At 40.5% G+C, this 72089-nt stretch overlaps 1 protein-coding gene and 1 pseudogene across 1 annotated transcript; one reads left to right on the plus strand and one right to left on the minus strand.

Moving 5' to 3' along the window:
- Positions 1-7182: 7182 nt before the first annotated feature.
- On the plus strand, positions 7183-15192 carry LOC120108692 (probable inactive purple acid phosphatase 27). The gene is made up of 12 exons (XM_039122366.1): positions 7183-7536; positions 8393-8484; positions 8627-8699; positions 8787-8909; positions 9866-9958; positions 11068-11197; positions 11568-11649; positions 11735-11867; positions 12010-12215; positions 12324-12449; positions 13374-13683; positions 14653-15192. Exons 1-12 carry the CDS (start codon positions 7333-7335, stop codon positions 14956-14958), a joined length of 1878 nt encoding a protein of 625 aa, XP_038978294.1. The 5' UTR covers positions 7183-7332; the 3' UTR covers positions 14959-15192.
- A 35070-nt stretch (positions 15193-50262) lies between these two features.
- LOC120108693 lies at positions 50263-52482 on the minus strand (annotated as a pseudogene).
- Positions 52483-72089: the final 19607 nt, after the last annotated feature.

A 72089-nucleotide genomic window follows, 5' to 3' on the forward strand; every position in this document is an offset into this window, starting at 1 on the left:
TAGCCGGAGTGTACCAGCTTATGGCACAAGTGCTGCAACAGCAGCAGATGATGCAGCTGGCCGCTATGCCACCGGCAGGCACCTGCTATGAGAGGTTTCGCCGACTAAACCCTCCGACCTTTGAGGGTGGGCCTGACCCTATGGCAGCAGAAGCATGGATCCGGGAAATAGAGAAGATGTTCCGAGCTCTTCTTTTCCCCGATGAGGTGAAGGTCCAGATGGCGACCTCTATGCTGACAGGAAACGCCGAGTTCTGGTGGACGGCCATGGAGACAGCCTATGCCGTCGACGGACTTACATGGAGGGACTTCAAGAGGTTGTTTTACAACCAATATTTTTCGGATTCAGTCAACCAGTCTAAGCAGAATGAATTCTTGGCGCTGACCCAGACCGACCGGATGTCTGTTCTGGAGTATGCCAATAAATTCAACGAGCTGGGACGATTTTGCCCCCAGTTCATGGAGGAGGAGAGAAGTAAGGTAAACCGGTTTGAACAGGGATTGAGGTACGGGATTCGATCCCGAATATCCTCCCATCTGTTCTCAAGCTACAAGGATGTACTGGACCGAGCCTTGAAGGTTGAGGCTGACCTAATACGGTCCGGGAGGGAGAGAGAAGACATGAAGAGGACCCGATCGTCGGGAGCTCAGAGTAGTGGGTCTGGAGGCAGCAAGGGATCTGTGCCCAAGAAGAGACAGAGCAGAGGCTGCCCCACCTGTGGCGGAAACCACAAGGGTACCTGCATGAAGAAGACTGGAGCTTGTTATTCTTGCGGGCAGACAGGACACATCGCCCGCAACTGCCCTAGCCGAAGGAAGGACGAGCCTAGACAAACTGCACCAGAGGACCAGAGATCGAGAGGTAACCCTCGAGTTTTCGCACTGACTCGACAGGATGCCAGTGCTAGCGATCAGGTGGTGACAGGTACACTTCTGGTCAACTCGGTTCCTGCCCTCATTCTATTTGATTCTGGTTCTACGCATTCTTTCGTGTCAGTTAGCTTTTCCAGACAACTACATAGCACATCTGAGAAATTAGTGGAACCATGGCATGTTGCTACACCCCTTCAGAAAACCGTAATTGTTGACATTAAATATAGAGATTGCATAATTCAGATAGGGGAAAAAGAATTAGAGACAAATCTTTTACAGCTTGACATGCAAGACTTTGATATTATCTTGGGCATGGACTGGATGTCACAGTATCACGCCCACATTGATTGTTACCACAAGAGGGTGGTATTTCGGATACCTGGGGAACAAGAATTTTTCTTTCAGGGCGATATACCCCTTCAAGATGCTCCTACACTACACTTTATTTCTGCCTTGAAAGCTGGAAAGGCTTTGAGAAAAGGGTGTATGGCCTATCTGGCCTGTGTAGTGGATACCCAGAAAGAGACCAAACTGGAAGATATTCCAGTAGTCAGAGAATATCCGGATGTCTTCCCGGAGGAACTACCAGGATTACCCCCAGATCGAGAGATCGAATTCACTATCGACCTCGCACCAGGAGAGGGGCCAGTCTCCAAGGCTCCTTATCGGATGGCCCCTGCTGAGTTAAGGGAATTGAAGGTACAACTACAAGAACTCCTAGATAAAAAGTTCATTCAGCCCAGTGCGTCGCCATGGGGAGCTCCTGTCCTGTTTGTGAAAAAGAAAGACGGGAGTATGCGGCTATGCATCGATTACCGGGAATTGAACAAGATAACCATAAAGAACAAATATCCCCTACCCCGGATCGATGACCTGTTTGACCAGCTCAAGGATGAAGTGGAGAAAGGGTTGCGACCCGAGCTCCAAATACACCCCGATGGCACCCTAAGGTTTGGCCACCGACTGTGTGTACCGGCAAATATTGACCTAAGAAGGGAAATCATGGAAGAGGCCCACCAATCCCGTTTCTCTATTCACCCAGGCAGTACTAAGATGTACCGGGACCTTCGGGAACATTACTGGTGGAAGGGGATGAAGAGAGAGATAGCTGAGTTTGTGGCCCGATGTTTGACCTGTCAGCTGGTAAAAGCAGAGCACCAGAGGCCGGCAGGGTTGCTAGAACCAATAGAAATTCCTGAATGGAAGTGGGAGCACATCACGATGGATTTTGTTACAGGACTTCCTAGAACAGTAAGGAAGAATGATGCGGTATGGGTGATAGTTGACCGTCTCACAAAATCGGCCCACTTTCTACCATTCAGAACTGGTACTCCTCTAGACAAGCTGGCCCAATTATACATCGACGAGATTGTACGCCTGCACGGAGTACCAGTGAGTATCATTTCTGATCGTGACCCCCGATTCGTGTCCAGATTCTGGGGAAGCTTTCAGAAGGCCATGGGTACCGGACTGAGGCTCAGTACAGCATACCACCCCCAGACCGACGGCCAGTCAGAGCGGACAATCCAAACTCTGGAAGACATGTTGAGGGCTTGCACTGTGGACCTAGGTGGAAATTGGGACAGTCATATACCACTGGTGGAATTTGCTTATAACAATAGTTACCATTCCAGTATCCAGATGGCCCCATACGAAGCCCTCTATGGGAGAAAATGCCGATCCCCCTTACACTGGGATGAAGTCGGGGAGCGGAAAATGCTAGGCCCCGAATTGGTCCAGCACACCAGGGACAAGGTACTACTGATTAAGCAAAGGCTTCAGGCTGCTCAGGATAGACAGAAAAGATGGGCTGACAGAGGAAGAAGGGCTTTGGAATTTTTGGAGGGGAACTTTGTCTTCCTGAAAATTTCTCCATCGAAGGGCATTACCCGATTCGGAAGACACGGCAAGCTAAGTCCTCGCTACATCGGCCCATTCGAGATTCTTGCCAGGATAGGCAAGGTTGCCTACAAATTGGCCCTACCCCCGGAGCTATCAGGCGTACACAACGTCTTCCACGTCTCCTTGTTACGGAGGTATGTTCCGGATCCCAGCCATGTGGTGCCACATGAGCCTCTGCAATTAAATGAAGATTTAACCTATGAGGAGGCTCCCCTGCGCATCATAGACAGAAAAGAGCAAATCCTCTGAAGGCGCACCATTCCCTATGTTAAAGTCCAGTGGACCAACCACACTGAAAGGGAAGCTACCTGGGAATTGGAGGAGGAGATGCGACAATGCTACCCTCAGCTCTTCGAGAACCAAGGTATGCTTAATTTCGAGGACGAAATTTATTTAAGGGGGGGAGGATGTAATGTCCGGGCCCAATACAGACCGGGCCCAATACTGTAGGGCCCAGTTGAATAGTATTGGGCCAGGGAGGGGTTAGCTGGCCCAAGATGGCCATAATCTCCCGCCTGAGGGCTGAAAAGACAAGACCACCAGATGGCTAACGGAGAAACCCCCACCGGCATGCAAAATAGGAGCCCGCCACCTCCTCCCCCTCGGGCAACGGAGCTGTGAGCTGGCCTGAGGAGGAGGGGCAGCTGGTGGCTCCCGGAGAAGTGAGGAAGGAGAGAACGCCACCTCTCCTTTGGGGTCAAGTCATAAGCCCTGTATTTAAAACCCCTGAGATTTGCTAACCCCGAATTGAATGTACCCTCCCTAAACCTCTAACCCTCTGGATCTACTGCGCCAGAGAGCCAAGCCTTGGAGCTGGAGGCGGAAGGGACCCTGCAGCCCAGGAGAGGAAGGAGGGACTGTGAACCGAGGTGATCCCCCACAGCTTCAACCGACCACAAAAGGTAAGGCTCTGTAAATAGATCTCTGGGCAGAGACAGGGTGGAGGTACCCCTCTGCGGGGTATTCTCCCCTCTGTTTCACTGATGAAACAGAGGGGAGGAGACCGGCACAGTGAGGAGGAGACCGGCACGGGAGAGAGAGACAGGAGGAGGACTGCAGGCCGGACCTACAGGCCGCGGGCCGGCCTGAGAACGGCCCGAACCCGAGCCCAACGCCACCCGGGCCGAGCCCAACCGGACTCGGCCTGCGGATGACCGACCCCGGCCAAGGCCGCCCTCGGGCAGAGGGGCAGCCAAGGGGTCGCCGGGTCTGGCCGTACCGGCGACCGGCGCGGCCCCGAGGCCGCCAGCCTCCGCCGAGCCCCCGCCTCTCCACCGGCGAAGAGGTGGCGGCGCGGCTCCCACACACACACAAAAAAAAAAAAAAAAAAAAGAGGAGAAGAGGAAAAAAAAAAAAAAAAAAAAAAAAGAGAGAGGGAACAGGGACTCACCAGTTATTGTCACGTGCGGCGGCCACCGGCTTCGGCTGCGAGCGCCGCCGGCACGAGCCTCGGCCGCAGGCCGGCCGGGGATGCGGGCGTCGAGCGTCGGCCGCGAGCGCGGCCGAGGGCGTCGCGGGCTTCGGCCGCGGGTGACGGCCGCGGGAGCCGGTCGCGGGAGCCGGCCGTCCGGGGCTCAACCCCTCCCGAGCTCACCCTCCTCTCTTCGCGGCGGAAGGAAGAGAGGAGTCGGGAGAAGCTTCGGGAAAGAGAAGAAAAGAAGAAAAAAGAAAAGAGAAGCTTCGGGAAGGAGAAGAAAAGAAGAAAAAGAAAAGAGAAAGAAAGGAGAAGAAAAGAAGAAAAAGAAAAGAGAAAGAAAGGAGAAGAAAAGAAGGAAAAAGGAAAGGAAAGAAAAAGAAAAAAAAAAAAATGAAATGGGTTAGCCAAATTTGACTAACCCAAGCCCAATTAGACTAGGCTAAGTTTAAAAATCGAGCCCCAAAGGCTCTAAATTGGGTAAATTGGACTTGGGCTAAATCCTTGGATGGGATCCAAGCAAGTAAGTTCATAGTATGATGAACTAAGAGATGTTATAATAAATGAATGGGGAATAATGCAAACCCTATGATGTTGTTTTAGGTGATTAAGGATTTGTCACCTGGACTTGAGCAATTTGGAAAGCGAATTGAAGTAAGTAATCTGTCTTAATCCTATCGTAGATCTTGTATTACGTTTTATAAGATGAACCAGTGTTTTTCATATAATTTGAATTGTATGCATGATTAGTGAAGAATGTAAGTAACCTGTCCTAATCCTGTTATGGATCATGTCATGTTATTAATGTTTTCCTAAGCATTTATTTTAAGTATATATATGTTTCATGCATGATATGTTACAATGCATAAGTAACTTGCATGATCCCAGAAGCTATGGCTATGTATGCAACATGATGATACTGATATTTTAATCAGGCATGTAAGTTTATAAAGTCTTAGCTAGCCCAGAGGCACTATAATGGGCTCAAAGATGCTACTGAGAATGACTGAGCTGCCATTGGCTGAATAGTAACTGAGCTGCCCCGCCAGTGGCTGAATAGTAACTGAGCTGCCCCGCCAGTGGCTGAATAGTAACTGAGCCTGCCCCGCCAGTGGCTGAGTTGGAATTGGGCCTGCCCCGCCAGTGGCTGAATAGTAACTGAGCTTGCCCCGCCAGTGGCTGAATAGTAACTGAGCCTGCCCCGCCAGTGGCTGAATAGTAACTGAGCTGGCCCCGCCAGTGGTCGAGTCTGACTTCGCAGTAGCATCCGAGAGAATGGACCACGGCATGCCGGGGGCACGGTTTTATATGCATATATTATGAAAATTTTGTGATTTGCACTACTACCTTGTTTAAATTGCATACATATTATACCATGATGATTATTAGATAAACATGCATGTCAGCTTCTCAAACCCTGATTTACATGTTTAGCCTACTGGTTGATCCGGTAGGATTATGCAGGATTACTTACTGAGCCGTGTAGCTCACATCTGTTTATGCTTCGTTTTCTTTCAGATCCTCATCAGTGATCGCCACCAGATATGTTTTTTTTATTTTGTTACAGAGCTTCGTATTTTTGGAGAAGCTTATATACTTTTGTACATTTGAATAGCATAGAAGTTCTGTATTTTTGGTTTCAAACTTGAAGGTTGTACTGCAAAACTTTTAATATATATATATATAAGTTTGAATCCTTTTGGCTACCTGTTACCCCTGTATGAGGCTGCGTGCTACTGTAGGCGATAGTCGGCAATAGCACGGCCGTATCACGGATCCGGGTCCGGGGCGTGACAATATATATGTTGGAAAAATTTTGACTAGAAACAATTGTAATTTTATTTCATAGAAGTATTATAAAAAAATAATCTACTAAAATAAAATTAGAAGATTGAAAAGAGCTTGCCTGGATCGAGGCGTATGATGTACACTGTCCTAAGAACGTAATTCGCCCCCCTACGTATGGATTTGTGGCGATCTCGTTCCCAAGGTACAACAACTCGGCTCAGCTCGATCCTTCTCTAATGAGCACGATCACTGGGGAGGCTTGACCCGACCGACTCCTTCAGTTGCCCACGAAATAAAAGGATATAGAAAGTTGAAAAATAAAAGAACTCTGTTTGTAGAAGAAACTCTCGAGAGACAGAGTATCAATGTGTGAGAGAGATTGGATTCGATTAGGATTAATCCCAGAGAAGTCTATTTATATACTCTATCTGAAGACCGAAAAAATGCGATGGTTCCGAAGATACGTAATGTTTTGGAAATTAAAGAGTCACACCTTCTCTGAAAGATGTCTCAAAAAAAATATTTTAAAATATTTAAAATAGCTAAAGGTTAGGAGATAATTTTTTTTCAAAAATTAAAACTCCAACAACACAGAGGCATTCATAAACAATGTAGAGAAAGAAAATTGTCCAAAGATATGAGATGAAATCAGCTTTATAAGTTATATGACTGAAAAAAATTTAGGAACACGTGTACGTATTCCAGAATATCTTGAGAGTGTACGTATTGACAAAAAGTCAACGGAATCTTACATAGAATATTCCAAAATTCGTAAATTTTTTTCTACGAAGTGGTTATTGAAATATGGATTCAGTTTGCTTGCTATAAATACCATTACAGCATTGCACGGGCTGTTGTGCCTGTCATCTTGAAACCATGGGCATACCTCATAAAAGGCTGACCATAAAAAGCTTGGACAATGAGTCCATACCAAATTACCAACCGTCTTTTTGACCTCACAAGCGGTGACCATACCCATCCGCCGTTCAACGTTCCCTGAAGCCGGCCGGAGTCTTTCACACTTTGCCGTCCGCGGCCGTCCAAGGCGTAGGTTTCGCCGCGGGTCCAGATCAATAAGATACTCCCCCCATCCCGCCGTTAAAAAGCTTCTGAAAATAATAAAAAAAACTAAAACTTATTTTTTATAATAACTTATTAATTAATTTCCTTTCTTGGTCTCCTCTGTCGAATAAAATAAAAATATTCCTCCAACCTCTGGATCTCTCTGGGCTTTATATAGTCGATCCCAAAAGGATTCCTTTTCTCCTCTCTATAAAAACTAATATATTTATTCGTTCAAGGGCTTGGGTTGGGATCGGTGTTCGGGTTTGGGTTTGGGAAGGGATCGGAGGGAGGATGAAGTCTATCCTGCGTCGGCTTCTGCTGCTCTTCTTGGTCGTCTCGCCAGTCCTCGTCGGCTACGCCGCGGCCGGCGGCGGAGACGGACGTCGGCACGTCTCCGGAGTCCAGCCACTGTCGAAGATCGCGATCCATCGGGCGTCTCTGGCGCTGGATGAGGCAGCGTACGTGAGGGCGTCACCGGAGCTTCTGGGTCTCCAGGTATGGGCCTTAAAACCTCTTGCGTCAATAACTTGTTCCGGCGGCGCAAGGTAAGCATGATGGTCGTGGTGGGGTCCTTCGTGAGATTGGGATCCAACGGGACCGTCCATCTTGTGATGGTCGGTCATGATTGCCATCGTTTCTCTTTCCGGCAAGCGTTTCCCGGGGGGAATCCATGGGTAAACAGCAGCTCTACGGTTAACCAAAACAAAAAAGTTAACAAAAAAGTTCTACCTTCCGACTATTCCCCGGTTGATGCCGGCGTGGAAGCGTTCGGAAAGGAGAACGCTATGCGTCCCCAAAAAGTCACCAGTATGGACGTAAATCCGGGTTTTTAAGAGCCCGTGTGTTTAGTCCCGGTGTATTTAGTTTCATATTGGTTGTTCTAAAAAAAAATTTAAATATTTATATAATATAAAAATTTGAAAAATATTATTTTGATTTTTTTATAATATATTAGATTATTACAAATAGAATTAGAACGAATCTAACTTATAGTCCATATAAACCGAGACATTGCAACATAGACTCATGGAGGCTAAAGAGAATATGTGAGGACGCGTGTGGGCATGTATTGCAAAAACACTTGGTTGGACTGGTACGAAGTCGTTGACTACTATGTTAGTTTCTTTGGGTGTTAGTTTAATTCTACTTCGGGATTATAAATATATAAAATATATTGGTGAACTTGGTTAGAAGCATGCTTTCTTTGGGCATAAGTTGGATGTAAGCTGTTACATGAAAACTTTATGACAGATTTTTTTTTTAATTCTTGAAGTTCTTAGTTCTTTCTCTTGCCTATTTTATATGAATTTTAGTTGAATTCATTGACTTTGCTTACAAATGTGCAATGCAGGGAGAAGATATTGAATGGATAAAAGTGGAGCTCCGAAGTCCCAATCCAACTCCTGATGATTGGATTGGAGTGTTCTCTCCTGCAAAATTTAAGTAATTCACTCAATACCTATTATCCTTTCAGATTAAATAGGTCTGAAATTAATCTAGCAATCATTATGGAAAATGAGATAAGTATTTTATCTTATGATTAGTAAATGAGAATGTTTATACATTGGTTTCTTCTATTTCTCAGTGCATCTTCTTGTCCTGCCGAGAGTGGAAATAAGAAAGAGGAAGATCCATTGATATGCTCAGCTCCAATAAAGGTGCTACAAGCTACAAGCGAAACAAATCTTGACATTTATTTGTGTGTTTTGGAGTTGCTAATGTTTGCATTGGTGATGATGTTTCAGTATCAATTTGCCAATTATTCTAATCCAAGTTACATGAAAACCGGGAAGGGATCTTTGAGGTTTCGGTTGATCAATCAGCGGGCAGACTTTTCTTTTGCATTGTTCACTGGTGGCCTTACTAATGTGAGATGTTTTATATTTGTTATCCTCCCTTATACACAACCTGCATTTTTTATGCCTGGAGATGGAAACTTCCATTCTGATGTTCTTCCTTTTGAACTCAAATAGTTTTTATCTTTTATCTTTTTCTTTTTTGTGATTGTTATTTGTTTCTTGTGCTCCTATTAGGCTAGTGTTACCAGTTTGGGGTGTTGCCCTGTTTACGAAATTCTCCTTTTTTTGATGATTTCATATGGTTTAATTATTCCTTAAATTAATTTCAAATTTGTCTTGATTAATACCATTTTTGGAGCTTTTTTACTACATCATTTTGTCCCTTTAACTAATAACTTGGAGTTTCAAAATTAGATTTGTTGGATTTGCTTCCAAAGACACCTTGATGAGGGAGCAATGGAGACAATGCAACTAAAAATTTGGTAATTTAAAAATCAAATTCAACATTCTTAAGAAAGGCATGAATGTTTAAAAAACAAAGAATTATATTCTAAAACAATATTTTACAAGAGATTGTCAGTTGCTTTCGAAAGGTTTTGGGAAGGAGGAAGCTACGGTGATATCAGGGCATATTTTTTAGTTTACAGAATCAAATTCTAATTAGAGACATTTCTTCTTTTAATATTAAAAATAACTATGATTTTTAATTAAAATATAAAGTTTTTTCTCTTATGAGAAAAAGCCTCGTGTCATTTGAGTTATACATTCCGTATTTCTTGGTGCGCTAGATTGACTAATCTGAGTTTTATCCCGTGAATTTGGTTTGCCTATTTTTGATATGTTTTTAATAGTCTCAAAAATCCACATCTCTGACCAACTATTTAAAATTTGCGATGTTTTCATAAGTTTCTCCTGTATTTTTGCTGAAATACTGACTTCTGCCTTTGAAATTTAGTGCATATCCCAATCATGTGATTACTGCAGTCGCCGCTAGCATAGGACTAACTTGTGCACTAAAATTGCAGCCCAAGCTTGTTGCAGTTTCAAATGCAATTTCCTTTGCAAATCCAAAGGCTCCTGTTTATCCACGGCTTGCACATGGAAAATCTTGGAATGAGGTAATTTGATCAAATTTTGTTTAGTCTTCGATTGGCCTGCTCTGTTACATTTACTATTTAATTTCTCTTTGTCTTTTGATGGACTACTACATGTTAAAGAAATCTCTTATAGCAGTTCATTAGAGTTTTATTCTTAGGATGTGTTGCTAATGTCACCCATGGCACTTACCAATGGCTTCAAAAGAATGGGAATGACCCTGGCAATGAGGTTGAAAACCAGTGCAGGCTTAGATATTATGTTACATAATCGGACCCAAGGAGAAAGAGAAAAAAAACCACTATTTTATGTGTAAACAAGAATGCTTAGATTAACAAACTGGTTCATAATAGGATGCACCTGACTCAGCTGAACTAGAGCAGATCACCACAAAAAATAAGAAAGTCGATATGATACTCCAGTTCCCAGTTTGACAGTGTGTGGACTCAACAGAAGAAGAGCTGTTGGTGGGCCTGCAAATATCACAGTCTTATATCTTGTCTCCAATTGTGCATGATGCAGAGAAATAGGGACTGATATGGATCATTATCTTGATGGAATCTGTCTATTGCTCAGCAAATACTTTGTGGTTTATCAGGCTATCGTAACATTTGCTGTTACTAGTATTTGAAATCTTAATGCTTAAAAATATGTTGCACTAGTCAAGAATCTTGTTGCTTCCTTGAACAATTAATTGCTTGTTGAACATGATTGCATTTACAAGTTCTAAGATATCTTTCAGCCTTGCCTCTTGTATGTAAGAAAAATCCCTCATATGCTTAGTTCTGCATCATACCAAGACCAACTTGAGCAGAGTTCTCATCTGCTACCTCCATATTCATATCTATGGTTTCAAGTATGCAGAACTTACTGATGTTAACGAGACATGAGAAGAATTTTTACTTGGGAAATCTTGGAATTATTCTGACGTGCTCACAAACTATTACTGTTTGATGGGCGCTATTAGCTTTATTCAGATTCCATCTGATTAACTAATCAATAAATTTAGTAATAGACTTTGTAACAATGCAAAAGTTTTCTGATATTGTCCACTAGTATGCTACTTCGAAAAGGCCTACAGTTTTTATAAACTCAGCATTTTTAGAGATGGTTTCTATGAGTTTCTCTACAGATGACTGTGACATGGACAAGTGGATATGACATAAATGAGGCACTTCCTTTTGTTGAATGGGGACCAAAGGGGGCACCTTTAATGCGATCACCAGCTGGGACACTGACATTCAACCGCCGAAGCATGTGTGGTATGAAGTTTTGATCCTTTATCATTATTTAGCAGTTTGGTGTCATTTACCGCGAAGAGTGGAAATCTTTGATTGAATATTTGTTACTGATGGGATGCATACTGTATGAAGAATCTTGACATCCTCAGCAAAATAAGGCTTGGCAACATTTTACCATCATAGATTCATCTAAGTTTCATATATGGGAACAAATTTTCATTAATTCTATTATGATAGTATTCTCACATATATTAAATGCTTTAAACTAATAAAGACTGAAGTATTTTTCTCCCATATCCATGGAAAATAAGACATTTCTTCTGCACTAGTGTGGGGAAAAATGTTTACTGTGATAGCTGTGTGGTAAAATTGGTCTTGTTATCTTTTGCAGGTGCACCAGCACATACTGTTGGATGGAGAGATCCGGGATTTATACACACAAGTTTCTTGAAGGACTTATGGCCAAATGCAGAGTATAAAACTTGAAAACTAATTATTTTGTGACCTTGATGTTGATATCTGTCAAACATATTTCTTAGGATTGTGATGCTGTTTCAGGTACACATACAAGCTTGGTCATCAGTTATTCAATGGATCATATGTTTGGAGCAAGTCTTATTCTTTCCAAGCATCTCCTTATCCAGGACAAAATTCCGTACAGCAAGTCATAATTTTTGGTGACATGGGAAAGGTGCAATTCTTTATCTTCTCTGGTCTAAAAGAAATTTCATGAAGAATTGATTATAGAACAGATCAAGGTAGATTTGTTTGACCTATTTGGCTTCAATCATTTTGGCAAAATATTTTTACATCCCAATTGGTTTTAATGACAGGCAGAACGGGATGGCTCTAATGAATATAGCAACTATCAGCCTGGTTCGCTGAATACCACAGATACAATTGTTAAAGATTTGGACAACATTGACATTGTTTTTCATATAGGAGATATTGTATATGCTAATGGATATATATCCCAGTGGGATCAATTTACATCACAAGTTGAGCCAATTGCTTCAAGGGTGCCGTATATGATTGCAAGGTTTGTTAGTCCTTGAGATGATGTTTAAAACTATGAAGTTGATCACCACAAGTTGGGTGTTTGTCCTGATGATGATATCCATTGAGAATTTTATTTTGTTCGACGCAGTGGCAATCATGAACGTGACTGGCCTGGGACAGGATCCTTCTATGACACTGATGATTCAGGAGGGGAATGTGGTGTATTGGCTGAAACCATGTTCTTTGTGCCAGCTGAGAACAGAGCTAAGTTTTGGTAAGAAGAATGCCTTCTCTCTTCCCACTTTTATCAGAAGGATTTTTAAATCTATCATTGGACTCCTTTCAAAAATGAAATTAAGCTACCACTCCCCTTACCCTGGTCCATTCTATTTTTTAAGTTACTGTTCTTGCCTTCTATTCTCATTCCAGCTATCATTTTTGTCCCCAGCTCTGTGGCCTACAAGGACCAGTTTTAGTCATTTTAGAAATTTATAGATGGAGGGATGAATAAGAGAATAGGGATCAGCTCTAAGGGCCTCTTTAGGTGATCCATTTGGATTGGGCTGAATTTCCTGCTGGATTCGTGGATTAGGCCGCTTATTTAAGCATGGCTCTATCGACCAAACATCTTCCGGCCCAAATTCTGTGGGAAGAAAAAAAGACCTCTATGAATCTTTTTCTCTTCCTGCAGCCCAAAGGTTGGGATTTGGGCAGGCACTTAGACGATGCAAGCTAGATGTGCCAATAGGCCTGATTTTTAATCAATCCTATAGGAATATCCAAATAGCCCCTATGATTCTACATCTTCCTCACTGGGAACCAAAAAGGAAAAAGAAAAACAAAGGAAGATTTAAGAGTCTATGTCAAATTCTTCACCAATTGATGTAGAGATTATCATTAAGAGAACCATTATTTTTCTGATAATGCTATGCTGACGAAGTATAGCATGAAATCTGGTAATTATTTGTCAAGACTTTATGTGTTTTAGATTTTTATTTCATGTCCTATACCCTTTAAGCAGGGTTTTTTTTGCCTGATGGAAATGTAAGCAGGAAGTTCAGTTAAAAAGAGAATTAATTAAAAAACAGAATGATCCCTGAATGCAGAATGGATCACCCACCTAAAGCACAATGACACCAATCAATTTAGATTAAAAAGGCCTCATACAAATCAAAGTGTGACTTGCAGTTCATTTCAGGTATTCTACGGACTATGGCATGTTCCGCTTCTGCATAGCAGACACTGAGCATGATTGGAGAGAAGGCTCTGAACAATATGAATTTATCGAACACTGCCTTGCCTCGGTAGATAGGCAGAAGCAGCCATGGTTGATATTTGCAGCTCATCGTGTGCTCGGTTATTCATCTGGCTCTTTCTATGCTGCAGAGGGCTCGTTCGAAGAGCCCATGGGAAGGGAAAGCCTTCAAAAGCTCTGGCAGAAATATAAAGTGGACATTGCATTCTATGGGCATGTTCACAACTATGAGAGGACCTGCCCAATCTACCAGGTAAGAAGATATTAAATGACAGAATTCTTTGCATTTTCTGCAAGCATAAATCATTAGTGTTTCTAACTCACACCTAAACCACATGCACTGATATGCATAACCATTGTTATTTTAAGAGCATATGGGATTCGTAATGGACAACTTCGTAATTATTTATTGGATGTGCATCTGGGTGTTGGACATTATCCTGGTCAGTTGCATAATAAAATGTAAAATTTAGTTTGTAATGACAATGAATATGGTAATTGAACACGTAAACAAAAGTACATCATACCAGGTTTAAAAGTCAAATCTATTTATATTTCGAGCTAAGTGTTAATCTTACAATATTTAAATCTGTTATTTTTTCTCTACAATTCATTCCTATGGAAGCTATATCCTCCACTTCAGGTCCTTCCATATTCTAGCAACTACCATTCATGTTTTATTAGCCAAAGATCTATGCTAACGGTTAATTGTGGTCTGTCTAACATCGTGTATCAAAATGTATACCTGACATTGTTTAGCTCATCAGAATAATATTTATTTAGTTGGATCTGCATGCCACTTAAGATACTAAATTAATATGCGATGACATTATTGAAGGATAATGTGATTTGTTTTGAAACTGTATTCAAACACTCTGAAAATAAGCCAATAATTTGGAGCATTCCCCTTTCTAAATAAGTGCATCTTCAACTGTGACTTGAATTTGCAGTTTGGATTGTTTATTTGAGACTTTCAATAGGTGTAAGGAGGAAAAACAAAAACTAAGAATATCAGAATATTATATAGTCCGATGTAGTTCTGCTTAAGCACTAGCTAGTGCAAAAATTGAGATGGCAGAATTATTGTGTCATCTGCCTTTTCTCTAAATTAGAAAGTTAATATATTTGTAATTGTTCATATCCAATTTGTTTTAATATATGTAAATTGCCTTATATTTTTACAGTGTGACACTTCTCTTACCATCTCAACTTCTCTTAACAGAACCAGTGCGTGAATGAAGAAAAATCATATTACTCAGGCACGGTGAATGGAACCATCCATGTTGTTGTTGGTGGCGGCGGCAGCCATTTGTCAGATTTTGCCACCATTGTGCCAAAATGGAGTCTTTACCGAGACTACGATTATGGGTTTGTTAAAATGACTGCTTTCAATCATTCATCACTTCTTTTTGAATATAAGAGGAGCAGTGATGGTAAAGTGTATGATTTCTTCGCCATCTCAAGAGACTATAAGGATGTCCTCACCTGTGTTCATGATAGTTGCTCCCCAAAAACATTGGCCTCGTAGGGGATGACCTTAAGATATCTGATAGATATTTTCTAATAAAAGCACGCACGTAGCATCGGATGATGTCTTTTGTTCCTTCACATTTTATGTAACTTTATTTTTTTATTTTTCAAGGTATGTGAAGGGTCTCATAGCTTAAGGTATACTGTATCCTGGACAAAAAGCATTTTTGATTTGCAAAAAAAATAAAAAAATAAAAAGAAAAGAAATGTCCATTTGAGATCATATTCATCATATGCAGTGTCAACTATGGGAGATTGGATATTAAGAAATATGGCTTTAACATGTCTCATTTGTATAATATTGTGATATAGTTGAGGTGAGTCGTTAGCTAATGTATGTTGCATGTTTTCTCGACGAAATTCATATCACATTGTTATACATGTGAAAGGAAGCACATACAGCTTTTCTTTTTCTGTCTATTATAGTGCACTACTGGTTTTTCCAATTTCCTTTCTTCCTATCCCTTGCACAATGTACTCAACTAAATAATGTTGTTCTTGTCTTCTTTTTTTCTTTTCCTCCTGTTGCCCTTCTTTTTCTCTATTTTCTCTATATTTTCCTCTTCTTTTCAGACCATCTATCTTTTTTGTGCTGCTGCTTCTTTTACCCCAATGAAATTTGAGATGGCTTATCCATCATTTTCTAGAAAATAAAATTAATCAAACAAAAATATGCCATAGTACTAAATGAGAGAGGAATATTCTATATTTGATTTCATATATTAGTTTTTGAAGAGGAAGGCCGGAATGAGAATGTGTTGTGGATTTGTTCACATGCCAAGGATGGGCTCCAACAACAATGTTTTGAATCAATTTGGAGTGGAGAAGCTAAACAAATACTAACCATGTATATTAGAGGTTTTGCATTGAGCATACCTCATTAAGGACAGGATCTATAAGATGTTATCCAGAAACTGGAAAATAGCTTGTCAAAAAAGCTTCAAGAAAGAAAGGAAGAAAAAGTTTTGAAGATATTATAAGGTGTAATGCACAAAAAAAATTTGCAAGCATATTCATAATATGAAGATTCCAAGCAAGGTGTTGGAAAATGTTGAATTTGTTTCCTTTTGTTATAAGATGAAGTATTGCTAAGAGAATACAGGATCGAAATTTTGGACCAAGATGACTTTTTGAAAGAAAAATTGGATAAAGACGAATTGGAAGAAGAAAATATTAGCAATATTTAAATTGAAAAAGATGTCGCGAAAAAAGAAAGAGAAAAATGAAGTTCCGGAAGAAGTTGAAATTGAGGGTCAAAGGGTGAAAAGTTAAATATGTTAATAAGAACTAAGAAGTGTATATTTGTGGGAAATGATCCCCAAAGGAATGGATGGTCATATTTGGATCCAGAGATACCTCAAGTTATCACCTCTTGGGATGTTATGAAGGATGAGATGCGTTCTCAGTGTATCTAGCTCACTTCAGCCTTTTTGCAGTTCTTTGGAGTGATGAAAATGGAGAAGTGCTTGAAGTCAAAATAACTGAAAATATGGAAAATCCATTGTTATATTTAAAGTAGAAACTTTCTTTGATGATACAAGTTAGATTAACATGGAAACATATTTTGGATCAAGAGGAGCAAACTTGTGCATTGGGAAAGGACTAAAGGAGATGGTTAACATGGAGAAATGCAAGGATAAGCATGTTCTTAAGAAGGTATCATGCAAGCAAATAATGTTTCCGTATAAAATAAAAAAGATGTTCCACATCAATGAAGATGGTCATTCGTATTGTTGCCTTTAGAAATACTGGATCTTCTGAAGGTGGCTCTTAGGGGCTCTTTGGTTGCCTGCAATTGATAAGCTGTAGTTGCTTTGCTAGCACCCAAGACAAGTTCTGAATATTTAGAGGATGACCCTTGGCATAATAGTAAGGTTGTTTTATTTAGACTTGGAGGTCATATATCTAATCCTCTTGGACCCATAATTACAGGAACCTCTTTTATTTAGTTGTCCAATCAAAGTTTTGGATGCTCAATGATTGTAGGCTATAGTTCGACAACGAAAAAAGGACTCAAAACTTTTAATGAAAACTTGCTCGCGATTCTAACTACAGAAATCAAAGCCCTTAAAAGGGGTCCACTCACCATTCAACTGTTTCCATTCTCCTTCTAGTATCCTTCTGACTAACACATTATTATCTAAACTAATATTATGATATTATTACTAAATTATTATAATATTGCATTATTATTCAATAATAATACTATATTCTACTGCTATTATACATAATAATAATATTATAAAATATTATAGTAACACTATATCAATAATATTTATTATTATATAATAATATTATTATTGTAACATAATATCAATATAGTAATATCACATTATTATAAAAATTATAAAATATATTATATTTGATATTATTGAAATAATATAATAATATAATAATATAATTTTGATATTATTACTAGAATATAATAATGACATTATGATAATACTAATAGTATTATAGTATTATTATACTGTTATCCTATAAGTACAATATAATTATAATAATGTGTAATATTATAATAATAATAACTATAATTATCTCTAGAAAACAATATGTAATAAGTATTAGTTGTTAAAATGCATAAAATAAACAATATGCCTCGTTATTATAATTTCAAATTGGTTTTATATTCATACAACTGCAACTCTTATTCTGATTCAATGAGAATCTAATAGCAATATTGTTTGTCTATTATAATTATAAAAATAATACAGGTAAATAATATGCAATATCAGACAGGCGAATAACCAGGGCCGGCCCAACTCTTAGGCGACTGAGGCAGTCGCCTAAGGCTCCGGACCAAAGAAGGCCTATCGCACGAAAGGCTTAGAAGACAAAATAGAAAAGAAAAAGGCTCTCTGTGAGTTCGCCTTAGGCCGGCCCACTGTAGGAAAGGCCTCAAAGACAACGCCTTAAGCCTTTAAATACATTAGGCCACTCCTGCGAATAACTCATTGTTACTCAAAAGGGCAACCTTATATACCTTACATGCTGAATTACAGATAGTTCTCCTTCCATATCAAAGAACCTAACAGCTATAATTGCATTTACAATTTTCAATTACTGATAACCAAACAAGGCACCTTCTTGCAGCTCAATTCCAACTGCAGGCAATGGAATTGCATCCTATAAGTGAATTGGAGGCACCAAAATTGTCCCTTAGAGCTCTTAATGCTTATTTAGTAGTTGCATCTTTTGGGTAGAGCTGATCAAGGAGGCAGTGAAGCTTGGGCCTGGAATAAATTCTCACAATGGCTGTGGTCTTGATGGGGAGCGACTTCATGCAAAAGGTCAAGTCCTGTGTTCTCTGCTTCCAGGGAAATGCAGTATGATTGAACGTCCAGCCAAAGATCGTCTATAAGGGCCATGAGCTTTTAAAATTCACGAAGCTTCCTTGAAGGTGTGAAGCTTGAGAGTGTGTGCTTTCTTTTCACTGCTAACAGCCTGCATGAGATGTGGCAGGGGAATTCGGAGCACTCACATTTCAAGCATGCGGACACGCCGGCCTTGTTATTTCAGAGGTCTCTGTATATTTGAATGCCTTGACCGTCATGCATGATGATATTTTTGACTCGTTTGGTGGAAAAGGAGGGGTAAAAGTGTGGTTAACAGGAAAATAATAATAAAAAAAATCTTGTTTAGTTGGTGTTTTTTTTTTTAAAAAAAGAGATGAGAAAATAGTATCTTTATGGAAATAAGATCTCCATATTTTATGAAAAAGAAAAATACATGGAAGACACGGAAAAGCTATTTTTTCACTAGTTGGGAATGTAATCTTTTTTTTTTTTAAATTACCCTTAAGCCATCAAGATCATGGATAAGATCTTTTCTTCCATTAAGGATATAATAGGTATTTTACAAATATTCCAATCATGATTTTTCTACCTCTATAGGTAAAGGAAAAGCCCTTCCCTTTTTGGAAGGTTGTGGGTGAGGAAAGATTTGAACCCCCGACACTGTCGTTCGTAGCCACATGCTCTAATCCTCTGAGCTACAGACTCCACCCCATTTGCACTGGATCTGTTTCCGAAAGTATCCTAAAAAAGGAACATTTTCTCTCCTCAACCATTTCAGGTTAAGAAGATGCGAAAGCACGTTTCTTTCTATATGAATAGTGCATTCCGAGGTTTGGAGTGGGAGAGAAGAGATAATTGGGGTTTTGAATAAGATGACTTTTGCATTTTGGATTTTTAGCTTTTTTCTATTTAAAAATATTAAAAAGGTCAAATAAGAGGTGTTAATTTTTTTATCATTCTAGTGTCGAACTATTTTTCTGCAGGACCTCCCCTACAGTATTGTCACCATAGTAGAGTTTAACCACCAAGTTCAGGATGGATCGGTGTGGTTCCTCTACGCCTAGGACACCAAAATTTCAAACCATTAATGAAGAAAGGTACGAGAGAAAAGTATATTGGCTAGTGATTGCGGGGCCCCAATTTTTCACTAGAAGGGACATCAAAGGCCTCTGCCCTTCCATCCCTTAGATAGATAGAGGGGAAGGGCAGAGCTTTTGGTTTTTTCATGTTGTCAAATAGTTGAACAATGAAAATAAATGGCAAATGCCTAATCAAATTGATTAGGTCGTATAGGAACAAGGTTCAAATCTCTCAGTCTGTTAGATTGCCTCAGCTGTATACATCACTGCACTTCTACTTGACACCTATCATAATGATAAACGGCTTGTCTCACCGTGATCTTATCTTGGATTCTCAATACTTCTGTTACTCCATCCCCGTAGGGGCAAAGAACTCGTCGTTGTCTCGACTGTGCTACCGAAGGCTCTAGGAAAGTCGAAATAGGGGAGCATTTATCTTTGGGTGGGCTTACTACTTAGATATTTTCAGCAGTTATCTGCTCCGCACTTGGCTACCCAATCTTTACCGTGGGCACAATAACTGGTACACCAAAGGTGCATCCTTTTTAGTCCTCTCGTACTAGAAAAAAGTCCTCTCAATGCTCTAATGCCCGCACCGAATATGGACCGAATTGTCTCACGACATTCTGAACCCAGCTCATGTACCACTTTAATAGGCAAACAACCCAACCCTTGGAACATACTACAGCCTCAGGTGGCGAAGTGCTGACATCGAGGTGCCAAACCTTTCCGTCGATGTGAACTCTTAGGGAAGATCAGTTTATTATCCTTAGAGTAGCTTTTATCTGTCGAGCGTCGACCCTTCCACTTGGCACCATCGAATCACTAAGGCCGACTTTCGTCCCTGCTCGACGAGTGGGTCTTGCAGTCAAGCTCCCTTCTCCCTTTGCACTTGAGGGTCAAACTTCGTCCGACCCAAGAAGACCTTTGCACGCCTCCATTACCTTTTGGGAGGCCTACGCCTATAGAAATTGTCTATCTGAGACTATCTCTTGATCTGTAAGTCCTGACACAAGGTTAGAATTCTAGGTCTTCTAGAGTGGTATCTCACTGATGGCTTGAGGTCCTCCGAAAGGAGGCCTTCTTTACCTTCTACCTAAGCTGCGCAGGAAAGGCCCAAAGCCAATTCCAGAGAATAATAAAGCTTCTTAGGGTCTTTCTGTCTAGGTGCAGGTAGCCCGTATCTTCACAGACATATCTATTTTACCGAGATAATGGCCAGATCGTTACGCCTTTCGTGCGGGTTAGAAGTTACCCGATAAGAACTTTTGCTACCTTAGGTCCGTTATAGTTATGATCGCCGATCACCGGGGCTTCGGTTGCCGGCTACCCTGTCATCAGGTCACCAACTTTCTTGACCTTCCGACATTGGGCAAGCATCAGCCCCCATACATGGTCTTACGACTTTGCAGAGATCTATGTTTTTGAATAGTCATTCGGGCCTGGTCATTGCGACCCCTTTTGTGAGGATGCACCTATTCTTCCAAAGTTATGGGGATATTTTGCCGAGTTCCTTAGAGAGAGTTGTCTTGCGCCACTAAGTATTCTCTACCTACCCACCTGTGTCAATTTTGGGTACAGGTATCCTTTTGTTGAAGGTCGTTTGAGCTATTTCTGGGAATATGGCTTGGGTTACTTCAGCACCGCAGCGCCTGGTACTCGGACATTAGCTCAAGCCATTTCCTCTACACCTTCTTACCCTAAAAAAGTAGGGTCACCTTGCATCCTTGAATCAATAACCATTTTTCGGCTAACCTAGTGAAGGGGACATCAGAGCCCTTCATTCAGATGATCCTGAGCCCCCGGATTGGGTCCATTAGAGTCCGAGTCACTTTTATTTTATTGCATTAGTTGCTTTTGTCTTAGTCAAGTCAATTTGGTCAGTTGTTTTGTTATTAGACTAGTCAATCAGGTTTATATAATTGGGTTAATTTAGAGGACCAATTTTGGTAAGGGATTAATTGATGTAAGGGTCCAAGTTTAATCAGTGTCAATTGATTGATTTGGTCAATTGATTACTTGATTTGGTTAAGATGTAAGGTCTATATAAAGACCACCCCTCTCATGTATGAGGCAATGGATGATTGAAAAAAAAAACCCTACCCACCCTCTTGTTCTTTTTCTTTCTTCTCCTTTTCTCTTCTTCTTCCCGCGTCTCTATAACCTCTTCTTCCTTCTCCCTCTCTTATTCTTCCTCATTCTCCTCTTCACCTGCAGTATCCGTCATCAACTTGGTATCAGAGCAGCTCGGCTTTGCCCTTGTTGCCAAAGCCACGATCCAACCTCTTCTTCCCTCTATCACACCACAATCAGTACCCTCTGATAAGTGCTAAATAATGAATAAATTTATATATTTCACATAGCACTTATTATTATTTTTATGTACATATTTTAAATTTAAACAAAAGAAAATATGTTTCCCTTCATCATTGCATTTTAATAAATTACTAGAAGTAATTCAAGTTTGATTGATTTTATTGGTCGAGTCAAATTTATGCAGGTCGAGTCTAATATATACAGGTCGAGTCAAGCTCATGTGGGATGATCCCTGAACCCAAATCGCATGCACCCAGCAAATCAAGACCCTCTCAAATTTCTGATTCAGCCTAACTCCCCAGTTTCTTTCGCATCCAATTGAGTTCAAACTTTCGTTCATGTTCCAAAACCTCCTACGTGGTAGTATCGGGTCATTATCACATCCGCGATTAGCCATTCAAAGTCTTCCTAAAATTTCACGTGCAAGCCATCCACGTGTCAAGTCTTACACATCATCTCCCCATGTCCAAGATGTCTTCCACGCATCTTCAGCCATTCCCAATCTCCCCTGTTCCACGTCATCTGCATCATCCGAACTTTCTCATCCAAGGATCCCTCCACGTCCTTCCCGAGCTCATCCTCCCAAGGAATAGACCAATCATCCCATCCGGATTCATCCCAACGTCTTCCGGATCAGCATCCTAGCCATGAGCATCGCCTGTTTTTCCTCTTCCGAATCCGAACTAGCTTATTCCAGCATCCACAAATGAGCTCAAATCCCCTGCATCCGCGACAATCCCACGCTCATCCCGTGCGACATCTTCTTCTTCCGCCAGAATCCTAGCAAATCGAAGCGTCCCAGCTTCATCTCTTCCGAATTCCAAGTCTTCTTCTGGATTCCTTCCGTCCAAGATCGGCTTCCACATCATCCACATCATCCCGTTCGTCCGCGTCCGTCCCAGCATCCCCTGTTCCCAATCGGATGAACATCCCAAACGATTGCCTCTCACAATCTTCTTCCGAACTCCCAGATCTCCTCTCATTCTAGATTAACTCCATCCCGCGTTGTTCTCGATCTGACTTCATCTTCCCAAGCTTCATGGCATCCAAGCTTTTCCTCCCAAACTTCTGGATCAACTCCATCCACAGATCCCCTGCTCCCAGCCGAATCCAACCTTTCTCTCGCGTCCAGCTTGCGTTCCGCGATTGAAGCAGCATGATCTTATCTCCCAGGTGTTCCAACCATATCATCCTTCCCAATTCCATCCTCCCATATCCCATGTTCGGTCGACTGCATTAGATCTCTCGTTCCGGATAAACTACATCAGTCATTCCCTTCCGAATCCAAAGAACAGAACATCCATCGTCCACGGATTTCTCCCAGCACCTCATCCACGGACGTGATCCATCCTTATCCAGCAACCACATGAGATTCCCAACGTCCAAAGAATACTCCCGTCCGCGTGGAGCCATCTCTTCTCAACTGTGAAACCATCTCCCAGCATCTTCATCTCCACGTTACCTCCCAGATTTTCCGTCCGCGTCTCCACAGCGTTGAAGAAGTGTACCAGCCATTCGCATCTCTTCTCCGCGATCAGCTCCCAGGTCATATTCTCCCCAACGTGCGGATGACATACGACAATATCTTCCATTATCGGCGGATCAGATCAAGCCTCTTCATCATTATCCTCCCACTCGAAACAACCACGTGAAGAAATAGAGGAGGAGCGAGGGGGAGTTGGCAGCCTATAAAAACCCAGGTGTGAAACAGAGGATTCAACTTCGCTTGGGATCCACTTCTCTTCGGCAACTCTTTGGAATATGCTACTTGAAGAGGGAGAGAGAGACGACGGAAGGAAGGAGGGAGAGCCAATCGTCATGAAGTACCCCTGCAGTGCAGCTGTTCGCGTCTGTATGGAAGGCTAAGCTCTTCTCTAGGGCTAGATGCAGCCCTAACAAAGGGCCAAGGGTTTTGTATTTAATTTTATAGTCTTGGAGTTGTATGAACTTATTGTTTTTAATGGATATCCTTTTTTATCTCATATTTAATTTCTGTGATTTTAAATATGACGTTTATACAACTGTTCTTCATGATCACTAAGTTAATAGAAGATCACCCATGCTTAGGAAAGATGCAGTGTCCTGCCACATTAGTTTAGGATAGACATTTCATACCAACCGAAGATGGATGTTCCTAAATTACTTTTGTGAGATTTTTATTTAAATGCTTATTAGGCTTGTAGTCAATTTGCATGTTAATCCAAGAATAAATTAAAATATAATTAACCCTTGTTCCGATGTTAGTGGTGAATTTTTTGCCCTAGATTTCCTCAAACTGATATCATTTTAATTACATTTTTTTATTAAATTTTTTAGTTAAATTTCTTCACAAACTCTTCCTTTTAAATATTTTTATTTTTAAGAAAACAACTGCACCCCAATTCCTGTGGATCGATATCCGTAATCACTATCCTACTAGATACGTGCTATTGCGTGGTCTTTAAAGTTGACTATCAATTTTTGGCGCCGTTGCCCGGGATTGTTAGTATAGTTATTTTTCTTTTCATATATAAAAAACTCTTTAAAAATATATATATACATATATATCTAAAATAAAATAAAAATATTTTCTATTTTTGTTACTTTACTTATCTCCTTTTTCTCTCTTACTAATTTTTGATTTTTTTTTTGGTATTATTTGATCAGAAATCAAAGAGAAAATTTGGGACGATCAAAAAGAGAACTACTGGAAAAGAAATACTGCAGAGGTTTGCCTAAAACAAAAAAAAATAAAATAAAATATTTGCTAGAAAAATTCCCTTTGGTAACCTCTAAACCTTTTTTATTTAAATTGATTCTTAATTAGCTTGAAATTTTGTGGTGATTGTTTGTTTTTAATTTCAGCAAAAGTGTGAATGCATGCTTGATACACATACGCCAATTAATCCGCACATAGTAAGGGGCAATCATCCCAATAAGATAAGAACTGGATTTCATCACCAGATTCTTGCCCAAATTAGGTGAATCAATTCTCACATAGCTATCACTTTAATTAAAATCATTAGACGTTGGCCCCTAGGAACATTCGAGTTCAATAGAACGAAGATCACCGAAAGTTGCACCAATTTCGCTCTGTGGCTCAATTGATGTCTAGGCAAGCTTTGTCCCTTTAAGGGAGATAGTTCATCTGTTCGAGGCAAGTGGTTTTTAAGTGGGACCTTTGCGAACGCATCGTGACCCCCCCACTTACCTAGGAGCTAACCTGGTCAACTCCGTTCATTAGACCGGATTGGAGGCTTAAGTGCCATCTTCAAACCAGTTAGGAGCTGTCTAGTGATTTTAGGGCAAACACAAGGATTTGATGTGTTTTTCTTTTTAGTGCATGCTTGACTGCACTGACTGATCAGAAGAGCTTTAGTGTATGCTAAGGTGTCGTTCTAGATCTTTTGAATTAGTACCTTTTGATTCTGAAATAGAGCGTTCTATTAGGGCCCTTTGAGCTGGAATCCGCACCTATAGAACCATAGGATTTGCTCCACCTGTCGAGATGGCTGAAGAACAACCCAAGCTGTTAAAGGAGTACTTCACTCCTTCCATTTATACCTCTCCATCTTGCATTCGACTACCTGATACCACTGCTGCTGTATAGTTTGAAATTAAGTCTAGTATCATCCAGATGCTTCGCTCTTTTTATGGACTCAACAATGAAGACCCATACAAACATTTAGATGAGTTTCTTGAGATCTGCACTACTGTTAAAATTCAGAACTTCACTGATGATGCTCTAAAACTTAGGTTGTTTTCTTTCTCTCTTAAGGATAGAGCTAAGCAGTGGCTCCATTCATTATAAGCCAATTCCATTCTCTCATGGGCTCAAATGCAACATGAATTTCTAAAAAAATATTTTTCCATAGGAAGAACGAACCAATTTAGGCGTGCTATCACGAGCTTCTCCTAATCTGACGGGGAAGAATTTCATGAAACTTGAAAAAAATTTAGAGATTTACTCCGAAAATGCCCGCATCATCAAATACCCAAATGGCAACTAGTGCAATGCTTTTATGACGGGTTGTCTGAACGAAATCGTCAAATGGTTGATGCTTCTTGTGGAAAAACTTTCATGCTTAAGAGTGAGCATGAGGCATGACAGTTGTTTGAAAACCTCTGTTGCCCAAGGTGACAAGCCAAGAGGGGGGGTGAATTGGTTTCTTTTACTTTTAACTATCTTACTTGTGTTAAATGATGAGTTAGTAAACTTAAACAAATCACAATACAAACAACAAGAAGTATAGTGGTTCGGTGCTCTCCTTAGCACCTACGTCCACTCCCCAAGCGACCCCTTGGGAATTCACTATAATCCCGCGGATTACAGTTGGATTATTTTTCGGGCTCACAATCCAAAAACCTTTACACTTTGGTTTTCCGGGTTCACCAAAAACCTATGTTGGTTTTACGGGCTCACTAACGAACCTATGTTGGTTTTTCGGGCTCACCAACGAACCTTTACAATTGGTTTTCCGGGTTCACCAATCAACCTATTTCGTTGGTTTTGCGGGCTAACCAACCAACCTTTACAAGTAGTTTAACAAATAAAGAAAGAAGATTTAAACTCCTAGATGAGCAAATGAAACAATATAATCAACAAAGAAGAGTTTAGAAAGTATTTATCGCTTGATGTGACTTCTCTCTTCTTTGTCAAGGATGCTTCTCTCTTTAAGGGTGGATGGAGCTTTTGATGACTCTTTGAATCTGCTCAACCACTTTTCTTTGATTCTTGAATGAAGCACTTGGATGAAGAAGATTAGGACACTTTCTCTTTCTTGTGTACTCTTTGATATTCTTTGGAAAAGCTGTTCTATCTGATGAATAGTGCCACTTTAAATAGTTTCCTACATCCATTGGACAAGCCCCAATGGTTAGAATTCAAAAACTAGCCGTTACTCACTGTTGGAAGGACAAAAAGTACTTCTGCAGAACTAGCCGTTATGCTTCTGCCCGTGTTTGGGTCGACTCAACCTGTCCTTGGGTCGACCCAACTTTCACTTGGGTCGACTCAAACATTCCTTGGCTCGACCCTCTCAGAAACACAGGAACTTGCAATTCAACCTTCCTTCACTTGGGTCGACCCAACCTTTCTTTGGGTCGACTCAAGGTTCAGTTGGGTCGACTCAACTTCTTCTTGGGTCGACCCTAACAGGGTTTCCAGAGAACCTTTTCTGTCTTCTGTTCTGTCTTGCCTTTGGGTCGACCCACTCAGGGTTTGGGTCGACTCAAGCTTGGGTCGACTCAACTTTATCTTGGGTCGACCCTCTCAGTAAATCCAAAGAACCATTTTCTGAGTTGTTTGAGGATCTTGATGTTTGGGTCGACTCATGCTTTCCTTGGGTCGACCCAACTCACTGTTCATCTGTGCCATTTTTGCAGAAGTGTGCCAAATGCTTTCTTGATGTACCGGGGTCGACCCAATCATCCTTTGGGTCGACTCAATCCACACTTTGCTGCATCTCAAGGTTAGATTCATTCATATAAACAATGAAATGTATCTATATCAATTTATACAAATATACTGAGAGTAATAGACTTATAAATGAAGTATCGATTTAACTTATAACATACTCTAGATAATTGCTTGTTAATCATCAAAATAACCCTATCATTCTCAATCTTCCCCTTTTTGATGATTACAAAATAAAGAGTATGAGCCTATTGATAATTATCTTAAAATTAGTTTTAAAAGGGCTTAACTTGCTGAAATTCAGTTTTTCAAAATATAAGAGTGAAGTCTCCCCCTATATCATTCAAATGTTGCCAATTTGACTTTTTGAATTGCTCCCCCTTTCATTTATAATTCTTTAAAGATGAAACTCCAAAAATTTGAGATAAAACATGAGTTTCAAATTATGTATCGAGGTGTGAAAGGTGCGTGCCAAATTCTGAAATTCTATGTGCCAAATTCTGAAATTTGATAGAAATATTTGATTTGATCATTTTCATTGTTATAAATTGCTCCCCCTTGGATGTATATGATTTTCAATTTGTTTTACAAGTTATTTCTCTTTCTTTCTTTACTTCTCCTCTTATTGCTCTATCTTTACTTCTCCCCCTATTACTCTTTCTTTACTTCTCCCCCTTTTTGTTATCATCAAATAGGTGCATGGGAAAAGATACAATAAATAACAAACATTCAAACTTCATTGATCAAAATAGGAACATTTTAGTACATTCAAGTCAAAAACAAAAGCAAATACAATGTTCCTCAGTCAAAGTTTAAAGATACATGATAAACACAAAATACATATGAGAACTAGATATCTAGCCTAGGCTCTAAACAGAAATGCTAATATCAGCCTAGGGAGTATCTAATGGCTGGGATCTAGTCCTCATCCTCCAAGTGTACGTGGCGAGGTGAGGTCGAGCCTGGTGAGACTGTGTCTGGCGTGGAGCACAACGAGCTGGATGACTCTGTGCCGAAATCTCTGACTCAGCAGCCTGTGGCACAGATGGTCCATGGGTCTCTCTCTCTCCGGAGTGCTCCTATCTGTTGCCTCAGATCACTGATCTCAGCAGACATGATGTCCAATCGGCTCGTCAGCCCATCAGTAATAGTCCTCGCCTGAGCTGACATACTGTCTAATTTGCTCGTCAGCCCGTCTGTGATAGTCCTCGCTTGAGCTGACACAAGCTCAGTCATCCTACTCCAGAACTCATCTGTGTCTCTCGGAGGAACAGATGACGATGGTCCAACCTCTGAAGGTGCAGTAGGATGATCCATATGCTCCTCACCCTCAGGGATATGGTCTCCAATATCTGGTGCATCACCCTCTGGTCCCTCACCCTGAATCCCTGCTCCAGTATGAACCCACTGCCCGTTCACTTTCTCATAGCCCATACGTATAAGTGTCCGTGCAGTGTATGTATCAGTATGAAGCAGATACCTGGATACCTCTCCCTCGACAGATATGCCGTGCTGTCGAAAAATCAAAGTGAGTATCATACCATAAGGTAGGGATACTCTGGAGTTGCAGATCACCTTCCTCATCTGCCTCAGTATCATGGCCGGGAGATTCAGGGAAATACCCTGAATAATGTGCTCCATCACTACAAGATCTCGCTCAGTGATGAGATCGAATCTCCCGCTCTTCGGAAATAAAATTCTATTTATAATACTGAGCAGTAATCTCATTTCAGCAGATAGAGAGCTTGCTATTACCTTCTCCGAAAAGTCGAAGTCTTCATTTTTCATTATCAACTGCAGGGCTCTCATCTTGTTTTCTGGCTTTTCCAGAGTGGCTCCTTCACATGAAAGATGAAGTAGCTCACTCAAACTCTCCTCAGAAACTCGAACCCTAACTCCTCGAACTTCCAAAATAAGCCCTCCCATTCCAGTTTTGAGGAAGGCATAGAACTCCCAAACTAATCCGAGGTAGATCATCACATCTAGGGAGCAAAGATACTCCCAACCTTGCCTTTGGATCCATTCCCTCAAACGAAACCCTTCTTGATCAAAGAACTCGGAGTGGATCTTTCTCCCCGTTGTAACTGGTCTCCCCGCAAATCTTGCAAGTATTACTGAGGGGGAAGGAGGAGGAGGTGGCTCTGTACGTGCCTCACGTTGTGGAGACACTGTAGATGGCTCCATAGGTTGCCTTTCCTCACGTTGGATCCGTGAGACTCTTCCGGATCTCTTGGCTACGGCTCTTTTGGGTCCCATTTCTCCAAGATCTTAAGGTAATCTACTGTTTGGAGATGTTTGGAGGAGTTTAGAGAGTGGGGAGTAGAGTATTCAGAAGAGGACAAGGGCAAACAGTGCCTTAATAGAGCTCTCGGGTCCCCCTTTTAACAGTGGGGTCCCGACGTTGGGTCGACTCAAGAAATTTCTTGGGTCAACTCAACGTTGGGTCGACCCTATTCTGGGTTGGGTCGACCCAAGTGCAGAATTTTTCTTTTCTCTTTCTTTTTGCTTCTAAAAATTTTCCTTGCTTCCAATCCTTATAAATTCTTTCTGGGACAATGATACATGAGTAAGGAATCTATAGATTACAAGTTTGACTCATGTTTCATGAATTTTTAGAAATTGGAGGAATGTATCATGAGACTACTTGCTCTCTTTTATATTTATTCAATAAAAAGGATCACATATGCCTAATTCCCTCCTTAGCGTGCAGAATCTATCTTCACTCAATGGTTTTGTGAATATGTCGGCTAATTGTTTTTCAGTGCATATATGCTCAATACATATGTTTCTATTTTGCACATGATCCCTAATAAAATGATATCGTATTTCTATGTGTTTGGCTTTAGAATGCTGAACCGGATTTTTAGTAAGATTGATGGCACTAGTATTATCACACTTAATAGAAATATTATCTAGCTTAACTCCATAGTCCTCTAGTTGTTGCTTAAGCCATAGTACTTGAGCACAACAACTACCAGCAGCTATATATTCAGCTTCAGCTGTTGACAGTGCCACTGAATTCTGCTTTTTGCTAAACCATGATACTAAGTTGTTTCCTAAGAATTGACATGTGCCACTTGTGCTCTTCCTATCTAATTTGCATCCAGCAAAATCAGCATCTGAGTATGCAAGCAAATCTAGACAAGAGTCTCTAGAGTACCATAATCCAATATTTGTAGTTCCTCTTAAATATCTAAGGATTCTTTTAACAGCACTTAGATGTGATTCCTTAGGATCTGATTGGTATCTAGCACATATTCCTACACTAAATACGATGTCTGGTCTACTAGCTGTAAGGTAGAGCAAGGATCCAATTAGTCCTCTATAAAGCTTAATATCAATACTCTTCCCTTTTTCATCTTTGTCTAGCTCACTAGTGGAATTCATTGGAGTGCCTACTCCCTTATGATTTTCATTCCCAAACTTCTTTAGTATTTTCTTTGTATACTTAGTTTGATGAATGAAGATTCCTTCTTTAGTTTGTTTGATTTGTAATCCTAGAAAGAAACTTAGTTCTCCCATCAAACTCATTTCGAATTCTCCATGCATTAAATCAGCAAATTCTTTGCAAAGAGTATCATTTGTGGCACCAAAGATTATGTCATCTACATATATTTGTACCACTAATAGATTTTTGTCCTTTCTTTTGAGAAATAGTGTTTTATCTACATTTCCTCTACTAAAGTCATTATTAAGCAGAAATTTGCTTAATCGATCATACCAAGCCCTAGGTGCTTGCTTTAATCCATATAATGCCTTATGTAGTCTAAACACATGATTTGACAATTCATGATTCTCAAAACCAGGAGGTTGCTCTACATATACTTCCTCCTCTATTAAACCATTTAAGAATGCACTTTTTACATCCATTTGATACAATTTAAAATCCATGAAACATGCAAATGCTAGAAGTAATCTAATAGCCTCTAATCTTGCTACAGGAGGAAATGTTTCATCAAAATCTATTCCTTCTTCTTGATTGTATCCCTTAGCTACAAGTCTAGCCTTATTTCTTATAACTAACCCATTTTCATCTAATTTATTTCTAAATATCCATTTTGTTCCAATTACTGAGTTATGCTTTGGTCTTTCAATTAATGTCCATACATTACTTCTTTTGAATTGATTTAATTCATCTTGCGTGGCATTTATCCAATTAGTATCTTTTTCAGCTTCTTCATAAGTCTTAGGTTCTAATTGTGAAACAAAAGCAAGATAATCATTTAAGTTTCTAAGAGATGATCGAGTTCTTACCCCTTGAGATGGATCACCAATAATTAAGTCTTTAGGGTGTCCATATGCATACCTCCATTCCTTTGGCAAGCTTTGGGATTGTGGTGGCACGCAATCATCTCCCTTATCTTGAATTGGCACGTCATCAATATTCAACTTTTCAAAGTCGATAATTCCTGTATCATCATCAACAATATTTTCTTTCCTAGCAAACTCACTATCAGACTCATCAAATATAATATTGACTGACTCTTCCACTACTAGAGTTCTTTTATTGAATACTCTGTATGCCCTGCTAGATGTGGAGTATCCTAAGAAGATACCTTCATCTGACTTGGCATCAAATTTACTTAGATCCTCCTTGCCATTGTTTAAGATAAAACATCTACATCCAAATACTTTAAGATATTTAGCAGTTGGTTTCTTATTCTTCCAAAGTTCATAAGGAGTTTTCTTGGTTATTGGTCGTATTAAAACTCGATTTAGAATATGGCAAGCAGTGCTTATAGCTTCAGCCCAAAAGTACTTTGGAAGATTTGACTCACACAACATCGTGCGTGCCATTTCTGCCAATGTCCTATTTTTTCTTTCAACAACCCCATTTTGTTGAGGCGTTCTAGGTGCTGAAAATTGATGTGAAATACCATTTTTAGTACAAAATTCTTCAAAGTGTTGATTTTCAAATTTAGTACCATGATCACTTCGAATTGCTACTAAGGTGAGTTTCTTTTCATTTATGATATTATTATATAGTTTCAAGAATTCTGAAAATGCTTCATTCTTATGTGCCAAAAATGAAACCCATGTATATCTTGAAAAATCATCAACAATAACTAGTCCATACTTCTTCCCTCCTAGACTCGCAGTTCTAGTGGGTCCAAATAAATCCATGTGTATGAGTTCAAAAGGCCTAGTTGTTGATACTATATTCTTTGATATTTGAAAGATGATTTAGTTTGTTTTCCCAATGAACATGGTCCACAGATTTTGTCCTTTTCAAAAATCAATTTTGGCACATCCTTTATTAATTTCTTCTTGACTAGTTTTGAGATTAATTCCATACTAGCATGTCCTAGTCTACGATGCCAAAGCCAACTTGTTTCATTTTTCTTTTCTTCATTAGTAATTAAGCATAATCCATTTTTCTTGCCTAAATCATGAAGATCTACCAAGTAAATATTTCTTTGCCTTTGTCCTACAAGTACAATGCTATTATCTTTAGGATTTGTGATTATGCATACAGATGCTTCAAATGTGACTTTAAACCCTTTATCACAAAATTGACTTATGCTAAGCAGATTATGTTTCAATCCCTTAACTAATAAGACATTTTCTATAAAAATAGATGGAGTAATGAAAATTTTACCCTTTCCAATGATATGCCCTTTACCATTGTCTCCATAGGTTACTACTCCACCCTTCTTTGATTCCAAGGTGACAAATTGATCTACGTCACCGGTCATATGTCTTGAACAGCCGCTATCTAGATACCATCGTTTTTCCACTTTATCAGCTGCAAGACACTCCTGCAATCAAGATCAAGAAAGAGCTTTAGGTACCCAAACTATGTTGGGTCCTTTAGGGTTAGTACTTGATGTTCCTTTTGGAACCCAAACTTTCTTGAATTTAATCATTTGATTATTAGTTAATTTATTTTGACTGGACTTTCTATAGTTACATTCATATGCTCTATGTCCTAATTTATTGCAGCAATGATAAGTAATATTTTCACTTTTAGCTTTTACAAAAATGTTCTTTAAGAATTTGTGTTTCCTATTTGTTTTATATCCTAATCCAGCCTTATCATATACAGCTTTTTGACTATCAAGAATCATATTTAATTTGGTAGAGCTAAGTATAAATTTATCTACCAAGGATTTATATTTTTCAGCATCTTCTTTTAACTTGATGTTTTCAGCAATTAGATTCTTGGTTTCATTTGTAAGTTTTCTACTTAATGTTTCATAGTTATGAGACAGTTTTAACTTATCTTGGATAAGAGATTGAATTTCTTCTTTTAGAATTTTATTTTTATTGATTAGTTTCTTATGTTCTTCCATGAGTTCTAAGAATGCATCATGCAATTCATCAACAGTAAAATCACAGTCAAGTTCAGAATCTACCTCATCGTCATTGGCCATATGACATATTTGGGCCGTCTCTTGATGATCTTCCTCTTCCGAACTTGACTCCTCACTTTCACTCCATTCAGCAATGAAGTTCTTCTTTTTCAGTTTTCTTGCCATCCATTTCAAATCTGGGCAATCTATCTTATAATGCCCGGGTTTGTTACACTCATAGCAAATAGGAGTTTCTTTTTCCTTTTCTTTGTCCTTACCCTTTTCTTTGCTTGAGCTACCTTTGAGGAAGGGTTTCTTTCTATAAAATCTATTCTTACCTCTCATAAATTTTCTGAATTTTCTTCCAAGCATAGCCATCCCTTCTTCATCAAATTCATCATCATCATCTGAATCTTCCGATTCAGTTTGTTGTTTAGGGGTGGTAGTCTTTAGGGCAATGGGCTTTCTTCTCTTAACCTCATCTTTCGAATTTTGCCTCATTGTCAACTCATGAGTCATGAGTGATCCTAGAAGCTCCTCTAATTGCAGTGTGTTGAGGTCCTTAGCTTCTTGAATTGCGGTTACCTTGGCCTCCCAAATTCTTGGTAGAGACCTGAGAATTTTTCGCACCAATTCAGAGTTGGTGTAAGACTTTCCTAAACTCTTAAGCCCATTTATAATGTCAGTAAAACGAGTAAACATATCAGTTATGGACTCAGTAGATTCTATTTTAAACAATTCATACTTGTGTACTAATATGTTTATCTTTGACTCCTTAACTTGATTGGTCCCTTCATGAGTGACCTCAAGTTTGTCTCAAATTTCTTTAGCAGAGATGCAAGTAGATATTCTATTAAATTCACTTACATCTAATGAGCAATAAAGTACATTTATAGCTTTAGCATTTAACTGTGTCAATCTTCTATCACTTTCATTCCAATCCATTTCTGGTTTGGGTATGATAGTGCCCTCTATATTAAGTGTGGGTGTGTGAGGTCCTCTAGTAATGATGTACCATAATTCATAATCTGAAGCTTGAATAAATATCCTCATCCTAGCTTTCCAATATGTGTAGTTTGTGCTATTAAATAGAGGTGGTCTATTTGTGGATTGCCCCTCACTCATAGAACATCCCACTTGGGTTGTCATGATCTTTAACTCTTGATTGTGAGATCAATGAGTACTATTGGAGCACCTTGCTCTGATACCACTTATTGCCCAAGGTGACAAGCCAAGAGGGGGGGGGGGGGGGGTGAATTGGTTTCTTTTACTTTTAACTATCTTACTTGTGTTAAATGATGAGTTAGTAAACTTAAATAAATCACAATACAAACAACAAGAAGTATAGTAGTTCGGTGCTCTCCTTAGCACCTACGTCCACTCCCCAAGCGACCCCTTGGGAATTCACTATAATCCCGCGGATTACAGTTGGATTATTTTCCGGGCTCACAATCCAAAAACCTTTACACTTTGGTTTTCCGGGTTCAGCAAAAACCTATGTTGGTTTTACGGGCTCACCAACGAACCTATGTTGGTTTTTCGGGCTCACCAACGAACCTTTACAATTGGTTTTCCGGGTTCACCAATCAACCTATTCCGTTGGTTTTGCGGGCTAACCAACCAACCTTTATAAGTAGTTTAACAAATAAAGGAAGAAGATTTAAACTCCTAGATGAGCAAATGAAACAATATAATCAACAAAGAAGAGTTTAGAAAGTATTTATCGCTTGATGTGACTTCTCTCTTCTTTGTCAAGGATGCTTCTCTCTTTAAGGGTGGATGGAGTTTTTTGATGACTCTTTGAATCTGCTCAACCACTTTTCTTTGATTCTTGAATGAAGCACTTGGATGAAGAAGATTAGGGCACTTTCTCTTTCTTGTGTACTCTTTGATATTCTTTGGAAAAGCTGTTCTATCTGATGAATAGTGCCACTTTAAATAGTTTCCTACATCCATTGGACAAGCCCCAATGGTTAGAATTCAAAAACTAGCCGTTACTCACTGTTGGAAGGACAAAAAGTACTTCTGCAGAACTAGCCGTTATGCTTCTGCCCGTGTTTGGGTCGGCTCAACCTGTCCTTGGGTCGACCCAACTTTCACTTGGGTCGACTCAAACATTCCTTGGGTCGACCCTCTCAGAAATACAGAAACTTGCAATTCAGCCTTCCTTCACTTGGGTCGACCCAACCTTTCTTTGGGTCGACTCAAGGTTCAGTTGGGTCGACTCAACTTCTTCTTGGGTCGACCGTAACAGGATTTCTAGAGAACTTTTTCTGTCTTCTATTCTGTCTTGCCTTTGGGTCGACCCACTCAGGGTTTGGGTCGACTCAAGCTTGGGTCGACTCAACTTTATCTTGGGTCGACCCTCTCAGTAAATCCAGAGAACCATTTTCTGAGTTGTTTGAGGATCTTGATGTTTGGGTCGACTCATGCTTTCCTTGGGTCGACCCAACTCACTGTTCATCTGTGCCATTTTTGCAGAAGTGTGCCAAATGCTTGCTTGATGTGCCGGGGTCGACCCAATCATCCTTTGGGTCGACTCAATCCACACTTTGCCGCATCTCAAGGTTAGATTCATTCATATAAACAATGAAATGTATCTATATCAATTTATACAAATATACTGAGAGTAATAGACTTATAAATGAAGTATCGATTTAACTTATAACATACTCTAGATAATTGCTTGTTAATCATCAAAATAACACTATCATTCTCAACCTCAATGAAAATTTCCTCCACCATGCCTCCTCTGCTCGTCAAGCACCCCCGAGTTCTCAAAGAAAAGGAACCATATATGATGTTAGCCAGTCCATAGGTCTATCTGACAAAGTAGATGCACTATCCCGCAAGTTGGACCAGCTAATGTTTAGAGAATAGCTCCCAAACTTTCTCCAAGCACAAGTGTGTGCTCTCTGTTCTAGCCCATTCCACCCTATTCATGAGTGCCCCTTAGCACCCCAATTCTCCGAACTCGTGCAAGAACACATTAATGCTGCTCAAACACAGCCCAGACCAGGTAATGACCTATTTTCCAATACATATAACCCGGGATGGCGGAATCATCCAAACTTTTCTTGAAAGCAGCAAGCTTCGAATACTGCCCAACCCTACTCCCAAAATTTTCCAAATCCTCAGAAATTTCAAACCCCACAAAATATTTATCCCTACCGTCCCTCGACTCAATTTCAATACAATCCTCCTCCACCCTAAAGAAACACATCCTTTGAGGAGAAAGTGTTGACCGCCCTTCAAGGTTTGGAAACCATTACACAATTGGTGCACTATCACACGCAATCCATCGCTAAGCTAGAATCCCAAATGGGGCAACTAGCTAATGCACTGAACAAGCGAGAGGAAGGAAAGCTTCCAAGCCAACCACTAAGTAATCCTAGGGGACAATACATGGCTCAAGAAAATCAACTAAATACAATTCATCATGAACAAGCCAATGCTTTGACTACCCTAAGGAGTGGACGTGTAGTAGACAATAAGATTGGGGAGGATAACATTAAGGAAGGTGAAGAAACGGATAGAAATGTGTCAAATGAAAATCTAAAACCTTCTTCTTCTTCTTCAGCTAGTCCACCTTCTGCCAAAACTCACATCCTAAAGGCCCCATTTCCTGAAGCTCTTAATTCACCCTCTCCCTTTGGCAAAAAGGAAACTTCACTAGAGGAGATGATGGAGGTTTTCAAACAAGTCAAAATCAACCTTCCGCTTCTTGATGCTATTAGACAAGTTTCCTCCTATGCCAAATTTCTCAAAGACCTTTGTAGCCAAAAGCGAAAATCTAGGACACATGTGCCTAAAAAGGTCTTCCTAACTGAGCAAGTGAGTTCTATTCTCCAACACAATACCCCTCCAAAATTCAAAGATCCTGGTGCTCCCACCATCTCCTGTGTCTTAGGAAATAATTTCATTGATCGAGCACTTTTAGATCTAGGGGCAAGTGTCAACCTTTTACCTTACTCAGTTTATGAGAAACTTGGGTTAGGTTTGTTAAAACCAACCTCGGTATCCCTTCAATTGGCGGATCGATCTGTAAAAACACCACGTGGGATAATTGAAGATGTTCTTGTCAAGGTAGACAAATTCTATTTTTCAGTAGATTTTATCGTCCTTGATATGGAACATGAGCCTAATCCTAAGAAACAAATCTCCGTGATCCTTGGGCACCCCTTTTTAGCAACAGCCAATGCGTGCATCAATTGTAGAACGGGGGTAATGAACATATCATTTGGGAACATGAAGGTAAAATTAAATGTGTTCAATACAGCCGACCAACCCGCAAGGAAAGTTGAGTGCTTCCTAATAGACAAAATAGATGATCTTGTAGAAGAAACCCTTTCCTATATTTTGGCAGATGACCCTTTGAAAACATGCTTGGCCCATTTTAACTTTGCTATAGATAAGGCCATAGAAGCAGTCAACTCCTTGTCCGACAATCAGTCTCCCACAAATTTTCTTCATTGGAAAACTCGGCATGAACCCGATATGATTTGATAAGGATGCGCTGCATCTGGCTTAAGATGTTAAACTTAGCGCTTGTTGGGAGGCAACCCAATTCTCGTAGGTTATTTTTGCATATTTTTTTGTCGTATTTTTTTTTGTAATTTCTTAACAGGAGTCCTCATATTACTGATGCAACTAAGGTAAAATGCTTCTATCCTCCATATGCATCATATTTTCGTCCAAAATAAAATAACATAAAATAAAATAAAAAATAATAATATAATATTTTAAAAAAATAAAACAAAAATATTGAGGACAATGTCTGATCTAGGTTGGGGGTATAGAATTCGAATTTTTTAAGAAATTTTTTGCATTTTCGAATAAGTTTTTCGAATTTTTGATTAAAAAATCTAATTTCTATGCTTTAGTGCTGAAATGATAAACACACAAAGTATATAAAATCTAAAAAGCCCAATGATTAGTCAGGAATAAGACAATTTGAGTTCTTTTCATTAAAAGTTCTTTTAGTGAGTTGTAAGATAATTCTTACTTTGAAATTTCACAACACACATGGCCTGCACTTCTAAGAGTTAGGTTTAACATTATGTTGTTAAGTCTTGGAGCAACCTTGAGTCCTGATGAATCATACCTATTTAATTCACTATTATCCTATATTTATTTTTTTAAAAAAAAGTGAATTTAGTTAGGTACATCGAAAAGAGCTACCTATTGTCAAAGGTCAGCGGGCTTGTGATGATGAACCCGAGCATAGGTCCGTAGGGGAGTCTTGATGCCCAACACCTTATGCCATCTGGTGTGGGAGTTGTATGCTCGCTACACGGAGGAATCATTACGAGAGTAAAAGTGCATAATTTATTTATAAATAACAAATAAAAAAATAATTAAAAAAAAGAAAATAATATTGACCTTGAAAAAGACGATAGTGTGAAAGCCGTTGTTGTAAAAATTCGAGTAAAATGAAATATTACAGATAAAGCCTATGAGGTATTAAAGTAAACATCCACAACTCTCGAAATCCTGCAAGATAGAATGATTTTGAATCAGTGAATAGGTCTTATCTGACCAATTCTTGGAAACTACTAGATTTAGCAATATTTTGGGAGATCTAAAGCCTTAGCTTGTGTATGGTTCAGATATCACCAAGCACCTAAGTATAAATACGCCTTACATCTCTCTAACGGAAACTTAATGACTTCAACTTAAGTTGCATACTGACCTAGGATTTGGGCTGACTTAGTAATTAAAACTTTGTGTGCTTTTGAAATTATTGGCACTTATGCATTTGAAATTAGATTTTATAAAATAAATTCTTTCGACAGCAGTTTGTGGGTAGCTGCACCGGAAACCCTCACGAGACAAAACCCGTCCACTAGGGCTACCTAGGCGTTTAAAGCCTTATTGCATACGGTAAATGCAATCGCGATTCCTGCGAAAGTGAGTTAGTTTTTATTTTGCTCGAGGACTAGCAAAATGTAGGTTGGGGGGTGTGATAAGTGCTAAATAATGAATAAATTTATATATTTTACATAGCACTTATTATTATTTTTATGTACATATTTTAAATTTAAATATAAGAAAATGTGTTTTCCTTCATCATTGCATTTTAATAAATTACTAGAAGTAATTCAAGTTTGATTGATTTTATTGATCGAGTCAAATCTATGCAGGTCGAGTCAAGCTCATGTAGGATGATCCCTGAACCCAAATCGCATGCACCCAGCAAATCAAGACCTTCTCAGATTTCTGATTCAGCCTAACTCCCCCGTTTCTTTCGCATCCAATTGAGTTCAAACTTTCGTTTATGTTCCAAAACCTCCTACGTGGTACTATCGGGTCATTATCACATCCGCGATTAGCCATTCAAAGTCTTCCTAAAATTTCACGTGCAAGCCATCCACATGTCAAGTCTTACACATCATCTCCCCATGTCCAAGATGTCTTCCACGCGTCTTCAGCCATTCCCAATCTCCCCTGTTCCACGTCATCTGCATCATCCGAACTTCCTCATCTAAGGATCCCTCCACGTCCTTCCCGAGCTCATCCTCCCAAGGAATAGACCCGTCATCCCATCCGGATTCATCCCAACGTCTTTCGGATTAGCATCCTAGCCGTGAGCATCGCCTATTTTTCCTCTTCCAAATCCGAACCAGCTTATTCCAGCATCCACGGATGAGCTCAAATCCCCTACATCCGCAACAATCCCACGCTCATCTCGTGCGACATCTTCTTCTTCCGCCAGAATCCCAGCAAATCAAAGTGTCCCAGCTTCATCTCTTCCGAATTCCAAGTCCCAGATCTTCTTCCGGATTCCTTCCGTCCAAGATCGGCTTCCACATCATCCACATCATCCCGTTCCTCCGCATCCGTCCCAGCATCCCCTGTTCCCAATCGGATGAACATCCCAAACGATTGCCTCTCACAATCTTCTTCCGAACTCCCAGATCTCCTCTCATTCTAGATTAACTCCATCCCGCGTTGTTCTCGATTCGACTTCATCTTCCCAAGCTTCACGGCATCCAAGCTTTTCCTCCCAAACTTCTGGATCAACTCCATCCACAGATCCCCTGCTCCCAGCCGAATCCAACCTTTCTCTAGCGTCCAGCTTGCATTCCACGATTGAAGCAGCGTGATCTTATCTCCCAGGTGTTCCAACCATATCATCCTTCCCAATTCTATCCTCCCCATATCCCACGTTCGGCCGACTGCATTAGACCTCCCAATCCGGATAAACTACATCAGTCATTCCCTTCCGAATCCAAAGAACAGAATATCCATCGTCCACGAATTTCTCCCAGCACCTCATCCACGGACGTGATCCATCCTTATCCAGCAACCACATGAGATTCCCAACGTCCAAAGAATACTCCCGTCCGCGTGGAGCTATCTCTTCTCAACTGTGAAACCATCTCCCAGCATCTTCATCTCCACGTTACCTCCTAGATTTTCCGTCCACGTCTCCACCGTGTTGAAGAAGTGTACCAGCCGTTCGCATCTCTTCTCCGCGATCAGCTCCCTGGTCATATTCTCCCCAACGTCCGGATGACATACGACAATATCTTCCATTATCGACGGATCAGATCAAGCCTCTTCTTCATTATCCTCCCACTCGAAACAACCACGTGAAGAAACAGAGGAGGAGCGAGGGGGAGTTGGCAGCCTATAAAAACCCAGGTGTGAAATAGAGGAATCAACTTCGCTTGGGATCCACTTCTCTTCGGCAACTCTTTGGAATATGCTACTTGAAGAGGGAGAGAGAGACGATGGAAGGAAGGAGGGAGCGCCAATCGTCATGAAGTACCCCTGCAGTGCAGCTGTTCGCGTCTGTATGGAAGGCTAAGCTCTTCTCTAGGGCTGGATGCAGCCCTAACAAAAGGCCAAGTGTTTTGTATTTAATTTTATATTCTTGGAGTTGTATGAACTTATTGTTTTTAATAGATATCTTCTTTTATCTCATATTTAATTTCTGTGATTTTAAATATGACGTTTATACAACTGTTCTTCATGATCACTAAGTTAATAGAAGATCACCCATGCTTAGGGAAGATGCAGTGTCCTGCCACATTAGTTTAGGGTAGACATTTCATGCCAACCGAAGATGGATGTTCCTAAATTACTTTTGTGAGATTTTTATTTAAACGCTTATTAGGCTTGTAGTCAATTTGCATGTTAATCCAAGAATAAATTAAAATATAATTAATCCTTGTTCCGATGTTAGTGGTGAATTTCTTGCCCTAGGTTCCCTCAAACTGATATCATTTTAATTGCATTTTTTTATTAAATTTCTTAGTTTAATTTTCTTCACAAACTCTTCCTTTTAAATATTTTTATTTTTAAGAAAATAACTGTACCCCAATCCCTGTGGATCGATATCCGTAATCACTATTCTACCAGATACGTGCTATTGCATGGTCTTTAAAGTTGACTATCACCCTTCTCGACACCACCGTCGAGTCTGTGAAGGCCCAGACCGCCGCCTATCCGCGTGCAACCCTCCTTCTCTCTTGGTTTGTGTTTCCACCAGGAAAAGGGGACAAAAACCCCTTTGTAGGTTTCCTGTTCCTATGGCCACCCATCACCGCGCTTGTTGCCACCACTTCCATCCCTCGCCGCTGACAACGCCCCAGTGCCGCCGCTTTGATTCGCTACCGGAGGTCGCCGTGACCCCACGGAAGCCTGCCGTCCTGGTGTCAACCGTGCGGCAACCATCCTGACGGAGGAAGCTTTTGGCTGCGACCCTTGTGGCCACCGTCCATGGCCAAATCCGGGAGTGGGACACTGCTGTCCCTCTCTGCTGCCCCAACGCCTCCCTTCGCCGCTACAACCCGAGTGCGGTTGTCGCTTTGAACATTCCCCTATTGTAGTTTTTCTTCTAGAGGAGTTTTATTCTATAGTTTCTGATGATCTTCCGGATACACTTCCTCCGATGCGTGATATCCGACATGCAATTGATCTAGTTTTCGGAGCATTTCTACCCAACCTTCCACATCATAGGCTCAACCTAAATGCATATGCTAGGATCTGGAATTTAATGTTACCGATAGTTGAGTTTGCATGTAATAGTTCGGTAAACAAGTCCATAGGCATGAGTCCATTTGAAGTGGTACATGATTACAAACCTAGGCAACCCATAGACCTGTTTTTCATATCTCATCAGTATAGAGCCTCTGAGTCTGCACAATCATTTGCATCATATCCACATTCATTGTATCAAGAAATCAGCAATTGCATTTACTTTAATAACTTAAAATATAAATCTCTTGCTGATTTATACGGACGTTATAAAGAGCTAAGTGAAAGAGGTTACCTCATGATAAGAATTAGGCTTGAACGACTTTCTTCGAGAACGTTCGAGAAATTGCAAGCTTGTAGCACGACACAGTTCGAATTCCTATGAAAAATTTGTTCGAATGTCTATATTGTGGATCTTTCTGATGACTATGAAATTAGTACGACATTTAATATTGAAGATTTAGTCTCATACAAATTAAAAAAGACAATCATGCCGTTTGACCCCTATCTTGATATACCTGCCCATGTTGATCACTCTGACTCATTACCTGCTATTGAGCCACCACCTCCCAAATTTCATGCATGTAGAGAATAAATAGAATATATATTGGATGAGCAGGTTATGTCAGCCAGAAAAGGTGGTTATCAACGTTACTTTGTTTGGTGGAAAGGTCGACCAAAGTTTGACGTGACATGGATTTTCAGAGCCCACTTGCAGTGCCTTGACCCTGATCTTTTGGAGTAGTAAGATAGCCGGCCAGACCTGTACTCGACGGGATCGAGTTTTTTTCACCCATAAGAAGTTGAAGGGGACATCGAGCCCTTCATTCAGATGATCCTGAGCCTCCGGATCGAGTCAAACCCGGATTGGATCCATTAAAATTCGAGTCACTTTTATTTTATTGCATTATTTGCTTTTATCTTAGTTAAGTCAATTTGGTCAGTTGTTTTGTTATTAGACTAGTCAATTGGGTTTATGTAATTGGGTCAATTTAGTGGACCAATTTTGGTAAGAAATTAATTGATGTAAGGGTCCAAATTTAAAAAATCAGTGTCAATTGATTGATTTGGTCAATTGATTACTTGATTTGGTCAAGATGTATGGTCTATATAAAGACCATCCCTCTCGTGTATGAGGCAATGGATGATTGAAAAAAAAAAACCTAGCCTCCCTCTTGTTCTTTTTTTCCTCCTCCTCTTCTCTTCTTCTTCCTGCATCTCTATAATCTCTTCTTTCTTCTCCCTCCCTTGTTCTTCCTCCTTCTCCTCTTCTCCTGCAATGTCCGTCATCACCTAGCCTCCTCCGTCCCTCTGGACCATAGGGGGTAGTACAGAAATATTCAGTTGTTGTCTATCGACTATGCCTTTCGGCCTGATCTTAGGCTCTGACTCATTCTCTATGGACGAATTTTGAGGAGAAACTCTTAGATTTTTGGGGCATTGGATTCTCACCAATGTTTACGTTACTCAAGCAGTCATTCTCTCTTTCGCTTTGTCCCCACCAGCTTGCACGGGTGCTTCTCTCTAAGGCAAAATGCTCCCCTACTGATGCATTTTTAAATCCCACAACTTTGGAAGATCACTTAGCCCCATTCAACTTTGGTGCAAGAGCACTCGATCAGTGAGCTATTACGCACTCTTTCAAGGGTGGCTCTTCTATGCTAACCTTCTGGTTGTCTTTACACCCCTACCTTCTTTATCAGTGAGTGGTCATTTAGGGGCCTTAGCTGGTGATCCGGGCTATTTTCCTCTCGATGATAAAGCTTATCTCCCATCATCTCATTGGCCTACCCTGACCCCTGTTATTTTAGGGTTATATCTAATATTTAGAGTTTGTCTCAATTTGGTACCGGTCTCGTGGCCCACACAAAAACAATGCTTTACCCCTCGATGTCTAGTCAACTGCGGCGCCTCAACGCATTTTGGGGGAGAACTAGCTAGCTTTGGGTTCGAGTGACATTTCACCCCTAACCATAGCTCATCCGTTGATTCTTCGACATCAATCAGTTCAGACCTCCATTTAGTTTCACCCAAGCTTCATTTTGGTTATGGATAGATGTTTCAGATTTGGGTCATTAGTAGTGACAATCATCCAATGAAGACTTGCTTTCGCCGCGGCTCCGGTGGATTCTCTTAACTAAGCCACTGCCTATGAGTCGCCGACTCATTCTTCAACAGGCACGCAGTCAGAGATCACATTCTCCTCTCACTGCTTGAGAGCTCACGGTTTCATGTTCTATTTCACTCCTCGATGGAGGTTCTTTTTGAAAGTGATTCCTAGGTTCTTCCGTGTTTAGCATGCTGAAATGTTTTTTTTTTGAAAACCATGGTTGAACCTGATCGGGTTGCCTACGTACCCCTTCATAAGGAGGATCAAGCCATATGTAGTTCTTTTTAAGTTTCAAAAATGCAGCGAAAAACCGAATCAAACAATTTAATTCATGCATGCTTACAAGATCAAATCTAGAAATCAGCACCTCAAGAACACATAGGATTATGTCGGAATCGTTTAAACAATTATGCTAAAACTTTCATGTATGATTAACTATCATATCTGAAACTTAAGAACTCTATTCCAATAAATCTCCGAATATCCATCGAATGGATTATGGAGATATCTCCGTGAGGAGCCCCAAAAGAGGGTAAAACCTCGGAGAATTAGATCTAGATCTTGACACCATAATAAATAATTAATGCTAGATTAATACCTTTTATGATGGATGAAAGTTGTAGATATGATCCTTGACTTCGCAGCCACGTACACGAATGGCCTCTACGAGAAGTACATGCGAAGTTCCTGAAGAGATCCAATTTTGCGGAAGTGCTAGCATGCGCAGAATTTCTTGAGGCTGAAATTTGATCTTCCCAACGCTATCAACTTTTGATCCGCCTTCTTGGAAGAACTTGGAGGAAAGGTTTATAGGGATTGAAAAGGACTTAGATCTGATCTAAAGACTCTTATCAGGGACCCCTAACACTAATGGCGCGATGGACTTAGAGGAGGAAGAAGTTAGCTAGATTGCATGCAGAATTTTTCCATGCATGAACTAGGGTTCTTCTCTTTTCTTTTCCCCTTTTTTTTTTCTTTTTCTCTCTTTTTTTTCCTAAATTCGACCACCAGCTGATGGAGGTCCTTTTAATGTTGCTATCCCCTCTAACTTCATGCCAACCATCCCATATTTGTGGAGGATTTTGTGGGATTTTGAATTTTGAATTCAAAATTCAAGTTCATGTGCCATTACATGATTAAGCTTGATCTAATCTAAACCATTCATCATGTTGCCACTTCCCTCTTTCAATTTCGAAATTCCCATGCCCCCAATCAGATTAGAGGGTCACATGGTGATTTTGTGGTGATTAAATTCGAAATTCAACCTTAATTAGAAGTGAGATAAAGATAAGGATGACATATGCCATGAAGAGAGAGAATTTGATCTTATCTAATTTTTTTCATGAATTTATCTCTCCATTTCGACCCATCTAATGATGAAAGAGGTCTCTGATGTTGCCAAGTGTCCCATGGCACCATTAAATAAATTAAATTAATTTTTAATCATATTAAAAATCAATTTATGGCGCCATGCATGGATATGGGACAAGTGGATTTCAAGATCCGAACAGTTTCAGATCAAACCCATTTAATTTAATTAAATCCTAATAATTAGAATGATCCAATTACCATGGGTTGAACCTAATCCAATTAGGTCAATCCCTAATTAAGCATAAATTTAATCTAATTTAATTTGGTCAACCTAAGTCCTCTTAATTCAGACCTAATCCAATCAGGTCAAAAACCCTAATTAAGCCTAGAATTGAATCTAATTCAATTTGGCTCATCCTTAGTCTAATTACTCAATCCAGTTGAGTTCATTAGGAATCAAATTACTAATTAATCCTCCGATAATTACTTTAATTATTTTATAAGATAATTTGCCAATCGAATTGACCAAATTACTCCTGAATGATTCTTAATCATTCATCAGCCTTCTTGATCAATCAGAAATCTTCTATACGTGTGACCTCAAAGGTTCGAACCTAAGCCGGTAGTATAGGAACTGATAGTGATTCTAGGTTCTTCGGTGCTAAGCATGCTGATTTTTTTTTTTAAAAAAAATCATGGCTGAACCTGATCGGGTTGCCTACGTACCCCTTCATAAGGGGAATCAAGCCATACATAGTTCTTTTTTAAGTTTCAAAAATGCAGCAAAAAAACCGAATCAAACAATTTAATTCATGCATGCTTACAAGATCAAATCTAGAAATCAGCACCTTAAGAGCACATAGGATTATGCCGGAATCGTTTAAACAATTATGCTAAAACTTTCATGCATGATTAACTATTAGATCTGAAACTTAAGAACTCTATTCCAATTAATCTCCGAATATCCATCGAATGGATTCTGGAGATATCTCCGTGAGGAGCCCCAAAAGAGGGTAAAACCTCGGAGAATCAGATCTAGATCTTGACACCAAATAAAAGATTAATGTAGGATTAATACTTTTTATGATGGATGAAACTTGTGGATCTGATCCTCGACTTCGCAGCCACGCACACGAATGGCCTCTACGAGAAGTTTACGCGAAGTTCCTGAAGAGATTCAATCCTGCGGAAGTGCTAGATTGCGCAGAATTTTTTGAGGCTGAAATTTGATCTTCCCAATGCTATCAACTTTTGAACCGCCTTCTTGGAAGAACTTGGAGAAAAGGTTTGGAGGGATTGAAGAGAACTTAGATCTGATCTAAAGACTCTTATCAGGGACCCCTAACACTAATGGCACGATGGACTTAGAGGAGGAAGAAATCGGCTAGATTGAATGCATAATTTTTCCATGCATGAACTAGGGTTCCTCTCTTTTTTTTTTTCCCTTTTTTCTTCTTCTTTTTCTCTCTTTTTTCCTTGAATTCGACCACCAGCTGATGGAGGTCCTTTTAATGTTGCTATCCCCTCTAACTTCATGCTAACCATCCCATATTTGTGGAGGATTTTGTGGGATTTTGAATTTTGAATTCAAAATTCAAGTTCATGTGCCATTACATGATGAAGCTTGATCTAATCTAAACCATTTATCATGTTGCCGCTTCCCTCTTTCAATTTCGAAATTCCCATGCCCCCAATCAGATTAGAGGGTCACGTGGTTATTTTGTGGTGATTAAATTCGAAATTCAACCTTAATTAGAAGTGAGATAAAGATAAGGATGACATATGTCATGAAGAGAAAGAATTTGATCTTATCCAATTCTTTTCATAAATTTATCTCTCCATTTCGACCCATCTAATGATGAAAGAGGTCCCTAATGTTGCCAAGTGTCCCATGGCACCATTAAATAAATTAAATTAATTTTTAATCATATTAAAAATCAATTTATGGCGCCTTGCATGGATATATGACAAGTGGATTTCAAGATCCTAACAGTTTCAGATTAAACCCATTTAATTTAATTAAATCCTAACAATTAGAATGATCCAATTACCATGGGTTGAACCTAATCTAATTAGGTCAATCTCTAGTTAAGTACAAATTTAATCTAATTTAATTTGGTCAACCTAAGTCCTCTTGATTCAGACCTAATCCAATCAGATCAAAAATCCTGATTGAGCCCAGAATTGAATCTAATTTAATTTGGCTCATCCTTAGTCTAATTACTCAATCCAATTGAGTTCATTAGCAATATAATTACTAATTAATCCTCCGATAATTACTTTAATTATTTTATAAGATAATTTGTCAATCGAATTGACCAAATTACCCCTGAATGATTCTTAATTATTTATTAGCCTTCTTGATCAATCAGGAATCTTCTATGCGTGTGACCTCATAGGTTCGAACCTAAGCCGGTAGTATAGGAACGACCTCCTACACTAATCGATGTGACCATCTAGCAATGGTACCCGACGTCCGGATAGGTCGAATATATGCGAAACAAATATTCTGGAACCCTGAACTATGGTTACTGTATAATTCAATCCCTTTGACTCCTAATGCCAGGATGACTTAGAGCTCATTGTGAACCCTATAATTAGTACATCCATTATGTGATTAACTTTAGATATCTTGTGACTCCTCACTGGGATTACCCTGGCCAAGGTTTTGCTAAATTAATTACAAGACATTATCTCCTATTTTCAGGAGGGGTCAATTCCATCTTGACTCATAACTGACTACGCAAGTACTTGACTGCACCCAGTGACCTTCCGTCACTGAATTAGAAATTTAGGTAATCCGGTACCAAAGTACAATGAGTTGCTTGCTAGTCACAGGTTGCGGTCTCAGGTCAGAGGGCCAAACTTATACCCATATCCACTCGGAACATCTCTTGACAGTAAAGCGTTACGAAATTGGTCACATTCAGTGAAATGTACTTCTACACTTCACCTGTATGGCATACCAGTATCTCTATACTCCTTGGTTAAGAGGACAACCAACGTATATGTCACACAACGACCTAATCTCGATAATGCTGTCGGCCTTGTAACAACATATCATTTGGTCGCGAACTTGTTTAAAGACTCGAAGATAAATCCTCCTTTATCATTAATAAGTCCTAAGGACTTCATCATATAAGAGTCCATTTGAAGATGTAAAATGATGAATAATGCCAAAAAATACTTTATTGATTTGTCAATTCATTTACAAAATTCAATTATCAACATGCCGACGATTGACATTTAGGATACAATTCCTAACAGGAACGACTTCCTACACTAATCGATGTGACCATCTAGCAATGGTACCTAACGTTCGGATAGGCCGAATATATGCGAAGCAAACATTCTGGAACCCTAAACTATGGTTACTATATAATTCAATCCCATTGACTCCTAATGCCAGGATGACTTAGAGCTCACTGTCAACCCTATAATTAGTACATCCATTATGTGATTAACTTTAGATATCTCGTGACTCCTCATTGAAATTATTCTGGCCAAGGTTTTGCTAAATTAATCACAAGACATTATCTCCTATTTTCAGGAGGGGTCAATTTCATCTCGACTCATAACTGACTACGCAAGTACTTGACTGCACCCAATGACCTTCCGTCACTGAATTAGAAATCCAGGTAGTCCGGTACCAAAGTACAATGAGTTACTTGCTAGTCACAGGTTGCGGTCTCAGGTTAGAGGGCCAAACTTATACCTATATCCACTCGGAACATTTCTTGACAGTAGAGCGTTTCGGAATTGGTCACATTCAGTGAAATGTACTCCTACACTTCACCTGTGTGGTATACCAGTGTCTCCACACTGCTTGGTTAAGAGGACAACCAACGTATATGTCACACAATGACCTATCTCGATAATGCTGTCGTCCTTGTAACAACATATCATTTGGTCGCGAACTAGTTTAAGGACTCGAAGATAAATCCTCCTTTATCATTAATAAGTCTTAAGGACTTCATCATATAAGAGTTCATTTGAAGATGTAAAATGATGAATAATGCCAAAAAAAAAGACTTTATTGATTTGTCAATTCATTTACAAAATTCAATCATCAACATACTGACGATTGACATTTAGGATACAATTCGCAACACTTTTCACTTTTTCCTCACGATACTACTTTACTATCGGTCACTTAGGAGTATTTAGCCTTGCAAGGTGGTCCTTGCTAATTCACACGGGATTCCACATGCCCCATGCTGCTCAAGTCAGAGCGTAAGCTAGTGATGCTTTGGGCAACTGGACTTTCGCCATCTAGGGTGCAACATTCCATCTTGGGAAAAATATACCAATACGAAATAGTAGAGAATAAAGATAAACACTCAAATCTTTGGGAGAGAAAAGAAAAAGTATAATAGAAAGGATGACAAATTTTGCACATATCAATGTTAATATCAAAATTTAAATTTAAATTGTTAAAACAGTTTCTCAAATTATGGATCTTTGTTATGCGGCTGAAAAGTTACTGTCAACAAACTTATTTTAACAAAGTCATCTCCTTAAAGGTTTTCAAGCAATAAAAGGCGAGGCCTTGCACAAACACGCAGAGGTTTCATCATCAAGAGGCTATTTTTCTCCTCTGAGAGGTCGATATTGGACTTCCCCGGTGGCAAACCCCAATCAAATGCCTGGAGAAGCCTAGCCAATAGCATAACAGTCATCGCACTCCCCAGCGGCGCCCCCATGCACGATCGACGTCCAATACTGAACGAGATGAACCGGAGTTCCGGCTCAGCAAGGTCCACCTCGACCGGCCCATCCGTCATATGCCGGTCTGGATCGAATCGGAGCGGGTCATCCCAAACCTTGGGGTTCCGACCTAGCCCGACCCGGCCTCAGCAGAATTCGGCTTCCTTTGGGGATGAAGTAGCCGGCGACGGTGGCGTCTTCGATTGGTTCATGGGGGAGGTTGAAGGGTGAAACCGGGTGGAGGCGGAGGACTTCACGAGCACACGCCTTGATATAAGGAAGTTGGGCGATGTCAGACTCTTGGACCAGTCGATCCTTCCCGACCACCCGGTCCAACTCGTCCATGGCTTTTTGGAGGAGCCTGGGTTGGTTCAGAAGCTCGGCCAGACCCCATTCCGCAACGTTGGATGGGTTGTCTACAGATGCAAACAACAACTCCTGCAGAGGTTAAACTCAGTGATGTTACATCCAAACTAAAATCGAGATTTTAACAAAATCAAGTGGTGAAATGGAGTTCCAGTGATTGAATTGGTGTCATGTGTACATAACATGCATGCTTGCTCGGTTCTTCCTTGTCCGGAGTTGATCTTTCATTCACTCAAGTTAGTTCCATACATTTACTCATTCAGGTGCTCCCTCTCTCTCTCTTTCTCTATCTATCTATCTATCTATCTATCTATCTCTCTCTCCCTCTCCTTTGCCATGTGTACATGCCGGTGCGTGCACACGTCTTAACCTGAATGAGATGTTACAAACCGGGTCCAAATTAACAAGCCCTGCAGACCAGAACTGATGAGTGAACATGAATTTAACATGATTTATTTTTAGTGCCAAAGTCTACAGATCAAGCAGAAGTAATTAACTACGTTCTAGTCAAGACTAAAGGTGGCTACATGACGGAATTCGTTAGCAAACAGTGTTATTTGCAAAAAAAAAAAAAAAACAGTGTTATTTGCATGCTAAAAAGCTGCACCATGAGCTGACTGAAACCTTGGAGTACAGGGTATGATTGTTTAGGACCTTACCGAGATTTGAGCCTTGATCTCCTCGGCTGTGAGTAAAGGACGCCCTTCATTATCCTTCAGTGTGATCAGAATATCAAGGAGGTCTTTCACTTCCCTCTTCTTCCCTCCGACCTCTGTCTCCTTTCCACCCCTCCACCTCTCCATCCTCTCCTCGATTATAGGATCATGAAACTTATATATCAGACTCATGGCCTCCTTCATCATCTTCTCATGCCCGCCCACGTCCAGCCACCTCAAGGATGGCATGAAATCCGGTGCATACAAGGCAAAGATCAACGATAACACCGTGAATACGGTCTCCATGTACTCAACCTCCTCCTTGCCAGGCCCTCCATATTCGCCACCCTCCCCAAAATGCCTCACTCCAAAAACCATCCTTCTTACAACGTTGCCACAGTAGTATCGTGCCACGGGCCTGAGGGCTATCGTAGCCAGACCCGCCTTGCACAAGTTGTATACGTACTTGACAACGTGATCGGCCTCCTCATTACGTGCACTTGATTGCCAGCGGAGCCTCGACAGACTGACAAGCTCGGATGCCACAACTCTCCTCATCTTCTTCCATTGCTCGCCCCACGGAGCGACGCCGACGGAGACGAACCCCCGGCCCAAGTGCCCGGAGGACATGGTGAGGGGCCGGGATGCAAAGGTCGCGTCGTGCTTCCTGAGGAACTCGAGGCCGAGATCGGGGGAGTTGACGACAACTACATGCACGCCACCAAGCCGGATGCAGATAATATCCTTGCCTTCTGCGACGCCCAGGATCCATCGGAAGGGGGGCTTGTGGCGGAGCATTGTGGGGAGGCTGCCCACGATCGGCCAAGGGGCCGGGCCGGGAGGTAGGCGCCGCCCCTTGGGAGGCGCGGCACGATCCCAAGCTCGGCGACGTAAAAAGAAGAATGAGAGGGAGGCGACGAAGAGTAGGGCGAGGATGGGGAGAATAGAGACGGCAGGCGGAGCCGGCATAGCCATGACTGATGAGTCGAGGAGGGTGGTGAATGCCATAGTTGCACCTGCAGTAGATAGTTTGAATATATATATATTAAAAAGGCTTCTCTCCTATTGAGAAACAAATCTTTGTCCTCATTACTTGTCACTTTAGCTCGTTGAGTGATTTGATTATGTCAATATTCTCAAATATCTTAATCATTATCTGCTGATTGAATATAATACTTACAACTATTTTTAATATAAAATAATAATAATATTATTATTAAACTTTCGACATATAGGGTGGTCAAAACTTTCCTCTTGTAAGGTCCTTAGATCTATGAATTCCACCCTAGATCTAAGTATAAAAAGAGATATATAAGAAATCTGGTCAATTTCTTAGAGGAATTCAGCCCCCCTCCTCCCCCCGGGGACTGCCGCCACCTTGAAAAGAAGAATCTAATAAATAAATTGTCTAAAATAAATAAAGAAATCTAAAACTTAATTAGAATGGTAAGCTAATAAATCTAAAATACATAAAAATTTAATAATTAAAGAAGCATTGAATAGAAAAATAATTACCTTCTCCCTCTTGCAAAATTAAAAAAAGATCCTCCCTTGTAAGGAAAAAAAAGGTGAATAATTTGTTAACATCAATATTTGCAAAAATCTTAAATCATTAACTATTTATTATATTATTAACTTCTATTTTTAGTAAAATAACAATAATAAAATTTATAACCCTTGTATAGTATAGATAAACCTTGTACAACCATTGAAAATCATTTATCATTGCTAACTATTATTCTATGAATATATATTCATGATATACAATTATTGTGATCCTTAAAATGGCCAAAAAATATTGTTGTATAAGTATAGAAAATTTAGAACAATTACTAGTGATTCTTGTATAAGTACATATAGATTCATTATTATATAATTGCTAAAATACATGTATGATTATAAGAGGCCCAGTATAGCCACAAATTACAATAAACAAACTTTAAAAATAATAAAGAATATTAATAGATCTTGTGCAAGAATGGATAGATCATGTACAATCACTAAAATTCATGCACTAACACTAATAATTATTGTATAGGCATGAATATGTACATAAGTTTATAAGGGACCATATAGTTCACAAAATATCAAAATACAAGTTACAAAAACTAAAAAAAAAAAAACTATAGACCTCATATAATTATGTATAGACCTTGTACACTTTCTAAAGATCATGTATTGCCACTAATTGTTACTGTAGATATATTAAAATATACACCTCCATAGGAAATCCTATTATGGCTACAAGAATATCATAATAAAAGTTAAGAAAACTAATAACGAGGATTAAAAACATTGTACAAAGATGTATAGATCCTATGCAACTATTAAAGTAATATGACACTGATTATTACTATAAAAATATTATAAATATAAGTAGGATCATAATAAATCGTGAATTGCATAATGTCATAGTATAAATCTAAAAAACTTAGAGCAAATAATTGGCCTTGCATAATTAAGCTTGATAGACCTTGTGCAACCACTAGAAAGTAAGTGTTATTGTATAAATATTGAAAGTAGATGTATGGTTATATGTAAAATATTATAGCACAAGCTAAAAACATATAGTTGACATGTCATTTGGGATCACCTTAATTTTTCTATTCTTAGGAATAAATAAATAGAAAGCTCATATATGTTTTTAAATTTTTAAATATAAAAAATATTTGATATTACTAATTATTTTAAAAATATAATTATGGTGGTGGTGGCTATTATAAATTAGCTGCAAAGGTAACGAAAATAGTGGCCCTGTTACTAGTGGGGGGAGAGAACGCTCTAGTAGAGGCTACAATATAGTGGCGGCGAAGGCGGTGGAAACAATAGTGGTTTTGGTCATAAGACATGATAGAGGTATGGTAGAGAAGGTGTGGTGGCGAAGGCAATGGTAATAATAGTTACAATGTGGTAGAAGAGACGACAATAGTGGTAGCAGCTGCAGTGGTGGTGCAATGAAGATGATAACACTGGTCGCAACGACGATTTGGTGGAAGCATAAAAATTTCTAGACCCACAATTACTATGCTGGTAGTTTAATAACCATCAATCATGTGTATAATGCGCTCATTCTTGCTTACGATATTTATTTTATTATGCTGTGTATCTAGATGAATATTTGGGATTCACATAAGTAGCTCCCTATAGCATTACTCCTAAGAGATAAAGTAGAAAACCATTGTCAAGATTTTAAATTATTTTATTTTGAGAAAAATAATTATTAATAAAAATTGGTTGTCCTAACTTCTTATATGAGGATATTAAAAATTTTGGGCTTCCACTTGTTTCTTTGCTTTTTTTCTTTTTTTTCCATTTAAGTCTCTCTAGGAATACCTTTCTATATCCCATCCTTCCTCTCAAGCTTGTATCTCCAAAATCCAAGTTGGTGTGCCCTACTAGTCTCTCTATGGTCCCATAAATATATTAGTAGGCAATTAAACATAGTAGATCATTTTCCCTAGCCATACACTCCACATCAAAACAATTGATTGATATGATCTTAATAAATAATGGGTGATTTAACTTGATAGAGTTGGATGAGATGAAAATTGCTAGAAACACTTGCATGTCATATTGCTTTTCTCTCTTTTGATCTCTTTCATTTTGTGTTTTTTTTTAATCTGGGTTCCTCTTCGATTATGCCTTTTCTTATCCTTTTCAATAATATTCAAGGTGGTTTCTTGTCAAGAACTGTCATTTTCCAAAGCATTGCATGATCAATACACTTTGTACTTCAATTAAAAAGAACAAATTCTACAATTCTCTATACATATAAGCGTAACAAATAATCCAAGCCTAGAGAAATGCATATTGTTGATGGTTAACACCAATAAATCAAAAGTCATCGGAACTTACACGATTGAAAAAAATCACATAAAAACTAATAAATTCAAACTCAAAAGCGAAACAAATAGAAAATGTTATTTTATACCTCTTGTGCAGGATAGACGACACTAATGCCCCCAAAATAAAACAAGTTTCCAACTTTTTCTAGCTCTCTCCAAATGCAGCATGAGCACGTGGAAAGTGAGAATTTGATAGGTTACTTCAGTTGCCAGTATAAAAGTTTAGACAAGATAAAAGATGTAGAAAATAGTGGAGAAATAGTAGAATATATATGGTGAAGATGGTGGAGTAAGAAATTGAAAAGAAGGCAAAATAGTCTCAAAATATGATATGCTATGTTATATATTAGCACCTCAATTGAGGATCTATTTATACAATTTAGTCCATATAACTTCCGGCCAAGCTTTTCTAACGAACTTATCCAATGGCTAGTACAATGACACTCTTCCTAACTCATCATAGTTTTCAATAAATGAAGGATAAGATGATGCATTGATCACACTCCTCTTAGCTCGAGCTTATATAGTGGCTAGTACAATAACACTCCTCTTAACTCTATTGATTATTAGTAAATAAAGAAAATATTTGAAAAATGACACTCCTCTTAACTCTTGCAATTTTTAATAATTGAAAGGCATTTATAGCTTATCTAGAACAATAATACTCCTCTTAACTCATACAATAAATAAAAAAAAAATTACATGTGTACCTTTGTAAATATTTGAATTTATGTGAACATCCTTGCAAATTTACTATTTGTATATGTGTACCCTTATAAATTATTCTTTCTACGTGTATACCTTTTATAAAAAATCTAAAGTTATATGTATACTCTCATAAATTTTGCACTTGCATGTATACCTTCTTTTACCAATATATCGATATAAACTATTTCTATATATGTATGCATATCCTTATAAATTATTTATTTTGTATGTATATCCTTAATTTTATGAAGGTAGGCATGCAAATGAAAATAATTTATAATGGTATACATGCAAATTCACTAGATGGAGAGGGGAAGGGGAGTGGTAATTAATATGAGATGCTATGTTCGATATTGAGCACCTTAAATGAGGGTCCATTTACAAAATTTGTCATGTAACTCATAGCCAAGCTTTTCCAATGGGCTTATCCAATGGCTAGCACAATTACAATCCCCCTAATTCTTATAGTTATTAATAAACAAAGAAAAGGCTAACACAATGATCATACTCCTCTTAACTCGGGCCTATACAGTGGATAGCACAATAATACTCCTCTTAACTCAAGTGATTATTAGTAAATGAAGAAAAAATTTCTAGATCCACAATTACTATGCTGGCAATTTAATAACTATCAATCATGTATATAATGTGTTAATTCTTGCTTACCATACTTATCCTGCAATGCAATGTATCTAGATGAACATTTGGGGTTCACATAAGTAGCTCCCTATAGCATGACTCCTAAGAAATTAGGTAGAAAACCATTGTCAAGATTTTAAATTATTTTATTTTGAGAAAAATAATTATTAATAAAAATCAGTCGTCCTAATTTCATATATGAGGATATTTGAAATTTTGGGCTTCCACTACTTTCTTTTCTTTTTTTTCTTTTTTCCATTTAAATCTCTCCAGGAATACCTTTCTATATCCCATCCTTCCTCTCAAGCTTGTGTCTCCAAAATCCAAATTGGTGTACCTTACTAGGCTCTCTATGGTCCCATAAATATAATAGTAGGCAATTAAACATAGTATATTATTTTTCCTAGCCATGCACTCCACATCAACACAATTGATTGATATGATCTTAATAAATAATGGATGACTTAACTTGACAGAGTTAGATAAGATGAAAATTAATGTTAGAAACACTTGCATGTAATATTGCTTTTCTCTCTTTTGATCTCTTTCATTTTGTTTTTTTTAATGCGGGTTTCTCTTTGGTTATGCTTTTTCTTCTCCTTTTCAATAATATTCAAAGTGTTTTCTTGTCAAGAACCATCATTTTCCAGTGCCTTGCATGATCAATACACTTTGTACTTCAATTAAAAAGAACAAATTCTACAAATTTTTATACATATGAGCGTAACAAATAATTCAAGCCTAGAGAAATGCATATTGTTGATGGTAAATACTAATAAATCAAAAGTAATCAGAAACTTATGTGACTGAAAAAATCATATAAAAACTAATAAATTCAAACTCGAAAGTAAAACAAATGGGGAATGTTATTTTATACCTCTCGTGCAGGATAGATGACACTAATGCTCCCAAAATAAAACAAGTTTCTGGCTTTTTCTAGATCTCTCCAAATGCGGCATGAGCATGTCGAAAGTGAAGATTTGATGGATTGCTTCAGTTGCCAAGTATAAAAGTTTAGAAAAAGTAAAAGATGGGAAAAATAGTGGAGAAATAGTAGAATATATATGGAAAGATGTTAGAGTAAGAAATAGAAGAGATGGTAAAGTAGTCTCAAAATATGATATGCTATGTTCTATATTGAGCACCTCAACTGGGGATCTATCTATGGCATTTAGTCCATGTAACTTTTAGCAAAGCTTTTCCAACGAGCTTATCCAATGGCTAGCACAATGACACTCTTTCTAACTCATCATAGTTTTCAATAAATGAAGGATAAGCTGACGCATTGATCACACTTCTCTTAGCTCGGGCTTATATAGTGGCTAGTACAATAACACTCCTCTTAACTCTATTGATTATTAGTAAATAAAGAAAATATTTGAAAAATGACACTCCTCTTAACTCTTGCGGTTTTTAATAATTGAAAAGCATTTATAGCTTATCCAGAACAATAACACTATTCGTAACTCATATAATAAATAATAGGATTTTTTTTCATGTGTACCTTTGTAAATATTTAAATTTTTTTGAATGTCCTTGCAAATTTACTATTTGTATGCATACCCTTATAAACTATTCTTTCTACATGTATACCTTTTATAAAAATCTAAAATTATATGTCTATTCTCATAACTTTTGTACTTGCATGTATACCTTTATATAAGTTGTATCTTTTTCCAATATGCCAAAATATAAACTATTTCTATATATATATGCATGCATATTTTTATAAATTATTTCTTTTGTATGTATATCCTTAGTTTTATAAACATAGACATGCAAATGGAAATAATTTATAATGGCATACATACAAATAGTAAATTTGCTAGAGGGTGGGGTGGGTGTAATTAATATAAGATTCTATGTTTGATATTGAGCACCTGAACAGAGGGTCCATTTATAGAATTTGTCATGTAACTTGTAGCTAAGCTTTTCCAACGGGCTTATCCAATGGCTAGCACAATTGCAGCCCCCTGATTCTTATGGTTATTAATAAATAAAGGAAAGGCTAACACAATGATCACACTCCTCTTAACTCGGGCCTATACAGTGGCTAGCACGATAATACTTCTCTTAACTCGAGTGATTATTAGTAGATAAAGGGAAGATTTGAGAAATGACACTCATCTTAACTCTTAAAGTATTAATAATGAAAGGGTATGTATATAGTTTGGTCAAAATACTCTAGCTTATCCAATGGCTAGCTCAATGGCACTCCTCTTAGCACCTGCAATAATTAATAGTATTCTTTTACATGCATACTATTGTGAACATTTGAAAATATATGAATATCCTGAAAATTTACTATTTTCATATATATATATATATATATATATATATATATATATATATATCCTTATAATTTTTTCTTTTTATGTATATAACCTTGAAAATTATTATTATTTATATATCCTTATAAATTATTTATTTGTAGAACCTTAACGTAGTATAGGTAGATGTGCGAAAAATATAATTTACATAGTATACATACAAATAGTAAATTTGCTAGGCGTGCGTGCGTGTGTGTATAATGTTTAATGTAGAACGAGCAAATAAATAATTTATAAGGATATGCATGTAATTATTGATATTTATATGGTTATACATATAAAAATAATAATTTATAAGGTATGCACACAAATAGTTAATTTACGAGAGTATAGACAATTTTAAATACTTGTAAGCAAGGTTCGCCATATCGGTACCGGTAGGCATACCAGTCGCCTACCGGACCAGTATGGTTCTGGTTCGTACCAGAATCGGCTAGCTCTTTTCTGCCAGAGCTGGAGAAGAAGAAGAGAACAAAAGAGAACGCGGAAAAGAGGGAGAGGGAAGAGACCTGCGGCCGCCATTGGAGAGCCACAGAGAGGCGGCGGAGGTCACGGGGGCGGTGGAGCCCGCAGGGGGGCAGGGGAAACCCGCGGGGGCGCGGCGGAAGCCGAGGCCGCGGCTTTTTAATTTGAGAATTTTAAATGAAGTCGGCAAATCAGGTGCCGACTTCACTTAAAAATCTCCGAATTAAAAAATTTAGAAATTTTTAAGTGAAGTCGGTGACGGATTTACCGACTTCACTTAAAAATCTCCAAATTAAAAAGCCACGACCGTGAACCCGCCCCTCCGCAGCTCTCTAATAGCGGCCACAAGTCTCCTCCCTCTCTCTCTTCCCACGCTCTCTCTTCTTCTCTTCGTCTTTTTCGTCTTCGGCACAGAACCAGCCTGTACTGATTTCCATGGCTCCACCATACTGATAGTTGGCCGGACCGATCTGATACAGCCTGAACTGGTCGGTATGGGCCGGTTCGGCGAACCATGCATGCAAGGGTGTAAATGAAAAAGATTCTAATTAATAACTGAAGGAAAGTAAAAGAAATAGCTAGCTTAGGCAATTAATAAAGGTATCTTTACTACAACAAATATGGGTTTTGCCGACTGTCTTTTTCCGACTCTAGGAAAAAGCGTCGGTAAAGTTTAGCTCAGCGCCAACCTTTGTCGACGCTTTTTTCTAGCGTCGAAAAATCTCAAAAAACAACGACACTCTGAAGCGTCGTTAAAACTTTTCGAAACGACGACGCTTATAAGCGTCGTTAGAAAACATAAACCCCCAACCACTCGCTTGGCCCCCTCTCCTCATTTGCGATGCTATAAAGCGTCGGGGAAAATCAGGAGGAAACCCATGACGAAATTGTCCGTCGGGTTATCGCCGACGCTACATAAGCGCCGGTAAAGCCTGGTTTTTGCCGACGCTTTTCTCCTGCGTCGGCAAAAACTTTTGCCACTCTGGTATCTCCGACGCTTTGGCGACGCTTGGCTTTGCATCGGCGGTACTTTAGCCAACGCTTAAAAGTATCGCTAAAGGTCCAAAAAAGCACCGGGATAGTTTCTTTTTCCTGTAGTGCTCTAATGGCCATCATAATGATACCCCTCTTAACTAAAGTTGACGATAATATCAACTTAGAAGACGCGAGTGTCTAGCATAGTAAAATGCCTATACGCCCATAGATCTGACTAGAGTCCACTAGTTGGAGAAGCCATAATGCAACTTCTCTTGCATTAATTCTTTCAATATGGGATAAAAAATCTTAAAGAAAAATATACATAATTTTACTTATTTTGCAAAAATAAGTTGTGAGATTTCATCATTCCAATGATATAGAAAATTTGTGTGCAATAAAGAAATATTATTATTATAAAATTTTCATTAGTATTTCTTAGATTTTCGAAAATTTTACTGTTTATTGTTATTTATCTATTTATTTTATTATACTTACGATGTCACAGGTCAAAGAATTGACCCATGGTTGATCCATGGTTGAGCTACTAACCCATAACTCGAACACTAGGCACATAGATTCTGTTGGTGGAAAAATGGACCACCCCACAAATGCAATAATAGCACCCAAATCCGTCAGCAAGCTCGAGCTCATCCTAAGTGATTGGGCTCTTCCGCTCTCGAGCTCATCCAAGTGATTGGGCTCTTCCGCTCTCGAGCTCATCCTAAGTGATCGGGCTCTTCCGCTCTCGAGCTCATCCAAGTGATCGGGCTCTTCCGCTCTCGAGCTCATCCAAGTGATCGGGCTCTTCCGCTCTCGAGCTCATCGGCCGAGACCAGAAGGCCGAGACCAGAGAGCCGAGACCAGAGAGCCGAGACCAGAAGGCCGAGACCAGAGAGCCGAGACCAGAGAGCCGAGACCAGAAGGCCGAGACCAGATAGCCGAGACCAGATAGCCGAGACCAGAAGGCCGAGACCAGAGAGCCGAGACCAGAAGGCCGAGACCAGAAAGCCGAGACCAGAAGGCCGAGACCAGAAGGCCGAGACCAGAAAGCCGAGACCAGAAGGCCGAGACCAGAGAGCGTCGACCAGAAAGGCAACCCTGCCGAGCCCATGCCTTAGCCAAATATCCAATCTCCGCCTAACCCTCCAAAGGATCTGACAACTAGATACATGACTCCACTACAATCCGCCACCATCCCTAAGTCGTCAAGGCACGAGATCTCCGCAGGTATTCGGCACGACCTATCATTAATGCCTGAGACCCCCTCAGGCCTCCGATGCACTCAGTCATTAAATGAACACGGCTCAAGATGATCTCCGGATCACTGAACCATCAAAGCGTATGGCTCTCCCTGACCGCCGGTCCACTCGGCAATCAATGCGCCTGCCATCTACGAACCCCAGGCCCACCACGGCCGGCGGTTCAACCACCCCAACGGGTCCGATCAACCGTGACAACTCCCTGACTTCGGTATGATTCGGCCTTATTCTCCACTACGCCATTAATGGGCCAAATCGTGCCCAATTATCACAAAAGAAGACAAATTCCCCTGTCACCTCCCAGGTAACATAATGCCCTTCTATAAAAGGGAACCTGGGAGGAAAGAGGAGGAGGACCGAAAAAAAAGGAAGAAAACAGCACAGACACAATTGAACACAATATTCTCTTGATTTTCTCCGCATATCTCTTCCTTGCTCTCTCCACATATTGGCCCCCTCTAACTTAAGCATCGGAGGGCCGGCGCCGGAGAGCCCGGCCACCGGCTTTTTTGCAGGACAGGACAGGACGCACTCTTCTCCGCTCTCTCATCCCCACGGAGGACGCAGTCGGCCGGCGCACCGCCGTCCGCCCTTCTGGCAGCGGAGCTCCTCCTTCCCCTGGCTTCGCGGCAGCCCCCGGGTCCAATTTCCAGCAACAGTTGGCGCTAGAGGAAGGGTCCGAGTTCGCTACCATGAAGCTGAGAAGCAAAGGGGCTTCCAACGCCTCTCGACGTCCTCCACCAAGCCCAGAATGTTCCGTTCGGAACTCACCACCCCCGGTTGAGCCAGCACCTCAAGTTCAACCGAAACAATTTGATGCCCTGGTGCAGCAAGTGCAGGCGTTGGCTACCGCCGTCCAAAGCTTGCAACCCAGGGGCATCCCACCAACAAGTGATTGGGCTCTTCCGCTCTCGAGCTCATCGTAAGTGATTGGGCTCTTCCGCTCTCGAGCTCATCGTAAGTGATCGGGCTCTTCCGCTCTCGAGCTCATCGTAAGTGACTGGACTACTACCTTCGTCCGAGCCAAAAGGCAGCTCGAACTCGGAAGTCGGGGGGTAGTGTTGGTGGAAAAATGGACCACCCCACAAATGCAATTATAGCACCCAAATCCGTCAGCAAGCTCGAGCTCATCCTAAGTGATTGGGCTCTTCCGCTCTCGAGCTCATCCAAGTGATTGGGCTCTTCCGCTCTCGAGCTCATCCTAAGTGATCGGGCTCTTCCGCTCTTGAGCTCATCCAAGTGATCGGGCTCTTCCGCTCTCGAATTCATCCAAGTGATCGGGCTCTTCCGCTCTCGAGCTCATCCAAGTGATTGGGCTCTTCCGCTCTCGAGCTCATCGTAAGTGATTGGGCTCTTCCGCTCTCGAGCTCATCGTAAGTGATCGGGCTCTTCCGCTCTCGAGCTCATCCAAGTGATCGGGCTCTTCCGCTCTCGAGCTCATCCAAGTGATCGGGCTCTTCCGCTCTCGAGCTCATCAGCCGAGACCAGAAGGCCGAGACCAGAGAGCCGAGACCAGAGAGCCGAGACCAGAAGGCCGAGACCAGAGAGCCGAGACCAGAGAGCCGAGACCAGAAGGCCGAGACCAGATAGCCGAGACCAGATAGCCGAGACCAGAAGGCCGAGACCAGAGAGCCGAGACCAGAAGGCCGAGACCAGAAAGCCGAGACCAGAAGGCCGAGACCAGAAGGCCGAGACCAGAAAGCCGAGACCAGAAGGCCGAGACCAGAGAGCGTCGACCAGAAAGGCAACCCTGCCGAGCCCATGCCTTAGCCAAATATCCAATCTCCGCCTAACCCTCCAAAGGATCTGACAACTAGATACATGACTCCACTACAATCCGCCACCATCCCTAAGTCGTCAAGGCACGAGATCTCCGCAGGTATTCGGCACGACCTATCATTAATGCCTGAGACCCCCTCAGGCCTCCGATGCACTCAGTCATTAAATGAACACGGCTCAAGATGATCTCCAGATCACTGAACCATCAAAGCGTATGGCTCTCCCTGACCGCCGGTCCACTCGGCAATCAATGCGCCTGCCATCTACGAACCCCAGGCCCACCACGGCCGGCGGTTCAACCACCCCAACGGGTCCGATCAACCGTGACAACTCCCTGACTTCGGTATGATTCGGCCTTATTCTCCACTACGCCATTAATGGGCCAAATCGTGCCCAATTATCACAAAAGAAGACAAATTCCCCTGTCACCTCCCAGGTAACATAATGCCCTTCTATAAAAGGGAACCTGGGAGGAAAGAGGAGGAGGACCGAAAAAAAAGGAAGAAAACAGCACAGACACAATTGAACACAATATTCTCTTGATTTTCTCCGCATATCTCTTCCTTGCTCTCTCCACATATTGGCCCCCTCTAACTTAAGCATCGGAGGGCCGGCGCCGGAGAGCCCGGCCACCGGCTTTTTTGCAGGACAGGACAGGACGCACTCTTCTCCGCTCTCTCATCCCCACGGAGGACGCAGTCGGCCGGCGCACCGCCGTCCGCCCTTCCGGCAGCGGAGCTCCTCCTTCCCCTGGCTTCGCGGCAGCCCCCGGGTCCAATTTCCAGCAACAGATTCCACCTTGAGCAACTCTAGATTTGAAATATTTACCAAAATAATCTTTCAAATAATAACATTAATATTTTGAAATAACAATTTAGATGGAAACATTTTCCAAACTATCTTTCCTTGAACAGACAATGTTCTTTCTTTTTCCTAGGTAGCATCCGGTTGGGAGACTAATTAGGACAAGGTTGGAAATAAGCCTTGTACTTGCCAAATAGGCTTTCATGAATAGATGTAAGCGAGGAATACTTGTACTAGTCAAACTTGTTAATTTCTAGCATAATTATTTCAACAGAAAACCGATGATAAATTAAGAGGTCTCAAATTCCTACCCAAGTAATGGTGAATACAACTACATTCTCAGTAAGAAAAATATTCCATGAAGGCTCTTACTAGTTTTTCATACTTGGTCCTCCCCTCCAAAGAAAAAGTCTCAGATATCTTTGTACAAGATTGGGAATTGAGAATTGGATTCTAATTTTTAGATATAGCAAGGCCTTTATCAAGGAACCATGGTAATAGCATATAGGAAGAGCAAATTTAAAAAGCATAATTCGTGGCTAGTTAATGTAGTTTTTGTAATACCCATACCCTTTTAAAACCTAATACCAAACTGGTCAGGTTCATTTGACTGGCCTAGAAGCATGCTTCGGCCCAAAAGAAACAAAGGGAGCCGCACGTGCATGACACATGTGACGAAGATTCCTTCTGTCTTCACCGAAGGAATCCGATGCTGATTAGAGCTCGGGAGCTCGATCTTGCTCTATTTAAATCATCGAAGACCCCTCGACCTCACAATCGAAGGTATTGGCCAAGGATTGGAGCTTGTCGGCGATTGGTTCAAGTTTTCGCCGAACGCCATTCTCCACTGTCATGGCCAAACATCATCAAAAAATTGGCAAGATGCTAAAGATCCCTTAAGAAATCCTCCTCCGCTCTTTCTTAATCTACGGTGTTTAGTTTTTGGCCAGCTATCGCTTGATCTTTGTCGAGATACAGATACTCTTTTTCTCTATTTTGATTCAATTTCTTTTTCTTTTCAATTGACTCACCGCCAGCTTCCAGCTCTCGTTGGCGCCCATTCATGGTGTCCCGACCATCAATCTTTCTGCTGGCAATCACCACCACAGCTTGGCCTCATGGTCCTCCATTAAAAGAGGAGTGGAAGGAGGAGTTTCCCCTATTTCACCAAAGAAGAGAAGAAGAAAAAAGCTGGAGAGAAAGAGAGAATTTAGATTCTCTCTCTTCTCTTCTTTTCTCTTATTTTTTTTCTCTTCCCCCACTTTCTCTCTTATTTTCTCTCTCTTATTTCTCTCTCTACTCTCTCTAGAGATGTTAGATTCAGTAAGGTACTCTTCTCAAAAAAGGGTTTGAAAAATAATTAAGAAGATTTTTCGTATTTCCTAAAATAATTAATAAATTTTCTGCATATTCTAAAATAATTAAAAATTTTCCACATGAAAGAAAATATTTCCTCAAATAATTAAGAAGCAGGTATTTTCTCTGATAAATTTTTAAATGGACCACTTCAAATAATTATTTCCTCTTAACTTTTTCAAAAATAATTAAAAAGAGTCCAGTGCCTGGTGATATTTTTTATGGCTTTCAATATATATTTTCAATCGACAATTTTAAATTATTCCTTAAAATTTTTGCATCCCTAGAATAATTTATGCATTTCTTAAATATGCATGATAAAATAAATAGGAAGAATTTCTATGTTCCTAAAATAATTAATAGATTTTACATGGAGGAAAATATTATCTAAATAATTAAGAAGCCGGCTTCCTAAAAAAAAATCATCTAAGAAATTTCTAAATAGATGGCTTCAAAAAAAAATTCCTTTATAATTTTTTAAATAATTAAGAAAAGTCTCATGGTAATATCTTTAATAGCTTTTGATGTGTGGACTCCAAAATGATAGCTTCAAATATTTTCTAAAATTTCTGCATCCCTCAAATAATTTATGCATATCTTAATAGTCTCGGCAAAAAAGTAAGTAGAGTTTTGCGTCTCCTAAGATAATTAATAAATTTTTACATGGAGGAAAATGTTTCCTAAAATAATTGAGAAATAGACTTTCTAAAATAATTTTTTTAAAAAAAATTTCTAAATAGATGGCTTCAAATATATTTTTTTTCTACAGTAGTTAAGAAGAGTTTAGTGTATGGCGATATTTCTAACGTCTTCAAATATGTGAGAACTCTAAATAGATGACTTCGAATCTTTTCTAAAATTCTTTTGTGCAGCCTTAAAATAATTTCTACATAGAAAACGGACGCCTTTCTATTATTATTGTTTCCTAAAATAACTTCTAACATGTTTTGATGATTTTAACATATACAAAAATGTTTGAAATAGTTAGATAATTTTAACTTGTCTAGATAACTTTTTAAGTTATTTTAGATATTTTAGATTATTTTTTTATAATTTTGAGTTTTCTTACATATTTCCATTTACTAGGTGTTGTGGTTCAAATTTGGCCCGAGGGTGACCACGTCGGTAGAGTCGAGGGAGATGCCGGTTGTTGGAAGAAGAAGACGGGAGCTACCTCCTGCGCGACGGCCGCGGACCTACATAAAGCCTCACCGGTGTTTCTGGTGAGGGCCCTCCGACGATCAAGTTAGAGTAGGGTAAATTTGGTCTAGCCAAAAGTTTCTTAGAAGTTACCTGACCGAGTTATTTATAATTCCGGTGGAGAGGCCTATGTGACAGAGGTGCTGTCAGCCCTCATCATGAGGGGGCATGGCTTTGAGCCGAATGGCGCACCGCTTAGTCTGGTTGGTGGCTTGTAGTACTGCCCGTTTTTGAGAACGGTAGTATGTTGACAATCACAGTAGGGTATGGCCAGAGCAGTCATGGTGTTATTCTTTGACTGTTGAAGGCCGGCTATGGAGACATGGCACGATGGTGTTGTAACGTACGGCCACGTAGATGGGTGCAGGTGCGCACATGGGTATGGTCGTTGGCGAGGCCGAGCCCGTTGAGAGATCGCATCATGTATTTGACGAGGTCGGTATGACGGGTGCCGAGAGTAGCTCGGCTTTTCGGATTCCGAGGTGTGCTCGGTGGAGCACCCCGAGAACTTGGTCGGAGCGTACTATTGAAGTAGGCGCCCAGAACTTGGTCGGGGCGGGTCGGCGAATACTGGAGACACCCCGAACTTGGTCGGGAGAGCCAACGAATATCTGAAGTTGGTGGAGCTTTTGGCAGAGTTCGAAGTCGAGCGGACTCTGGGCCGAAGTGAGGATACAACCGGTTGACGTTAGTATTTATTGGGCCGAAACTGGGTGGCCTTTTAGCTATGGGCTGGACGATCCAAAGCCAACTCGAGATTAGAAATCCACCCGAGGGACAATGCCAGCTCGAGAATAATAATGAGCTTGGGAATAAGCATCTACCCGAGAATAGAAATCTACATGAGGGCCAAAGCCAACTCGAGATTAAAAATCCACCCGAGGGATAATGCCAGCTCGAAAATAATAATGAGCTCGAGGATAAGTATCTACCCGAGAATAGAAATCGACTCGAAGGCCAAAGCTAACTCGAGATTAAAAATCCACCCAAGGGACAATGCCAGCTCGGGAATAATAATGAGCTCGAGGATAAGCATCTACCCGAGAATAGAAATCCACTCGAGGGCCAAAGCCAACTCGAGATTAGAAATCCACCCGAGGGACAATGCCAGCTCGGGAATAATAATGAGCTCGAGGATAAGCATCTACCTGAGAATAGAAATTCACTCGAGAGCCAAAGCCAACTCGAGATTAAAAATCCATCCGACGGACAATGCCAGATCAGGGATAAGCATCTACCCAAGAGTAGAAATCCACCCGAGGGACAATGCTAGCTCGAGAATAATAATGAGCTCGAGGATAAGCATCTATCCGAAAATAGAAATCCACTCGAGGGCCAAAGCCAACTCGAGATTAGAAATCCACCCGAGGGACAATGCCAGCTCGGGAATAATAATGAGCTCGGGGATAAGCATCAACCTGAGAATAGAATCCACTCGAGGGCCAAAGCCAACTCGAGATTAGAAATCCACCTGAGGGACAATGCCAGCTCGGAAATAATAATGAGCTCGGGGATAAGCATCTACCCGAGAATAGACATCCATTCGAGGGCTAAAGCCAACTCGAGATTAGAAATCCACCCGAGGGACAATGCCAGCTCGGGAATAATAATGAGCTTGGGGATAAGCATCTACCCGAGAATAGAAATCCACTCGAGGGCCAAAGCCAATTCGAGATTAAAAATCCATCCGAGGGACAATGTCAGCTCGAGAAATTAATGAGCTCGGGGATAAGCATCTACCCAAGAATAGAAATCCACTCGAGGGCCAAAGCCAACTCAAGGTTAGAAATCCACCCGAGGGACAATGCCAGCTCGGGAATAATTATGAGCTCGAGGATAAGCATCTACCCGAGAATAGAAATCCACTCGAGGGCTAAAGCTAATTCGAGATTTAAAATCCACCCGAGGGACAATGTCGGCTCAAGAATAATAATGAGCTGGGGGATAAGCATTTATCCGAGAATAGAAATCCACTCAAGGGCCAAAACTAACTCAAGATTAGAAATCTACCCGAGGGACAATGCCAGCTTGGGAATAATAATGAGCTTGGGGATAAGTATCTATTCGAGAATAGAAATTTACTCGAGGGCCAAAGCCAACTCGAGATTAGAAATCTACCCGAGAGATAATGCCAGCTCGGAGATAAGCATCTACCTGAGAATAGAAATCCACTCGAGGGCCAAAGCCAACTCGAGATTAGAAATCTACCCGAGGGACAATGCCAACTCGGAAATAATATGAGCTCGGGGATAAGCATCTACCCGAGAATAGAAATCCACTCAAGGGCCAAAGCCAACTCGAGATTGGAAATCCACCCGAGAGACAATGCCAACTCGGAAATAATAATGAGCTTGGGGATAAGTATTTACCCGAGAATAAAAATCCACTCGAGGGCCAAAGCCAACTCGAAATTAAAAATCCACCCGAGGGACAATGCCAACTCGGGAATAATAATGAGCTTGGGGATAAACATCTACCCGAGAATAGAAATCCACTCGAGGGCCAAAGCCAACTTGAGGTTAGAAATCCACCCAAGAGACAATGCCAACTCGGGAATAATAATGATCTTGGGGATAAGCATCTACCCGAGAATAGAAATCTACTCGAGGGCCAAAGCAACTCGAGATTAGAAATCTACCCGAGGGATAATGCCAGCTCGGAAATAATAATGAGCTCGGGGATAAGTATCTACCCGAGAATAGAAATCCACCCGAGAGCCAAAGCCAACTCGAGATTAGAAATCCACCCGAGGGACAATGCCAGCTCGAGAATAATAATGAGCTCGGGGATAAGCATCTACCTGAGAATAGAAATTCACTCGAGGGCCAAAGCCAACTCGAGATTAGAAATCCACCCGAGGGACAATGCCTGCTCGGAAATAATAATGAGCTTGGAGATAAGCATCTACCCGAGAATAGAAATCCACTCAATAGTAGCAAGATTCAAACAAACCTCGCAATTGCCCTCCTACTCGGATCGGAGGCGTGCTTGTGGAATCCTGCGGACGGGGGTGCTCTTCCTTGGCTCTCCGTTGATGCCGCAGGGCATCCTGAGCCGAGCTTAAGGGATGACTTTGTAGATGCCCTCCACTCGGATCAGGGGCGTACTTGTAGAATCCTGCGAACGGGGGTGTTCTTCCATGGCTCCTTGTTGACGCCGCAAGGCATCCCGAGCCGAGCTCTAGGGATGACTTTGTAGATGCCCCCCACTCAGATCTGAGGCGTATTTGTAGAATCCTGCGGATGGGGTTGCTCTTCCTTGGCTCCCCGTTGACGCCACAGGGCATCCCGAGCCGAGCTCGAGGGATGACTTTGTAAATGCCCCCCACTCAGATCAGACGCGTACTTGTACAATCCTGCGGATGGGGGTGCTCTTCCTTGGCTTCCCATTGACGCCGCAGGGCATTCCGAGCCGAGCTCGAGTGATGACTTTATAAATAAAACCTGCAGTTGCGAAGCCCTCGAGCTTCCGCTAAGTCATGCAGGACACCCCAAGGCAAGCTCCAAGGTCAACTTTATAAATAGAACCTACAGTTGCGAGGCCCTCGGGCTCTCGCTAAGTCCTGTAGGGCACCTCGAGGCAAGCTTCTGGGGCGACTTTATAAATAGAACTTGCAGTTGCGAGGCCCTAGGGCTCTCGCTAAGTCCTGCAGGGTGCCCTGAGACAAGCACCAGGGGCGACTTTATAAATAGAACCTGCATTTACGAGGCCCTCGGGCTCTCGCTAAGTCTTATAGGGCACCCTGAGGTAAGCTCCAAGGGCGACTTTATAAATAGAACTTGCAGTTGTGAGGCCCTCGGGCTTTCGCTAAGTCCTGCAGGGCACTAAGAGGCAAGCTTCAGGGGCGACTTTATAAATAGAACCTGCAGTTGCGAGGCCCTCGAGCTCTCACTAAGTCCTGCAGGGCGCCCCGAGGCAAGCTCTAGGGGCAACTTTAAAAATTTATCGGCATATAACTCGTTCTGCCAGTGCATCCAGCATGCGCCGAGCTTCCTAGGGCACTTCAGAGATGCCTTGGGAAAATTTCGGAGGATAACTTCATTAAATTACAGTCTGGAGGAAGAAAGCCCTGATTTGAAGAGGGCTAAGGTCTTTTCTTAGGGGAGTAATTTACATCTGGGGTCACTAGCCCCGGGCTGGTGAATGTGGCCTCTTCTCGGCCCCTTGGGGCCATGGCGGCGTTAACGCATAAGACACATAGACAGGGCGTTGATAATACCCACGCCGGGGCGTCTGTCGTCGACTCCGTCAGATGGTCCCGAAGTCTGTCCATCGAGTTGCGCTCTGTCGATTGATCCACCGACAAACCGGCTCAAGAGGCCTTGGCGGACGATCACTTCGATCTTATCACGAAGCTGGTAACAATCCTCCGTGCCGTGGCTGTGATCCCTATGGAAGCGACAATATTTGCCCAAATGCTTCCGTGACTTGGATGGTCGCATCTTTGAAGGAGATTGGAGGTAGCCGCAACCCTCAATTTTCGTGAGGATCTCGGTCCGGGAGGACGTGAGAGGAGTATACTCCTCAAAATTTCAGTGGAGACATATCTTCCAGACTTCCGAGGGGACCTGCTCCTCGATTGATAGCGCTCCTCGCGGAGTTTCGCAACCAGATCCCAAAGCATCTGGATTTGTCGCCCCGCTTCCTCGACTTTCCTGTCGAGTTCAGCGATTGATGAAATTCCGGCCGGATGAAGAGTTTGAATAACCACAGCCAGAGTTTGGACTTGCTGGGCGAGCAAATAAAACTGTTCTGGCTGAATTTGAGAAGTTGGGTCTGCCGGCACATGCGGTGTAGGGGGTGGACTTTGGAGAGAGCAGTTGGGCACTGATTCCTGGCTGCTCGACGCGTTTGGGGCCCCCCTGGCTCATTATCCTTGTGGGCACAGCTCAAGCCCTTTCTCTAGCGTCAGAAATGTTGAGGTTTAAATTTGGCCCAAGGGTGACCACGCCGGTGGAGTCGAGGGAGCCGCCGATTGTTGGAAGAAGGAGATGAGAGTCACCTCCTGCGCGACGGTCGCAGACCTGCACAAAGCCTCATCAGTGTTTCCGGTAAAGGCCCTCCGACGATCAAGTTAGAGTGGGGTAAATTTGGTCCAGCCAAAAGTTCCTTAGAAGTTACCTGACCAAGTTATTTATAGTCCCGGTGGAGAGGCTGATAAGTGCTAAATAATGCGTAAATTAATCTATTTTACATAGCACTTATTATTATTTTCATACACATATTCTAAATTTGAATATGAGAAAATGTAT

This window comes from Phoenix dactylifera, unplaced genomic scaffold (assembly GCF_009389715.1).
Source record: "Phoenix dactylifera cultivar Barhee BC4 unplaced genomic scaffold, palm_55x_up_171113_PBpolish2nd_filt_p 001492F, whole genome shotgun sequence".
Classification (NCBI taxonomy): Eukaryota; Viridiplantae; Streptophyta; class Magnoliopsida; order Arecales; family Arecaceae; genus Phoenix; species Phoenix dactylifera.

Excerpts from the sequence above, each read along its gene's own strand:
- LOC120108692 (XM_039122366.1), top strand. The coding sequence starts at position 7,333 with ATGAAGTCTATCCTGCGTCGGCTTCTGCTGCTCTTCTTGGTCGTCTCG. Across the intron at positions 7,537-8,392 it reads CGGAGCTTCTGGGTCTCCAG|GGAGAAGATATTGAATGGAT; the intron begins GTATGGGCCTTA and ends TGTGCAATGCAG. Across the intron at positions 8,910-9,865 it reads TCACTGGTGGCCTTACTAAT|CCCAAGCTTGTTGCAGTTTC; the intron begins GTGAGATGTTTT and ends CTAAAATTGCAG.